Raw genomic sequence first — 72,089 nt, forward strand, 5'->3', positions numbered from 1 at the left:
CTTTACTAAAAAGTTACACACTTTTTAAATGATGTGTTACTTAAAGATATTAAGATGAAAATGCGTGGCGCGGGGGGATCAGCTCGGTGCTTTGTGGCCGCCTGGGGGGGTGGGATGGGGAGGGTGGGAGGGAGGGAGATGCGGGAGGGAGGAGATGTGGGAGCGTGTGTGTATGTGTAGCTGATTCACTTTGTTATAAAGCAGAGACTAGCACACCATTGTGAGGCAATTATACTTCAATAAAGATGTTTAAAAAAAAAAAAGATGAAAATGAATTAGGTTTTTTGCCTTTATTTATTGAAAAAATCTAAAAGAAATATTATATTTCTCATTATGTTTTCTAGTCAAGTCAAACCAAAAACTCTACCTTGTAAATGACATTTTTAATACTATGTTTTATCTCCTATTTTGCTAGCTCTTGGTTTTAATAAGATCCTTTTAAAATAGATCATTCTGCTTTGGGGAATGAAGGAAAAAGCCAAGATTCATGATTTATTGTTAGCTGATGGAAGAATAATGGGTATCAGACTCATTGGCAACAACTCCAGCATTGTAGTGGTATAGAGTCTTGAAGTTCTCATTAGCTGTGCCATTCTGCTTTGAAAGCCTTATTCCCAGTACTTCTTCATTCAATTCTCATATGTTCTTATAAAAAGAGACTATTATAATCATTCTTTTCCAAGAAAATCTAAAGTCCTTTAACTATGAAATCTTACCTCCCATCAAACAGAATTCTTAGACCACATAATTTGGAATTTAATATTAATCTTTCCACAACTGTTTTTATGTATTAAACTCTCCTCTCCCGGAATATTATATGTTCACTGAAGATGTGGCTATATCATATCTTTGTGATTTTGTTATACTTTTTCATGCATTCACTATTGAAGCAATTAAGCATTATTTTTCTAATACTACTAATAATATTAAACTTTTGCTGATCCAGTTGAATTGAATAAAGGGGATATGATTGCTCTATTGAGTATGAATGGAAAGTGTATTGCATTTAAATATTCAAGTGGCCCATTGCTTGGCATATAAAATACTATGCACAACACTCTTAAATACTCTCTTAATTGTGAACTAGTACCATGTACCCCTATTCTATACCACTTTTGAGATATTTAAATCAGATATTTAAATGCAGAGAAGCTGGAGAAATATTTGAAGGCAAATATTTGGTCACCCTTTTCAGATTTAACTTCTTCCCTCCACACATTTGGACAAAGAAATGATTTGACTTTTCTAGCGAACAAGTTGAATTGAAATAAAGTGAGAATTTCCTTCTATATATGCTTTCATTAAATGCCATACTAGATTTGGGACTACACTAAATTTGGGAATTCTTTATCTCAATACAAAGAAAATGAAAGAACTGGCTTTGAAAAGAAAGGGAAAATAAAGAGAAATCAATATTCTTAGATCAAATTTTATAGCTTGTGTATGCATGTATTCTAACTCTAGTATGATTAGTTACATTAAGAAATATCTACTAATATTGTTTCAGTCTCTAATAATATTCTGTATTTTCAATGAGGTATTTTGAGCATTACCTGTAGTCTTTGGAGAACTGCTGATGACAAAACTCCTACTATAACTCAGATTAATTAATCAATTTTAGTCCTCCATGGATCTAAATGAAGAAGAAAATGTATCCACTTAGAACTTATTCTAACATAAGCAACGATGGCAAAAAGAAATTTATCTAGTGTTTATTTACTTCTTTCCCAATATTTTGTTGTGGTAAAATACATGTAACAAAATGTATCATCTCAATCATTTTAAAATTTATGGTAATAAATAGATTCAGAGTCATGTGTAACCATCACAACCATCAACTCCATAACTCTTTTCATCTTGTAAAACTGAAGCTCTGAATTTGTTAAACTCCCCATTCCTCTGCCCTCCAGCCCTTGGCAAACACCTTGCTGTTTCTATGATTTTGACTTCTCTAAATATGTGATATAAGTGAAATCACCTTCCTTTGATTAGTGTTAACATGGCATATCTTGCTCTATCTCTTTACTTTTAATCTATAAGGGTCTTTATACTCAAAGTTTGTCTTATTTTTAATCTACCTGCTGTCATTTATTTTACTTATACAGAAGCCTATATATGTATGTATATGTATATTTATGTGCATATATTTGCAAATACATTGTTACTATTATAATAATTTTGGTCAAGCCATTATTTTAAATCAATTAAAATAAGGAAAAGTGCAAGTTTTTATTTTACCTTATTTATTTCTTCTCCAGTGTTCTTCCTTTCTTTGTGTAAATCTGAGTTTCTGATCTACATTATTGTCCTCCTCTTGAAGAACTTCTTTTAACATTTCTTGAAAGGCAGGTCTATTGACAACAAATCCCTTCTCTATTTATTAGTATAAGAAAGCATTTTTACTTCACTTGTTAAAGGATTATATTTCTGGTACTGAATTCTACGTTAGTTTTGTTGTTTGTTTTGTTTTTTTCTCTCAACACTTTGAATATTTCACTCCACTCTCTCTTGCTTGCATGGTTTCTAAGGAGAAGTCAGACGTAATTCTCATCTTTGCCTCTCTGTAGGTACAGGTTTTTTTTTTTTTTTTTTTTTGTTCCTCTAGCTTCTCTCAGGATTTTTGTCTTTATCTTTGTTTTTTGAAATTTGAAAATTACCAGTGTAGGTGTAGTGTTTTGTCATTTATCTTGCTTGCTGTTCTCTGACTTCCCTGGATATGTGCCTTGGTATCTGACATTATTTAGGGGAAATTCTTGGTCATTATAGTTGTAAATATTGCTTCTGTTTCTTTTGCTCTCTCCTTTCATTCTTGTATTCCCATTACGTACATATTATACCTTTCACAGTTTTCCCATGGTTCTTGGATACTGTGGGGTTATTTATTTTTGTCTTTTTCCTCTTTGTTTTTCAATTTTCCATCTCTCTTTTTATAATTCTGATCCCTTCTTGCTAGTTGTAACTTTATATATTACGGTGCTTAGCCTACCTATCATAGATATTTTAAATTCCTGTTAATTCCAACATCCTTGCCATATCTGAGTCTGGTTTTTGATACTTCCTATGTCTTTTCAAGCTGTTTTATTTTTCCTTATAGTATACCTTATAATTTTTTCTTGTTAGCTGGACATTACGCAATGGATTAACTGTAAATTGACCTTCAGCAATGTGGTGGTAATGTGTGTGGGGGGATAAGAATCATTTTATAGTGCTATGATTAGGGCTATGGATTTTAAAAGCAAATATAGCAATTTTGAAAGATTTATGATAAATATACATAAACCAATTTTATTTCTCTATATTGGCAAATATCAATGGAAATTTTAAAATGTATAATTTATAATAGTATAAAAAATATTTAAAAATTAGAAGTAAATCTAATAAAGTATATGAAGGACCCTTACACTTAATAGAAATATAAAACTCTTCTAAGAAAAGTTTTTAAAACCATAAATAATTGGCAGGTTAAACTTTGTTTAGATGTCAGTTCCCATGCAATCTATAAATTTGAAGTAATCTGAGCAAAACCTTTGCATTTATTTTTGCGTTTTGAAAATTGACAAGCTTATTCTGATTTTTATTTTTATTTATTTATTTATTTAACATTTTTATTGGAGTATAATTGCTTTACAATGGTGTGTTAGTTTCTGCTTTATAACAAAGTGAATCAGCTATACATATACATATATCCCCCCAGAGACAAAGGACAGCCAAGGAAACCTTGGAGAAAGACAAAATTGAAGGATTTAACCTACCATATTTTAAGATTTACTATAAATTTATGGTAATCAAGGGAGATTCTTGTTGATGTGAAAGTTGACAAAGTGATTACTGAAATCAATAAGAGAGCCTAGGCATAACCTGAACAAATATGGTCACTTGATTTAAGACAAAGGTGTCATAGAAATTCAGTCTTTTCAATAAATTATACTGGAGCAGTTGGATATTTATATGAAAAATGAATTATTACTCTTACATCAAATCACTCACAAAATAATAAGGATGGATTGTAGTCCTAAATGTTGAAATTAAAAAAGAAAATCTGCTAGAAGAAAGCTTGTAAGAATAGCTTCATATTCCTGGGGTAAGTGAGGAGTTCTTAAGGATACATTAATCATAAGATTCAAAATTTGATACATTACACTTCACACATTTTGCTTAACAAAATACATCTTTGAGAAAAAGATAAGTGACAGATAAGGAAAGGGTGTTTTTCATACACTTAGTTGAGAAAGGACTCATATCCTGAATATATACAGAACTCCAACACTTCAATAAAAGCAAGAAAAATAATTCAATAACAAATCCTGGCTTAAATACTTAGTCATTCACAAAAGGGGATAGCCAATCCAAATATGAAAAGGCTGTTAATATACCCTTAAGGAAAATGTAAATTAAATCTATGGTAATATATCATACAGACCCACCATAATGGCAAACATTATAAAGACTGGCAATACCAGAGCTTGATGTAACTATGGAGAAATTGGAACCCTCATAAAATGCTTGCTGGAGTACAAGTTGGTTAAGCCAGTTTGGAAAACTAGCAGTATCTACTAATGCTACAGTATGCCTATCTTATGTCCTAATGATCCAACTCATATAGATATAAATGCATAATTTCACAGAAGACAAGAATATTCTATATTGTAATACCCCAAACTGGAAACAGCTCAAATGACCATCAGTGATAGAACAGATGCATCAACTGTGGTATACTCATACAATGGAATACTATATAGCAAGAAAAAAGAAAAAAGTACTGACACCACAATATGTTTATATTTCACATATATTTTATTGAAAGAAGTTAGAGAAAAATAGCTAAGTTTTGTGTTATTTTATTTCAAAAAAGGTAAAGAATAGGCAATCCAATTGGTGGCCATAAAAGTTAGAATAGTGGTTACTTCTCTGTGTGTGTGTGTGTGTGTGTGTGTGTGTGTGTGTGTATTAGTGTTGATTGATGAGAAGCATGGAGGATTTTTCTACAGTGGGTGCTACATAGGGGCACATACTCGTGTGCAAAATTCCATGGGCATTTTATTGAAGATTGCTGTACTTTACATACCTTTTTACTGTATATATGGCATACTTTAAAAATATATGTTATATATTTATATATCTTCTAAAATTTCTTATGATAATTTTGTTTATAACATTATGGTATTCATTTAGATGAGGATACTTCAATGCTAATTAATCACAATTAAAATTTACATTAGTTTGTACACACAACAGACTGAATTTACTGAAGTATTTTGTTTTTAATTTTCCCAAGGGCAATCTAACATAATGTCATATGTAGATAGATATCAATAGATAGGTAATAGATAATAGATATGATATGTATGTAATTCTCTGTTTTCATTAGTGTGGGGTATAGTTAAATATCTTTACTATAGGGAGCAGACTTTTTATTCAGAATCTTAAATATTTATTTCCCAATTACCTTTTTATAAAGATTACTCAAACTGGTTTTTAAATGGTTTTTTAAAATGGCTTTTAAATTGTGTTTTTTAAAAGGTTTTTATTTTCTATTCTATCTTAACTGTACTGTCTGTGTTTTCCTGATTAGATAAATTTCCATGTTTTTCATAAACAATTCAAACAATAAAATTCTATAGCCACCTTTAAGTGAAAAAACAAATGGAAAAATACTGTACAGAGAATGGTCCTAACTTGTGTTGAATTACATATATGGCCTCTTTAAAATATACATGGTCTTAAGAAATGTGCAGAAGTAATATTTTTTTCTAAAAGTGAATTAAACTTAGGACATTCATTATCATCCTGTTGTCGACTAGGTGACAAATATTTGGAAAATAAAAAAAAATAATAATGAAAAAGAAAAGAAAACTCTCTGCTCTTCCCATTTTTAATGAGTTTGAATCAGTAAATCCCGGATTGTCCCTCTTTCCTTCCTTTAATCTCAAGGGTTAACAAAACTCCCATGTTCTCTCAAGGATCATTTGGTCACTAGAGACAGTATCTAGTTAGACCAGTACTTCTCATATCCTGCAAGAGAAGTTGAATCAGGCTCTGTGGGCAAGGGAATGGTTGAGCCTGATCTCAGGCATTTTTAAAAGTTCACAGCACCTTGGAGATTTGTGTTTGGCAATGGATTGTGACCTTTGCAGACTCCACTGATGTGAAATGGGTCCTCTCTGGCCTGCAATTCTGAAAAAGAATGTCTCTTTCTGTTGTGTGCTTTCTGCCACAGTTTTTGCTCCATCATACTTTGTGCTTTGATCTCTTCTGGACTACCTGCTCTCTCTATACTTTGGTGCTCAGGACAGTACCTACATCCTTAGATCCAGACAAGAGAGTCCTTACTCTGGGCCCTGTATTTGAGGGCCCTATATATTTTCATGACTAATGTCCATTCAAGCCCCAGGGAATTGCTTCTCCACACTCAGTTTATACCTTAGAAGAAAAAGATGGCTGTGTCTGAATGTGTAGATGGATGCAGATTATGACCCGGTCTCTATGGCAGGTGATAATGCTTCCATGTGCTGGAGGACTGGAGCAGCTGAGGAGCTTGTGGGAGAGAAATGACCAATTCACTCATCCACAGTTCATCTTACAGGGCACAAATGCGATATTCTCTTAGATAACATAGTGTCTTTTCCTAGCAGTGCTGAACTTGTGTTTTCTTGCTTCCCCTTGTCTTCCATGTCATGGTTCCAAAGAAACTCTTGACTTAGCACCATATTCAGAACAGTTGTACACGGTGGTTGAAGAGCATTTTCCGTATTAAAAAATTTCTTATTACTCAAATCTATTGGTCTCTAAATAACTTCCATGAAGCCTGAGAAGAAGATGGGACACAATGGGGAGCTTGTTGGTGGTAGTGAAACAAGAGCAAATCATTGTTCAACTCACAATATTATTTCCTTATGTCTTTAAATATAATAATTGTTTTAGAAAGCAAATCAAGAAAATTCATCTTATGCTTTCTGTGTATCAACTTAATGTATTGTGTGAGAGAAGATAATCTAAGAAAAATGTCAAAATGTGGAAGTTAAATGAGTTCTTACGTAAAAAAATGAAGTGGAAATTTTGGATACTTGGGCAGCAAAAAACAAGATTAAAAGGCAGAACAGAGGTCCATAAAAGATGATCTTTAGTGGCAAGGTAAGAATGCATGTTTATGTTTACTTACACTCATAATTTTCTTATTAAAGTGAAATTTGATAATATTTTTACTATTTCTGTAATGTACATATGGGAAATTGTTGTAAGTTAAGGAGAGTCCTAAATAACAAAAATCCCGGTCTCATTGCACAAGTTTCTATAGGTTGAAAAAGGACCCAATTATAACAGTTACGTCTTTCAACTTTAATTATATGCCAAAAATAGTTATTTGGGAACCATAAATATGATGTATTTACAGCTGAATTGACAATTTAGAACATATTGACAAGCAAGAGATTAACTAAAATCACATATTACTGAAAAAAATAGATTCAGCACCAGAAATAAACAATTTCACATTATTTGCAACTATACAGAGACATAAGAAAATTCTCTCTTGACCTTTCAATATTCAGATAAATAAGGAAAGATGGTACTGTAAGTGTCCTCCCACTATATGTCATTTATTTTTTAACATTTAAACTAAAAATGTATTCATTAGGCTTCAGTCTCTCTGGACCTCAAAAGAATCATAGAATAGAGAGATCATCAATTCCCTTCTTTAGAAAACTCTCAGAAACAATTTCCTGAAATATTTATTGACATTATACTACTACTATTCCCCAGATTTAAGATATTAGCATCCCTTTCCTCTATTATTTTATTTGTTTACTCAGAATTCCTAAGGGTACCTCGATGGAATCTCTTAAATCAGACCATGAGAAGATTTAGAAAACAAAGCAACAAAGCGGTTCTTGTTTCCTTATAGGTATTTTATGTATTAGAACTAATTATATATACTTACATATAGTTGTATATATTTGCAACTTCATCATCATAATAATTATAATAATTATTAATGGAAATAATAAGGTAAAATCCTAAAGGCAGGCATAATTTCTTAGATATATTTGTATATCTACAGATATCGTCATAGAACAGCCACCAAATACATGTGCTCTGAATTTTAAAAAATGAGTTAGAATAATAATTACAAGTAAGAAAAATATTTTAAAGGAGATATAAAAGCAAACGGTTTTATTGTGATTGTAAATTTTAATATTACTGTAATCAAAGCTCTCTGGTTATAAAAAGGATGATTTAAGCTGCCTTTTGATTGAGTTTCTCATCAATTTTCCTTTAGATTTGTTATAATAGTGAAAAAGACAACATTCATTTATTGAAGGCTTGATTTTTACAAGGACTCTGGCACTTTAAATAGCCACATGCATTTTTAAAAATATTTATTCTTAAATAGAAATTATTATGTCATTTTGGAGGAGAAAAATCTAGGTACCAGGGATATCACTCATGGAATTGGTTAGGATATTCTGCAGTGTGGTGTTTGATCATATGACTTGCTGATAGCAAAGTGGAGTTGAGTTTACCAAGAGATGAAGTAGGGGAAAGCTTGGCAGGAACTCAGGGCAATCAGTGTGAAATCAAGAGAAGGCATGGAGAGATTCTGGACTGGAGTGTAGGGGGGCAAGCAGAGAGTAGAGCAGTTTTATTACTTCCCCTCCACCTCCATTCATGTGACTGTACCTTAATGATAATAGGGCATCCTTGAGAATTGCTGATTTGGGCTTAAGGAAAATAGGTAGGTGAGCTGGACTCTCCATGGAGGTGGTACTCTTGCAGTGTGTAGTCTGGGGTTATAGGAAGGGAAGCTGCTAGCTGATGGTATTGCAAATGCACCTAGAAAAATATGTCCTTGCAGATAAGATGGTTATTTCATGGGTTTAAGGCTCACTGGTCAGGAGAGCGGCAGGGAATCCAGGAAAATTACGTAGTAACAGGAAAAGCTGGATCAGTTTCCTTTGGGGAAGGCTGTGTGAAATTTATCCTAAGACTATCCAAGGAGAAACATGTGTCACTAAACATTACTTAGCAGGGCATTCTAGAGGTAGACTTTTTAAAAACTTGTATGACTATTTTAATCACTTACTTAAAATTTGGAGAAATGTTAAAGTTTGGAGAAACAAGAATTGCTTAATTAATTTTAATTAGAATCTTGTCTCCACACTCTTGAGTTTTCACATTCTCTCAGTGGGGATTTCCTTGGATAGCTAGTCTTTTCTTATGTTTGCACTCACTCTACTTCTTGTCATATTGGGACAATTGCAAAATTGAATTCTGCTACATTTTAAGTAGATTTTTACCTGAAGGAATACTTGTTTTTAACTCCAGCCTGTGTCAAAGCTTACCATGCAAATCTCTGTAGTGAATACTGAGTCACCATGCCACGTCTGAGGCAATCCGTTTATCAGGTGGGTAGAGGAATCCTAATACTTTTTTTTTTTAAGTGATGAGGCATTGTCACTGTGGCAGCAGATAGACTAGGGTACAAAGGAGAAAACCAAAGAAACAGAGCATACATTTTTAGCTTTTGCTATCCAGCTGCTTCTTTGTATTTTAACATAAGGAGTACGAGGCAGTTTTTGATAAGCTCTTTCATGGTTAAGGATGAGGAAGAGTAAAAGCCAGAATGAGATATCCATGTACATGTAACAATGATTCCTTCTCTCTGGGAAAGAAAATAGCAAGAACAACTATAAAAAGTTTGAATAAATACTGTAGATCTCAAACTCTAGTTACTCAAGAAGTCCACATGGAAGAGAGACCTGAAAGATTCCTGACATCTGGTGTAAAGATATAAGGCATGATGATTCCAATAAATTAAGCTAATTAACTATATGTGTGTTGCTTAGCACTGATAAGCCTTAAGGTCAATTTTGAAAAAATAGTTTGCTTTAGAAGAGTGGGCTTTTTTAAAATCTTACTGCCCTGAGGGGAATAAAGATTTTAATTGAACAAATATATAATTTAAATAACTTTACAATTAAGAGTAGGGGAGTTTAGAGAAAAGGGATTTTAATGACATTATAATTAGTTAATATTTTGGAAAAAAGAATATGTGAAGTCTAAAGTTTATGTTTGATTCAAATTGGGGAAGTTCAGTATTGAATTAGAATCCAGAATTTCAATTCAACTTAGTTTACAAAACCAGAGATATTGAGTGTCAGGAGTATCACGTAAACACTGATACAATATCAACATGAAATATGTGCATTAGCTAATCATTTTGAGTTAGAAACTTGATGACAGCTTGAATTTAGAGTAACAAAACAATAGGTTGAAACAGATTTTAATGAAAAGGGGAAGTTTGAGGCATAAAGTCTACTTTTTCCACTCTTTGTTATATGAGTGGGAGGTAATTCTCAACAATAGGGTAATACATGGCACTCCTTTATGTTTGACCCCTGTGATAGCCCTACTGATTGACCTTGTTTCCACTCTGCATTCTTCCATTCACTGCAGTGAGAAAAATCATTTATAAATAAAAATCCCTGTATTTAATTTTCTGCTGAATTTCCCGGCCTCCGTTCGATGTCCTTGAAATCCTTAAGCACTTCCCAACATTGATGAGATAAATTTCAGAGTACTTGTCCTGAACCACAGGCCTTGGATGGTCTGGTCTTTGCTTTTCCATTCTCAGTTCATACCACTCTCTGCCTTGTGCTTTCTACACTGCAATCACCAGGGGACTTCTGATTGGCCTCAGAGCCTTTATATGTTGTTCCCTTTGCCAGGAGTATTTTCTACACTCTTCCCTAGTTAAGTCCAATGCACCTTCCCTGTACACCAGGGTCAGGAGAGGTTCCTGTTTTATATGTACAAATTACATTATACTCTTCCTTTCTGGCTTTTATCACACTTTGACATTTTATTTTTATTTCTGTAGTTATTTAATATCTCTCTCTCCTCATTAGAATGTCAGGATGTGGGTTCACAATATATTATTATTACATAATTTAAGACATGATGTTATAACTTGCATTTTAGATAATGTAGTAAACTGAGTGAATAGCAAACAATTCTATGGACACATTCTTTAAATTCAGTGTTCTAAGAAATAGAAAAGATTGGTAGGTTAACTATCTCTTATATACACTTTGAAACAAACAAGCTTTTTAAAAGGACCTATTTCAGACTATATCTAATAAAGTTTGTAAAAAAGATATATGTTAACATCTACCATGGATTCAGTTAGACTGGAAAACATTTTTACCCCTAAATATAGACATATTATGAGGGGATAGACCAGATATAGAAAATATTACAAATTGTGTTCTTGCCTTTCTAATTTTGGAAAGAATAAAATTTATGTTTGGATGCTTCACAGGATAATTATAATGGAATATATTTTCTCTATTATTTAACCAAAATTTCAAGAGTTGACAATATGATTTCTAAAAGTTTCCACTGAGCTAACACTCCATATCATTCTCTTTGGTGATTGCTTCCCTGTCTTTTTTTCATTGTTATTTTTATTAGCAAACTGAAAACTTGGTAAAATAATGTTGAATGTTTTGGATACTCTTGCTAAGAAAATTATTATCAATCTGAGATTGTCATCAATATCCCTGCTGAGATTTAGATCTTCTGGAATATGAATTTCTCCCTCCAAGCGCCAAGGCTGGAGTAATCCTACACATAGGCTTGTCTGGATGCTAGCAACATTATATCTGAGCCAGTTTACTTCATCAATAATCTCAAGGCTGTATAACACATAACACAACCCTAGAAAGAGCACAATAAACTCAGTCATAAACACAATCCTCATTTCTCTTTCTCTTATTTTCAGGCTAGTACATCTTGGTCCAAATATTTTCTTGAACTGAAGGCTAAAAAACTATAACAAGTTTTCTTTTTATCCAAAAGTCCCTGAAAATTCTAAGAGCCCCTATACCAGGTATAGGGTCTATCCTCCATCTATAAATAAGGATTTGAAGGACGTTACTTCCGAAGAAGTTTAAAATTAGTACCCTGTGCTTAAGTATATGCTTGATTTTCATAATACTTATTTTTATTGTCATAAATTATGTGGAAATACTGCCAGAAGTATTCACGCATTAACAATATCACGTGGCGAACGGAGAAAGATTTAACTTCTTCCTACTTCGAAAGTTAGTTCTAAAATGGCTCTTTCTCTAATTGAGCATCTACCTTCAATTAGTCAAAATGCCAGTGATGGTCTTCTCACAGCCCAGTTCCTAATTTAAATTGATAAACGTACCTTAAGACCCATTTTTAAAGACATCTTCGTCTCATCAACCTCTGAGCTTCACTTTGGTCTCACCAAATTCCTGCCTTTTGCTCCTTAATTGGCACTCCTGTGCTAGAAAACAGCATGACTCATCTTTGCCCTATATGACCTTGGGGTCCAATTACTACGATGCCGGTGCCTTAGTAACGCATTGCGCACCAGCTGTGTGTCACATGGGAGCCAGAAAGGGCTGTCCTGGAAATTGGCCTTGAAGTTACAAGGCTGCTTGGCAGAGGGTAAACAACGGCTGATTGCTCTGACTTTGCGCCAGCATCCATGAGGCCAGCTCGCCCTTTGCAGTGTTCTTGGCTCAACTTCTCATTTTAAAAGCTACAGTTAACTTTTCTATTACGCAGTACATTTAAGATATCAATGACTATATCCTTGTCATATAAAAAAAAAATGACAGAAAGAATGTTTATAATTCTCTGCCACTCTCCATGAATGTACAGGGGATGTTTATAAATTCCATTTTCCCTAGCCTTCAAAAATGTAAACACCATAATAAAAGACACCTATGAGAATGCCACCATGGTGTAACTCAGAGGGAGTTACATTTCTCTGCATACAAAAGAGACACAAATAAAGGCCAAAATGAAATAGACGGGAACCTCAGAGTTGAGAGGCCATATTCAAGAACGAATTTGTAGGGCTTCCCTGGTGGCGCAGTGGTTGAGAATCTGCCTGCCAGTGTAGGGGACACGGGTTCGAGCCCTGGTCTGGGAAGATCCCACATGCTGTGAAGCAACTAGGCCCGTGAGCCACAACTACTGAGCCTGCGCATCTGGAGCCTGTGCTCCGCAACAAGAGAGGCCGCGATAGTGAGAGGCCCGTGCACCGCGATGAAGAGTGGCTCCCACTCGCGGCAACTAGAGAAAGCCCTCGCACAGAAACGAAGACCCAACACAGCCAAAAATAAATAAATTAATTAATTAATTAATTTAAAAAAAGAAGAAGAATGAATTCGCAGCCCAGATAATAATTGAGAAGAGAAATTAAGGAATACATGGTGCTAATTTAATATGCTATGTATTTTGTGGTAAGTGCCCTGGCCTTCACTTGCTGTCCATAAGCTTCAGTAAAACATCTATTTCTCATTTGCGCCTGATGGGGCAAGTTTTCTCTGAGGGGGTGGCCAGGCTGTCAGTGGCTGGATACAGGTGGATTTCACTGTGTGCTCACTTCGTGTGTTCAGGGCTCCCCAGTGTGTCTTCCACATGGTTGTTTATTACTAAAATGTGTTAATCTAGATTATTCTCCCTCTTTATATCTACCTAAGTGCTATGGACCGAATGTTTACATCCCCTCAAAATTCATATGTTGAAATCTTAACCCCCCATTGTCATGGGATTAGGAGGTGGGGCCTTTGGGAGGTGATTAGGTCATGAGGGTAGTGCCCACCTGAATGGGATTAGTGCCCTTATAAAAGAGACCCCGAAGAGATCCCTCACTTCTTCTGCCGTGTGAAGTTCCAGCTTGAAGGAACCATCTGTGAACCAGAAAGTAGGCTCTCACCAGACATCGAATCTGTTAGCATCTTGATCTTCGACCTTCCAGCCTCTACAACAGTGAGACATGAAGTTTTGTTGCCATTAAGCCACCCAGATTATGGTATTTTGTTATAGCAGCCTGAATGGACTAAGGAACTAAGGTTCTCTCCACAGTGTTTGTTGGACACTGGTTTGCAGACCAGGACCAAGAAAAGAGTTGTCCAAGTCCATTTCCTGCACATCTGTCTCCAGCATTCTACGGTCAATAGCTCTGGATTGGAGTCAGCAATTTTGTTTTTATAAGCTCCTGGGAGACTTTGAAGCTGACTTCAGGTGAAGAGTCACTCCGTCATGACTCTACCTTCCCTCAGACTTGACTGGAATCACTGTCAGTTTTGCTGCTGGGTTGACATCTGTGTTCTTTACTGGAGCTCTCACGTCAGGAGGAATTACTGAAAAAAGGGGGACATCAAGGAAGTGAGGAACCATCAGATAGTTGAGTCTCTGACAAACTTACCAATTTCTTTCCCTCTCTTTCTTAACTAGTCAAAATTAGAACCAGTTTGTGAGTCACAGTAGTCTTTTCCTCATACAATGCAAATCTGAAATATTTTTGCTACTTTATATAAAACAACATGGTCAATCCTCTTCTATGAAACTGCCTAAAATGTATAAAAAATTTGTTTTTACACCCTTGCCAGTGCCATTACAACTGCTGGACAGGCAATATAAACATGTACTGTGGACCCCTTCCACTCTCATTATTTCTTAACGACATTAGTTCTGCATATTCTCTCTCTCCTGCATTAGGAGTGCCTCCCTGTCTCTTGGGTTATGCCCACGTTGGAGAGGAAGACAATGCAGTATGCTGCTCACGTCTTAAGATAGAAACAAACTCCCTTCATTTTGCAATGCTTCAGCCTGTTGTCCTTTCTGACTGATCTACTTAGAAATCAAGGTTCTTCAGAATAATCTTCTTTCCTCACCTCTCATTCATTCCTCATCACAACAGAATGGGTCATGTGCTCCCAGTCAACAATGGGAACTTCCGACTTGGAAGACATATTTTCAAGGCTACGTCTAGGTTCTAATTTGCTCTCTCAGAAGCAACTAATCTAGAAGCTCACTGATTCCTTTGTGAAACTCTCTTGTCTTGGTTTTCGTGACAACAGACTCTCCTTGTTTTCCTCCAGTTATTCTGGTTCCACTTTCTCAGTGTCTTTGGCTGGCTTCTCCTCATCTATGTTTCATCAAATGTCTCAGACCTGGGCCCTCTTCTCTCCATTTTCTCCTCTCTCTCTCTCAGGCTGATCTTGTTGGTTTCAATGACTGAAAATTGTGACTAGTCTCTGGTTTCTAATTGAATGGTACTTGGAAACCTGACTCTTTCTCTGAACTCCAGATCTTTACAGCCAATCCACTTGTACATCAACAGGCATTTCGACTCAATATGTCTACAGCTCTTACTTCCCTCTCTCTACAACCTTGTTTCTTCCTTAGTCTTCTATATGTCATTAAGTGCTAGAACCAGTTGCTCAAATCCCACCCCCCCAGAAATCCCTCCTGCTTCCCCCAAAACACTATGCAACTTACTTGATTTTTCTCTTTCATTCATGCCTCCCCACTACTACACACACACAATCAGGGAGACATGTTGATTTTAACTCTAAACATTTCCAGTTCGTTTACTTCTTTCCATGTCCTACCATCTTAGTTTAAGCTAATAAACTTTATTTATTATTATTTGCAATAGGTTTCTAAGTTCTATTTCTGTCTTTCTCTAAGCCATTCTCCACAACCAGAGAAACTATATTTTAAAAGCATAAATCATATCACATCCTTCCCCTGATTAAAACACTATTGCAGGTGAGATAAAATCAATTCCCTTACCCTGGTCTGCGGGGCATTCTGTGGTCAGAGGTTAACTCGGCCACTCCTTCCAATACCATCCTTCTACGCTCAGTTGCACCACTTTCCTTTCCATTTTTGAAGGTGCACATCTCTTTCTTACTTTAGGAACTTTCCTCTTCCCTTTTTTTCTGAATGGAAATGTTGCGAGTCGGTTTTGGCACAGCTCAAATTATTACTCCTTAATGAGGTCAACTCCTCAACTCCATTCCCGTGTTGTTTATTTTCTTTCTTGTAATTAGCACAGTTTGTATCTTCTGTATCTGTTACTTTACATGTTTATTCTCTCTTGTCATCACTACAGTTTATGTTTCTTGATGGAAGATATTTCATCCATCAAGCTCACTGCTGAATGCCCAATGTGTAGCATGTTGCCTTGTTAGTAGTGTAACCTAACAAATATTTATTGAATAAGCAAAGGAATGGATGAATGAATGGACCAAGGAGGCTCTAGCATCTCTACAGCTTTTCATCAGTGTTCCTGCACTTTTAAATTAGTTATGTATAGATAACTAATTCTAGTAGAAAACTAATACAGTTGGAGAGAGAGCCAATCATTTTGCTGTGTATCAATCTGAAGTTTTTCATACCATGGAAGCAAAAACTAATATGCCAGAACTAAAGAACTTTCTAAGATTGTATTTTACACAAAATTAAAAAGTCAAGACAGGGGTTTGCCTTCCTAACTATGAAGGACAGGTACACTGAGCATTATCTATATTAGACACATATTTCATTTTGTATATAACATATTGTATAATATATATTTTCCCCTTTTCTTACACAAAAGATATCATATTATACACCCTAATTTTTCCCTTGCTTTTTTTGAATTTAATATATTTGGGGGTTTTTCCATAGTATGTAGCTTCCTCATTTTTTAATTAGTTACACAATATTTTATTGTATATACGTTCTGTAATTTAAATTATATAACTAGTTTTTTATTGATGAAATATGGAGATTCTTTTTCATTATAAAAAATGCTTCAACGAATAGCCCTTTACATAAATCATTTTAAATATACTAGTATAATTCTAGGTTAAGTTCCAAGAAAAAAGATTAGATCTAAGATTAATATGTCCTTTTTGATCGTCAAGATCTAATTTGATAATATAGGTAGAAATTAAAAATATTTTGCCTATGAACTTTTACATCTCTCTCTATATTTATATATTTCATATTTTATGATAGGGAATTCTGGATATTTAGTGTAGTATTTTAATTTATACATTTAAAAAGTTCTGGAAATATGTTACAAATTTTCTGGTTTTTTTGCACTTATTCACAATCTCCAATTGACATTAGGGGTAATTCTTTCTCTCTTTTTTTTTTTTTTTTCTTTTTTCTTTCTTTCTTTCTCTCTTATAGCAAGAACATAAGTCAAAAATACATATCAAGTAAAATAAAATGTTATATTAAAATAAAATATTATATTTTCTGTATTAAAATAAAATGTTATATTTTCTGTCAGCACTCTTTGTATGAAAAACAGTAAGTTGCACTTTAAATTGCACATCAGAATCACCTGTTAGGTTTTTAAATAATATACTTTTTTGAATCTCCACCATCAATGATTCTTGTGGTGGGCTTCATCCATTTTCTTCTTCTGTGTTATTCTAACACATATTCATATTTGAGAACAACTGATTTTAAAAATGTAAGAGTTTTTGTACTCATTTAAAGTCTGAGTTTCAGTTATTAGGTAATAATTCACCTTTAAATTATCTAACATCTTCTCTGCATCATCTGATAAGATCATTAGAGGTCTGGTTGGAATAAATTAGAGCACTTGACAACCATAGAATATATGTCCTGGACCACTATAGCCCTAAGGAACATTGGGCACATTTATCATTGTCACAGACAACATGCCGGGTATAATCCAAAAGTTTGAGTTTCAGAAGTTACATAAACTTTTGTGTTTTTTTTCTGATGAATCATCTCACATCTCTTACATTGTAAATTCAGAGCCCTATTGGTTTGCTAGTGACCAGAATTACTTAATGCTGCTTCCTAAGATTCTATCTTACATAGAATTAATAAGTCAATACATGGGCTTACTTTATTCACCGAGAGGGACAGATTAGATAGCATAATATGAACAGGGAGTGAGAGATTCCTAAAGTGGGTATCAAGTTGATAACGGGCAATAAAGCCCCAGAGCAGAGACACAATAATGATTTCTAACAAAGATCAGCAGCAAACCAAAGTTAAGACAATTTACAGTGCAAATGTTTATAAAAAAGCTGTTAAATAAAGAAAAAAGTCATAAATTTCCAGCTAACCTAATGATGCATTAACTAATGACCTGCTTCATGAGAATATACTGTGACTGTGGAAAATAGACTTGTACTTCAATGGTTATTTTATATCATCAATGTATATAAAAAATAGTTTCCAAAGTAGGATTAACACTGATAAAAGCTGTCCTATATAACATAATAAAATGTTAACACTAGAAAACAAAGAAAGAGCAACTTCCAAAGCTACTTTATCATTCCCTGAAAAGAACTGTTCAATATCCCACCTCCTTAATCACTAGCTCATATTGCCAAAGGGGTGGACCTAACAGTTTGTTTTGAGTGGTATATCTTACAAGAAGTAAAGACACTTGACCCACCCTCAGTGCCTGTGACAAGAACTTCAACCGTACATCACAGTGATGGGAGTGATGCTCAGTATACCTTCCTTTATCTCTCTCCTTCATCTTTGTCTCTGTTCCACTCTTCAGTTTATCAATTTGAATGTTGCTAATATGCTAATGCTGCACTTCTAAGGATAGTGCAGTACCAGAAAGAAAAAAAAGTGAAGAAAAATTACACTTCTTCAACAAATTTATCCAATGAACAGTTACCCACTAAGTGTTTAAGCATAACTACTATATAAGATAATAATTGAGGTCAAGAAAACGCCTAAGATACTTATTAGCAAGATAATAATAACAAGGAGCATTCTTAGTCTTTTACAGCTTATAAAGTACATTCCTCTGTATCATTCATTTTGAATTGTTACATATCTTGAAAACTGCATATTCTGTTTTTGTTTTTTTTTTTTGGCTGGTGACAGGAAAGGCACATGTGCTAGGAGGTGCATATTTTATTTCCAATCTTGGCTCTGACACTTGGTGGTGGGATTGGGCAGAGTGTAACTTTTTTATGAGCCTCAATTAATTTGACCCTTAACATAAATTATTTATACATATTATCTATTATATTAATGGATGACCTCCCTCATCCTTTCCAGTATAATGTCTTGAGTTGTTAAAAAGTAATTATATGGTTTTATGATAAAAGGCTATTTATCTCTTGGTGACATCCTTTAGTCATCTAAATTGTTCACTAGAATTTTTACATCTTATAGAGCAAAGGTTGACAAGCTCTTTCTGCAAAGGGCCAGATAGTAAATATTTTCTGCCTTTTGGGCCAGACAGTCTCTCTTGTAACTACCAGCTCTGCTCTTACCCCAGGAAAGCAGACATAGACAATACATAAACAAAGGGGTGTGGTTTTGTGCCAATAAAATGCTATTTACAAAAACAGGCAGCAGCTGCAGGTTGCCCGCCATGTTCTGGAGGGTGAAATTATAAATAATAGAAGACAATGGTAAAGAAGACTGTTCAGAAGTGAGGTATGAATGAGTGACGGGGGGAATATTCCTGATAAATAAAACCGGACTTCAGATAATATTGTACACTGTCACTAAATTTTGTGGACTTAATAAAATTATTTACTAAAATTTGCAAAGTATAGAGAGAAATGATAGGTTTCCCATTCAAATATTATGATATAAGTTGTGTATTAATTTTTATATTACATATGTTAAAGTTGAGTTAGTGTAGAGAAATTTTAAGGTATATCATTTTTCTCCTTCAAATATTATATATATAAATATTATATATATATAAACATTGCATATATATAAACATTATGTATATATATATTTATATATATATAGGGAGAGAGAGAGATTAGAGAAAGTGGAGGAATTCCAATATACATAACTTTGTGCCAATTTTGTACTTCACTTGACAATAAAAATTATTACTTTTACAAATGCACAATTTTCAGGGTTTTTGTTTTTTGCTTTGTATTTCATTAATAGGTAAAATTGTGTTCATAAGCATAAATAAAATATGATCACCTGAATCAAATTAAAGTAGTAAAGTATTTAAAGATTAAACATATTTATTTTTAAAAACTGTTGATGCACCTTAACATCAATAATTCAAGTTACTTTTTCTTAATTATAAATTATTTCTTTTTTTATGATTAACTTTTCTTCACCATTTGTTATTAGGCTTTTTATATGCATACTCTTTTCAGTATTTTCCAAGTCTGTACAGGTTGCAACTAACAAAACTTTATTAGACTTATTCTTAGTCTATTAAAAAATGGTACTTGTAATATTTGTATAGTTGTATAGTTTTGTACTTGATGCTTGGGTATAAAAAGAAAATAAATTTAAAATCTCTTGTATTTTGTGTCCTCCCCTGTTGCAATGTACTGTGTTTTACAGTGGAAAACTTTTGCAGAATACATGGGATAAAGAACAAAGTTCCTCACATGATAATGGAAATTATTTTGGGAGTCTTGATAAAAGCACATTAAATATAAGGGTGTATTTTATCAGACTTTGTGTTTCGTTTTACAGGAATCAAGTCAAACTCTGGGCAGCATAAAGAATTGCTGGGAAGAAACCCTAATGCCCTCTGTTTATTAGAAGGTAACTACAATTGTTTTACATTTTTGACAACTGATTTAAAATAATGTTTTATGAAATAAACACATTCAAAACTTGATGACTACTATGTTGTCATTTTCAATAAAACAATTTTCATAGCTTGAGTTTTCTTTAAATAGACTTTATATTTTAGAGAAGTTTAAGTTCATGGGAGAATTGAACAGGAAGTACAGAGATTTCCCTAACACTACACATGTATCGAATATATCATTCCAGATTGTCAACCTGCCCCCCCAGAGTGGTACATTTGTTATAACCAAGGTACCTAGATTTACACATCATTATCATCCAGAGACCATGGTTTACGTTAGGGTTCACTCTAAGTGTTGTACATTCTATGAGTTTGGACAAATTTTTAACGGCATGTATCCATCATTACAATGTCATAGAGTAGTTTCACCAAACTAAAATTCCTCTGTGCTTCTCCAGTTCATTTGTCCCTCACCCCATCTACTGTCAACTGGATCCTAACAACTGATTTTTTTTTAACTGTCTCCATAGTTTTACATTTTCTAGAACATTGTATAGTTGGAATCATACAGTATGTAGTTTTTCAGTTGGCTCCTTTCACTTAGCAGTATGTATTGAAGTATCCTCCATGTCTTTTTCATGACTGAACTGTGAAAGATGACATGGGTGGAACTATTTAAAATAGAGCCAGAACAGCTGTTCCAGAGGATCTGCCTTCTGTTTTCTGTGCCTTTGAACTGATACATTCCAAGAAGTCAGCAAAGAAACAAGAATAATTTGCTGAGAGGTCTGATAAAAGTGAGCTGTTAACTAGGGACCACTTCACCTAATCAATCAATGAAGTACAAATCTAGTTTGACCTCATCTTTTACCAATGAACACCTCACCTGATCGATTATCTCATCATGCACCCATGAATTTTTCTTAAAAACAGCTTAGCTCATCTTCCTCTCTTTTTCCCATAAAAACATTGAACCCCTATCCTGTAATCAGGACACTGTTTAGGTTTCTACCTAAGTCTGTGTACCCCAAATTTCAGTTTGTTGATCCCAAATAAACACTTGAACTAGACCCTTGTTTTTTTGGTTGATGCTCATTTCTTTTTATCACCAAATAATATTCCATTGTCTGGATGTACAACAGTTTCTTTTATCCGTTCACCTGCTGAAGGACATCTCGATTGCTTTCAAGTTTTTGAAATTATGGATAAAGCTGCTGTAAACATCCCAGTCAGGATTTTGTGTGAACATATTTTCAGCTCCTTGGGGTGAATACCAACCAGTGCTATGGTTGGATTGTATGGTAAGAGTTTGTTTAGTTTTTTTAAAAATTGCCTAACAGTCTTCCAAATTGTCTGTACAATTTTGCATTCGCATCAACAATGAATGAGAGTTCCTGTTGCTCCACACCCTCGTCAGCATTTAGTGTTGTCAGTGTTCTGGCTGATGGCCATTCTAATAGGTGTGTAGTCATAGCACATTGTTTTAATTTTTATTTTCCTGACATTAACATCATATGTGTTAATATGATGTGGAACATATTTTCATATGCTTGCTTGCCATCTGTACAACTTTTTTGATGAGGAGTCTGTGAAGGTCTTTTTCCCATTTTTAAATGTGGTTGTTTATTTTATTATTGAGTTTTAATAGTTCTTTGTATATTTTGGATAACAGTCCTTTATGAGATATGTCTTTTTTCAAATATTTTCTCCCAGTTTGTGACTTATCTTTTCATTCTCTTATTAGTCTCTTTCACAGGACAGAAATTTTAATGCTACTGGAGTCCAGTTTATCCGTTCTGTCTTTCATGGATTCTGACTTTGGGTTTGTATCTAAAACGTTATCAACAAGCCCAGTCGTCTAGATTTTCTCTTATGGTATCTTGAAGTTTTACAGTTTTATGTTTTACATTTAGGCCTATAATTTATTTTGAGTTAATTTCCAGTGAACTAGGTAAGATTGGTGTCTAGAATTATTTATTTATCTATTTATTTGCATAAATTCCTGCCTTTTATTATGCCTTGTAATTTTTTTCGATAGCTGGAGATGATGTACTGGGTGAAAGAAACTGCTATAAATAGACATTTAGTAGTATGTTGGTGAGGTATGGGGACCTGGGAAACATCCTATGATTAGTCTAAGATTAGGTCCTATGATTAGGTCTCAGCCTGGATTATGCATTTCAATTGGGCAGGATGCCTAAAGTGGGCTGGTATTTCCTTCTCCCACGTGGAAGGCTACAACTGGCTAGAGTTGAATATATCCCTTCCCCGGGTCAATTAAGCTCTGATAAAACCCCAGCAGGTTAAGCTCCAATTAGTTTCTCTGAAGGCAGAGCTTGTTAAGAACAGAATGCTCTAGCACGTTTCAAAATGCGTTTTTACTGTCCTCCTGCAGGAGGCATGAGGGAACTTTTTTTTTATATTCGCTGTGAGAACAAGGTCAAGCTCCTGGAAGAAAAAATGTGTGGGGCCCCCTATGACTAGGTCTCCCTGGAGTTTTGACTCAGTTTTGTCCACACTGAGCCTTCAGCTCTTTGTTAATTACAGTTCAGGTTTCCTTACACTGACAATGGGTCCCTCAGCAGTTTCCATTTGTGGGTTTCTACTCAGCTAAGTTGCGATTCTCATTATTTGCCTCTTGGGCTCTCCAGTTTTGCATGGTGTGGTGTTAGAGTCTGAATGTTTGTGCCCCCAAATTCATATGTTGAAAGTCTAATGCCCAGGGTAATGACGTAGAAAGTAGGACTTTGGGAGGTGATGAGGTTATGAGGACCCTCAAGAATGGGATCAATGCCCTTATAAAAGGCCCAAGAGAGATCTCTGTCCCCTTCCACCTTTTAGGACACAGAGAGAAGTCAGCAGTTGTAACTGGGTCCTTCACCAGAACCCAATCACACTGGCACCCTGATCTTGGACTTCCAGGCTCCAGAACGGTGAGGAATAAGCTTCTGTCATTTGTGAGCCATTCAGTCTATGGCATTTGTTATAGCGGTCGGAACGGACTGAGGTAAGCACTCTGCCCTGGGACCTTACTTCTGCTGTGGACCCAAGAAGAACTGGTGCTTTTTCGGTTCAGTTTTTCACTTGGTGTTGGGACAAAGTGGTGATATCCAGATTTTGTAATTGTTGGGCTGGAAGTTTGACTTGATTTTTTAAACAATAAATTTTTTCCTTAAAAATGTCTTGTTGGAATAACCATAAACTGTAAGTACATTTAGTCTATACTATTTGCCTTCATTTCACATGCAATCATCTCTGTAATCTATAAAACATGCACTAAATTTCTGGCTAAGGAAATTGCTTTTAATTCTTTCTTAAGGATATAAGAAATTCTGTGCTTAATACCAAGAGAATTTTTCTACTTATTGCAATCAATTATTTCAGTTTTAGTTAGCACAATGATGAATTAAAATCTCTATTTAGTACAGACTTTTAAAATTTTAATTCCCACGAAGTGCCGTTAAATATAAATTGTTCAGACATTTAAACATCAGTCATATAAATCACATTAAAGATGCTACTTAGTCCCTGATTTAGTTTAAACAGCATTAAATCTTATTAACATTCCAGTTATCTATTCTTAATATTAATTATTATGGATATTTGTGAGATACCTTGTCAACTTAAAGTCATTAAGGGATGAATGACACATGACTGTCTTGCACCAAATATTTCTCTGGTTGTATATATTGCAAGTCTTGTATGGAAAGATAAAATATAGAATTTGACAGCCAGCCACCTAAAATTAATTGAATATTTGGAAGAAAATATTTTATTTAGAATTTAGTATCCAAAGAAAAGTATGGTATGTCTTCAGTGATAATATGGAAAAATGTATCATGTAATTACAGGAACATTTTTACTTCATAGTTTCAAGGATTATCTGTATTACTTATAAGATATATTCACTATGATTTATTACATGATGGTACAGATTACATTTAACAAGGCAATAAAATCAAACAATTCACCACTAAGGTGACCTTCACATCCACAGGGCTGCTAAACAAGTGCTTTTTGGAAAATGAGTGTTTGGGGACCTTATTTGTACTAATAGAATCATTTATATTTGTATAATAAATTTGAAAATGACACAAAATGCTTTTTTCCAATAAACCATAATATATTTAAAAAATTGAAATATTAAAAGTAGGCTATAATCTATTCCAACTACATTAGTGGCCATGCTGTTCTTTGAATGATTCCTTGATATTATCACATTGGATAATCTAAGAGGATTGTTTCTGAATATATCAGTAAAGCTTATTCAATTTTATTTCTTTATATACGGCTTCTCCCCACTCTTTGCTTTTCTATATATTTGTATCAAAAGGAAGAAATGCAATTAAATTGTTTCATTAAAATACAGGCAAAAGGTCAATTATTCTTTCCACTTTATGCATTTGTACCTGATATTCCTCCCTCATGGAATGTCTTTTCCATTCCTCTCTCCCTAATCCTGGTTCTCACATCTTTCACATTGGGTTATCTCTGGCTACTGCAGCAAACATTAGGTTTGCTCTGCAGGACTGCAACAATTTTTGTCTGCCTTATTAACCTTGGCCTTATATTTTTACCTTTTCCAGCACATAGTGAGCTTTCAAATAGGTATTGATGGAATTAATTGAAATATTTCAGAATGTACCAGCTTCTGAATAGATTATAAACCTTGTAAAGATGGGTACAGGTTTAATACTGTTTTTACATCCCTCATAACACTCTTAATTCCTAATTCCACTGCCTGCTTTTCAGTTCTCTTCAGTGATCTTTTTACTTCTCTGCAGTATTTGACAATTTAAACAACACTGTAATCTTGTACTTTTTGCCCCCTGGATTTGACCATATCATTTTCTAGGCAATTTTGTTCATGTTTCTCCAGAAATATCTTAGGTTTGGGTACTCTGCCTTGCTTTGTTTTCTTTCTCTATGTTTTTTCCTGGCCAATCTAACTTGCTTCCATTGCTTAAATTATTAGCTATTCCCTGACAAGAATAATAATGAGTAACTTTTATCACATGCTTTCCAGGTTCTAGAAACTTAATTTGCATTCTTTCACCAGATCCAATGACATAGATTCTCATATTGTTCCCATATCACAGATAAGGAAAATGAGAGATTACATCACATGCTTACGGTGATGCAGTTAATTGTGTCGGAGTCAGGTTACAAATACAGGTTGCAGGGCAGATTCTGAGCATCTATTACCCTGTATTACATGACTCTCTAATTATTTTAGACTGTATCTTTCCAATGCTCAGATTTCTCCTGACCCATATCCCAACCGTCTATTAAGTATATCTATTTGAAATGCTTTACAGAGAAATCAAGTTCTACTCTTGAATGTGAACATTTCTTACAGTTTCTCTATGTTTCCTGCTCATTTAATGATGCCCCAACCATTCAGCTGTCGAAGCTAGAAACCTCACAAGTGTCTTTATTGAGCTTTCTCCCCCTCTGCAGGCAGTGGTCCTTGAATCCTTTCAGTTCTACTGCAGAAATATCCTTGACATGACTTCTTATCCCTAATCCAAACCATCATTGTTCCTTTCTTAACTACACTATTGTAATAGTTTTATCTTCAAATTCAGCCTCAGTGATGCTGGTAGGGTTATTTCTGTGGAAATATAGATTTGAATTTATCTTTTATTTAAAACCTTCCGTGCTCCCCTTATGTACATGATAAACTCCAACATTTTAATGGAAATATTCATAGCTCCAGCCTCTCTTTTAGACTTGCTTCTTGTAGCTTTCTCCCCGACTCCACTTCCAAGAACCCTATATTCTAGACCCCAAAGATTTCTAACACTGTAATGAGTTGGTAAAGCTCTTTGTTCCTCTGGGCCTTTGCTCATGTGGTTCTCTGTCTGAAATATTATTTCCTTCCTTTCAACCCAGTGGAATTCATTTATCCTTCAAGGCATAGCTCAAATTATATCTTCTCTCAAAGACCTTTCTTCTACCAACTCCAACTCCTCCACCTTCGACAGAATCCATTCCTACTTCCTTAGGGCTCCAAATCTCTTTGTACTCATCCTGACTGTAGAAATTATTACAATATATTTTATTGTTTTTTGTGCTTTGAGGCATGGCTGTATTCTCCCTTGACACTTAAAAAACTGGCTGTAATCAGTTTTCTCTTTTAATCCTGAATATGAATACAAAAAGGTCAATATGAAGTAAGGAACAAAAATGTTTTCTATATATTGCACATAAAAATGTATGAAATATATATGTTTTCCTTTGGATTTTATTTCCTTCTGTTATGCTTATTAAGTTTAGCAAATTTGGAAATATTATTATGATGGTAACAGGACACAAAGAATTAGAATTGAAGTCATATAAACATTTATCTAACTTTATATGTATCTCTGAATGTTTGTAATTGGCCATTTGTTAATAATAACTAAAGACATAAGGTTTAATTTGTTGGAGTTTTCTAACCATATTTATACAAATAAAAATAACTTTATGGTTCCCATAGAGTCTGTGATATGAACAATTCTGTATCTGTTCCCTTTACAATTTTTCTTTGAGTTGTACATATGTCAGTTTGATTAATAATTGTTACTAAAAGTTCTTTGCTTTAGATTTAAATTTTATTTACTGACTATTATTAATGGCTTTACTAAGTACAGCTGCAAGAAGAAGTTTGACATAATTTAAGCAATAAGGGCTTTGAGATGAGATAGACCTGGGATATAATTTCAGCTCTACTATTTATTAGTTGTTAGATTAAAGGCATGTATGTAACACCTCTGAATCTCAGTTTTGTCTTCTGTAATATAGGGCAAGAATGACTTTTTGGAAACCTGTTTTGAGTATTAAAAATGGTATACATAAAGGTCCTAAGCTAAGGCAGTAGACTCTCCATAATTGGTAGTTGTTAATATTGTTACTCATATTACTATAGTGAATAGATCCTTGCTGTAGTGTTTCTAAAAAGTTTTTTTATTATCTTCAACATCATCATGAATTCTCCTGTGTCATGATTTAGGGGAGGGTTGTCTTCAGCATTTGATTGAATGATGTCTGATGTGTCAAAATGGAAGTTACATGATGAATGTGGGTGTGGAAACCTCTGCCACACAATTGATTTATGTGTGTTCCCTCTGAATCATCAGAGCAGCCTTACTAGCCAACGTGGAGGTTGAGTCACCTCCCTCTTCTGATTCTCAGTTGACAAGAGATTGAACATTGGAATGACAATACCTAACTTCTTTTTCTTTTCCTTTCTAAAAATTTTATTGGAGTATAGTTGACTTACAATGTTGTGTTAGTTTCAGGTGTATAGCAAGGTGATTCAGTTACACATATACATATATTCATTCTTTTTCATATTTTTTTCCCCATGTAGGTTATTACAGAATATTGAGTAGAGTTCCCTGTGCTATACAGTAGGTCCTTGTTGGTTATCTATTTTATATAAATATCTATATAATTTAGTGGCTATTGCTTAATTCTAGTCCACTACCTTAAAATGGGCTTCAGAATATCCTTAAAACACTTGTGTAAAATATTTTTTACATATTACCGAATTTCATCTTAATTACATGTTTTTAGGAAAAAAAATGAAGTGACTATTCTTTATAAGTTCTCATGCCTGTAAAAGGATTGTGCTTCTGATTCTTAATGTTTGGGGTAATTGCCTAATAATACAAAAATGGGTGCGGCTATATCCCGTAACACACTAGAACAAAAGGAAATAGTTAAGGCTCCCATTTCATTGTTAAAGTTACATATAAAAAAGTGAAAGATGGGGCTAGAGGGAGTCATTTGAGATGGGATTAGCACTGGAACAAAGAATCACTGTGGGAGAATTTGGAGGCAGTGGTGAGAATAATCCAGTAGGTTTACTCACATTTGGGTTATTGTTTCCTTATGTGCACCTGTCTATTCCAGCAGTTCTACTTATATTTTAAAGGCTTAGAGGTTGAGTTGCACTCCAGAGAGCCTTGGTATTCCACTGATTTTTTTTTTTTTTTTCAGGAGAAATTCATGTCTAGTTTTTCAAGACTTTTCAATGATCTCGGTAATAGAAACGGAGAATGCCTAACCCAAAAGGTTGGTTTTGCTAATAATATTTCCTCCTCTCCCTGCCAACCCCATTCCACTCCTGCACGCCCCATTTCCCCCACATCAGCATGTTAACCTTCCTATTTATTTTGTTTAAACTAATTTATTTTTTAAAATTGAACTAGAGTTGATTTACAATGTTGTGTTGGTATTCCACTGATTTTTAATTATACATAGGAATAACTCAACAAATATTCATCAGACAAATAGCAGATAGTGGCAATATTATGGGGAAAAATATAGCAAAGCAGGAGGATAAAATTCCCTGGTTAGTTTTGATGCAATTTCTAATAGGCTAATCAGAGAAGACTTAATAATAAGGTGGCATTGAAGAAAGGCCTGAGGAAATGAGGGAGAAATCCATGTGGGTACTGGAGGAAGCTCTGTAAGTAGAGAGAAAGCATGTGCAAAGACCCTGAGGTGGTGTGTTCAAGGGAAACCAGGAACTCAGAGTAAGGGGGAGAGAATTAGGAGATAAAGTGAGGCCGGGTCATGAGGTATTTGTGGAAATTAAAAGTATGTTAGAATTTGCTCTGTATGAGCCAGAAAACATTAGAAGAATTCGAGCAGAGGAATGCCATACCCTGACGTCTATGTTGAGGGTGTATTGTAGGAGAGGCAAGGACAGACACAGAGACTATGATTAGGTAGAAGTTTTTGCAGTAAGTCAACTGAGAAATGATAATGGGTTTCTAGTGTCATTGGGGAGGTGAAAAGAGGTAGTTACACACTGGATATATTTGATGATGCAAGAGAAAGAAGGTATAGGTCAGAAATTTCAGGATTCAGGGTACAAGTAGAAAGTTAGCTTACCTATGAGCAAAGACAATTGATCTCTGGGTAGAGACATAGATGAGTTGGTGAGTGTGATGCTGAAAGCTTGTGAAAGTTCTCTTCCAACTACTTACATTTCTTTCAGTGAAAAAGGAAAGAGAGACACTGAAAGTGAGAAAGTGGATGGAGATTTTAGAGCCTAGAAGAGAGGAGAAGTTATAAAATAATCTGGGAGAGGAAATGGAGCATCTGGGAGGATAAAGGGACTTAGGAAAGTAGTACAATTACCAGACAGTAAGTAGGGACCACTTGAGGTTACTGGCTTTGATTTTAAAAATCAGATCTTTTTTGCATACGTGTGTGTCTTTCTCTATCCGTATTCTTCTGAGTAGATGAGGTACAAAATATGAATTGCCTTGGATGTCAGTAGGATTAGAATTTTGTCCTGTGAACAGAACAAGTGCGTATAGCAAAGAGGGCAGGAGACTTGAGGGTCTGTTCAAGGAGTGATTTTAGTGATGGGCCATGTAATCCACACTGGATAGGAGGGAACTGAGGACATGAAGATCAGTTGAAGGTTAGTGAAAAGGTATCTTGGTGTAATTGAAGCGCTTTCGTGTAAGGGTACCAGAGAACATGACATTCAGGGAGTTAAGATGCTTGAAACTGAGATTGTGTAAGGTATGTTCATTCAGAGAGTAAGATGCTTGAAACTGAGATTGTGTAAGGTATGGTCATTTGTCACTACAGGTCAGTCATAAGATTGAAAGAAGGAGAAGAAGAGGTTAAAATGGGGTAGAAGATCATCAAAAGAGAGGAGATTCAGATAGAAGTAGGTGGATATTGAAATCAATATACTATATTATTTTGTAATAAAAGAGACTAGTGTAAGAGAGAATTTCATTAATTCATAAACTAAAATCATCGAGAAATGACTTTGGTTTAGACATCTGTAGATTACTGTAACAAGTCTGAGTTGATAACATCTGACCAAATGAAATTTAAAGACAGAGCTCTTAATCTCTCTCTTAGCAACAAACCATTGTATTCTGGTAAAACATAGTACTTTGCTATCTTTATAATATATTATCTTCTACTCCTTTTTTTCCATAGAGAGGACCTTTATGATGCTAATGATTTACTTTTAGCTACTCTTCTGTTCCCAGAGTGAGGCTGCCCCCTGCTGTGGTCCCCAGAAACATTGTGGAAATTCTTGTAGCCACCCCAGTCTTACTTTAATGTTACTTGTGCTCCCTTTTCTGGGATCCACTGGAGCAATATTGTTTCCAGGACATTGATAGTTTTGTATTCAAGTCTTATAAACAAAGAGACAAAACTGGGTTATTTAATCAAATACACTTGGGGAAACATCAGTAAAATCGGTCTTAACCTCTCAGAGCCTTTAATAAATTGATGGGCTTTGTGAGTCTCTAAGACAGCTCTAATAAACTGTTTCTCCAACATTTTGTGTCATCTTGGGGAATCAGTATTCTTCAGAGCTAATATTTTGGTATATTCTGAACTGAAGCTGTGTAAACTTTATTTACACTGTGCCTTAGCTTATGAATGAATGAATAATCGTAATAGCCAACACTTGAAATCACTTTTTTGTGGAAAGTAGACACTCTTTAATGTTCTTATATGTATATTAGCCTATTCAGTCCTCAATACAACCCCAAAATGTGGGTGTTATTATTGATCTCTGTATTTTATTTTATTTTATTTTATTTTATTATTTTATTTTATTTTATTTCTTAATTGTTTTAATTGCAGTTTCAATGACAGAGCCTTTAATGCAAGTTTCCATCATAAAAAACCCATTTTTATATCCATCATCCCAAAGTCTAGGCCTGCACTGTCCAATATGGTAGCCACTAGCCACTGATTTCTGTAGTTTAGATGAATAAACTGAGGCACAGGGAAATTAAGTCACTACCTACGTTCACACAGCTGGTAGGTGGTAGAACCAGGATTCTGATCCTGGCAGTTTAGCTTCAGGGTATGTATTCAGCCCATTAATAATAAAAGGACATTTAGGAAATTTCAACTATTGATGAGTGAGGATACAAAATGATGATCAGAAAACCAAAGATTAGTTATAGCCACAGTATACGTATTTCTTAAGATATGTGAAACAACCATAAAAGAACCAGTATGACAGCAACTTTTGTTTGGACTGATAAAATACAGACAGACCACTTGAAAATCTCTGCCTAATATACTTTGGTATGCAGAGCAAAAAGCCCAAAGACCTGATTGAAAAAGATTTCTGTAATGGTTCAATCCCATGTATGTGGAAATAGCCCAGAAATAGTAATGACAATGCAGAGCATTGGGTAAGACTTTGTTTATTTTTTAATGTTAAATTCCATGGAGATTGCAAACTCTATACAGTTAGATGTGAACTTACAGCATGTGTATGTGTGCGTGTGTGTGTGTACATATATGTGCGTTTGTTATTTTATTGTGTTTTTAATACCTTGTTGGATTATTGTATATTCTTATGTTGGCTGGGTTTGAAAAAACAGCCCTAAATATTTAATCTTTGGGGGACTGATTGATTTTAATTATATTTGGTCATAGTCAGACAAGCAAAGATGTATTGCTTTAGAACAGGCTCAGAGTAAATCTCAACTAGTAGCTATAAAACTGAAGGTTCATAGACCCTACCACATGCGCTCTAAAGCTAAAAGCAAAGTTATTTGTACATAAATAAATTTGCTAAATTGTTTGCTGATATGGACATTTTTCTATGAAAATTCTATGTCATTCATTAGATAACAAATCCTTTACTCCTCAGGCCTCCTGAGAGAGTACAATTATTTCTTTCCAAAAGTGCGTGTGTGCATGAATATGTGTGTGTGTGTGTATGTGTGTGTGATATCTGGTTTTGACACATCACGGCCACCTAAGATTTGAAATATGGCATTATGGATGAAAGTAGATTGAGTGTCCCCTTGTCTTTGGACACATTCCTCTGTCTCCAGTTTATCCTGGATGGTGTGATTTGAGGGAGTTTGAAATTGACTTTGTTATGTAAATTACAGGCCGTGGCATTTCTGTTGAACTGCTTCAAATATAGTTGAAGAGGAACTGGCTACAGTTAGAACCTATCTGCTCACCAACTTCTTACTTAGATCTTAAGTATAAACTTCCTTTTTTTGTTGGTAAGTAATTAAATGGCATAGGGAAAAGAAGTGCTGAAGCTAAAAGTGATCTGAGGAAGCTGATTTCTTCCCACCTTTTATTGGAAAAACACTGTAAAGAAAAAATATGCATTTTATGTTTTTTAATAATACATTATTTAGTTTCAGATCAAACCATGAGAGACAAATGAATGGAACTTGTGTTTAACATTAAGTTTCCCCTGAATAACTGTTAGTATCAATTACACAGCTATTGTGCACACCAGTAATTTTCTTATTTTTCTGCTCAAGTGGGAAGTGCATTTAGTATTGATGAAATGCTATCGTCTGAGCTTTTCCCATTGTTTGGATTATAATTTCAGTACTTTTTTGGTATGAAGAAAACAACACTAAAACTACTAAATAACTGCTCTTTTTGAACATGTTAATACCTGTTTATAATTATTTGGCAACTAATTTTAAAAGTATGTTGACTAATGTATTAAAGATCTCAAAGTCTTAGTTTACTCCATATTGCTCACTTGTTTTCAATTCATTTATTTGTAGAATTAAAAATGTACTGCATTATTTATTTTATGTCTTATCATTGATAAGCGTAAAGCAAATCCACTGCAAGTACTTTTTAACAGAATTATTGCACAAGGGTTAAGTGTAAGTACTGAATAAATTTGCACCTGTTTTATAGTGGAATGTGCAGAAAATATTTACTGGAATTTCCAGTGCTTATTGGTGCAAGATCCGTAAGATTTGTTTAGTTTTCTTTTAAAAAGCTTCATAAACCTCATATGTTTGCATATTTTATTTCCTTCCACTCTGTATCTGACCTACTACTGGCTTCTTTATAAGTGTCCTTTGCTATATCCAGTTATAGAAACTTAGGACACTTTTATCCAATTTGCATAGTACTTGTATAAACAATTCTCTTTCCATTTATTTGGTATTTTTGAAAAAGCCCTTTTTCTTGGTATATATTTAATGTTACTTTCATTTAAAGTTTTGTTCCAGAGGTTTTGTGCATTATCACTCAGCCCCTTATTTGATTATTTTAAAATATTGTTGAAATTTAAATTTGTCCAATGGCTCTACATCTGCTTTAAAAATGGTCTATTTTAGAGAAGTTAATGTAATTAATGTAGATTTATCTTATATATGTTTGGAAACATACATACATATATGTGTTACATAATCTACATTTTCAGAATAGAATTAGTATAAACGAATAAAAATTTCTTACTTGTCCTTCTAGGTGAACAGTGAAATTGCACATGAAATGCAATCAATTATCCAATGATGCTGCATGAATGGAGAGTGAATTATAGGAAAAACAAAACAACTAAAGGGATGAGTAACAGCAGGACCTATTTGACATCATAAAGCTCGGGGGTCTTAACTTGTGTTCTCTGATCCCATCCCTAGAAGACTGTGGATAGAAGTATATTTCAACACAGGGAGATAAGCTCGGTGCTTTGTGACCACCTAGAGGGGTGGGATAGGGAGGGTGGGAGGGAGATGCAAGAGGGAGGAGATATAGGGATATATGTATACATATAGCTGATTCACTTTGTTATAAAGCAGAAACTAACACACTATTGTAAAGCAATTATACTCCAATAAAGATGTTAGAAAAAAAATTCTGGGAGGGTCTGGCCCAGACATTGTCAATCACAAAAAAAAAAAAAAAAAAAAAGAAGAAGTATATTTCAATATAATGATTTCCTTTATAGTATTATTTACTTTTTGGAGTACTTAAAAAAAAATTATTATGACAAACATTTCACTGAACTTCTAAAGGCGTCCATGTCACACCAAAGGTGAAAAAGCTTTATTGGATATAATAAAAATAGCTAATATTTTATCATTGCTGACAAAGTGACACCCACTATTTAAAAAATTTTACTTATGTTCATTTATTAAATCCAACAATCCCAGGAGGTAGGTATCATTATTAGACTTCATTTTACAGAAGAGGTAACTGGATCACAGAGAGGTTAAATAACTTACTGAGAGTCACACAGCCATAACTGAAATTCTGGCTACAGAGATTGTATCTTAGTATTTTACTGCCTCTAGATATAATAGCAGCTTTTAAGATAAAATAAAAAATGTTACTGAATGCAAGTTCATGAGCCCTTCACACAGTGAGGCCAAAACAAACCAATATGTCGGAGTTTGGAGCAGAGAAAGGTTTATTGCAGGGCCAAGCAAGGAGAACGGGTGGCTCTTGCCCCCCAAAACGCTGAACTCTCTGAAGGGTTTAAGCAAAGCAGTTGTAAAATCTAGGTGAGGGAGGGGTGTGGTTATTTGTTGCAAACTTCTTGGCGTCAGAATCCTTTGTTCTCGCAGCTGTCCACGAAGGTCGAAGGTCGGGTCACTATGTTCCTGCAAATCTCCAAAAAGACAAATGTTCTTCTCTGTTCTGCAACTTTTCATCTCTATATGAATGGGAAAATGTTATATCCTTAAAGGTCAGAGCCTTGAGAATGGGCTATCCTGTATGTTTCAGGCTGTTGGCAACATTCTTAACCTGTAGCAAAAGTGATAGAATACAAAGACTAAAGTAAAATATGGAATCAGATTTGTTCTTCCCTATTACAAAAATATAATGGATTTTAAAAGATGTCAGAACATTTATTATAGATATGTTACTAGTATTTTAATATGATTTCTTAAAATATAAGTTTTTAAAATAACATTTTGTTTACTTATATTTGTACAGCAATATATTTTGATTTGCATTTTTTAATTTATGAGAATTTCTATTCTCAGTTCAAAATCTCAATCAGTTACAACAGATTATCAATGAATCATGATGTGAGAAGAAGCACACAGGCAAATATCAATTATACATAAATGCATTGTTTGATAGCGTTACGCCACATATCCTTACCTGATTACCTTCCAGCAATCCTCATGAATTGGTTTGCAGTACTTTTACTTAACCCCTAATGAGTCTGATATAATAGTCTGCAAATTGCTGCAGGTTTATATGACTCTTTTAGTTAATGAGGTACCGTGGGCTTACTAAATGAATGCATCAATAAAACAACCTCTATTCCTCTATATTTGGCAGAGAAATGATTCATGTACTGTAACTACTGCATTTAGAGAGTAAATTTTAAATCACATAACTTCTAACCATGAGAGAAATCTAGTGCTTGCTGACATGATATATGTTCTCTGTCTAACACAGGTGTATACATTCATCTTTTGAAAAGTCTATTTTGCTAAAGGAATGGTAAACACTTGTATTTCTGCTTTTATTAGATTTTAAAGGAATAAAACGCTGGAGCACTATTGTTGCTTTTTTTTTTTTTCTGATTTAATTCAATGTACCTGTCATGGCTATAAACCGTCCATGCTACTGTTGCAGTTTTACTACATAGACCAGTTCTTGATTTATTAGCTTTCAGACTCAGGCTTTGCTGTGCTGTTACATTCTTTGGCTTACACAGCACCTGTGTGGACCTCTGGTGATACAGTTTTATTTATTATTCATGCAACTTTCCAGGACAAATAGGAGACAAACTGGTTTGGAGGTCATCACCATGATTTAAGGTCAAGCTATTTGACTTCTGAAGTCTTCAGTAATATCCTTCTGATTTCCTTGTAAATGGGGCAGTCCAACCAGCTAAAATGCAACATAAAATGTCGTGACCTTTGGAAAGTGAATAACCTAAATGAAAAGGAATTTAAGACGTGGCTTTCCTGTTCATTTTAACTCATCATTTTACATGTTGTTATATCTTTTGTAGACTGGGTGGGCATATAGAAGCTGCTGTGTCATCAATCTCCAGACAGAATACTCTGAAAACAGGGGTTTTGCCTAGTTGAATTTGACCATTTGTTATCATTAGAGGACTGTTTGTGAAAAACAAGAATTTTCTTCTTAGCTGACAATGCAGGAACATCAAAGGCCTAAATAATCAAGACTCAAGGAAGAGTTTTGGACTCATTCATCATTCTCAAACACGAACTTCCCTTTCTAACTTGGCAACACACATATTTTTATTTACTTATTTTTTTTTAACACCTTTATTGGAGTATAATTGCTTTACAATGGTGTGTTAGTTTCTGCTTTATAACAAAAAGTGAATCAGCTATACATACATCCCCATATCTCCTCCTTCTTGCGTCTCCCTCCCACCCTCCCTATCCCACCCCTCTAGGTGGTCACAAAGCACCGAGCTGATCTCCCTGTGCTATGCGGCTGCTTCCCTCTAGCTATCTATTTTACATTTGGGAGTGTATATATGTCCAACACACATATTTTTAATATCATGCTTCAATCATTATTTACACACCTGCAATCAGAGTGACATTCGATTTGAGTAGAAAACTGCTTTAGAAACAATGAACCAAATTCTTTCATTTTTAGAGATGAGAAATTTGGGGGGACTACCACGAAACAATGAATTGTATTACACTTATGAAGAAATCAACAGTTTAATATACCTCAGAACTCCCTTACATAATTTGCAAGTTTACACATTTGGTTCCTTAATATAAGCATACATGTCAGTAGTGGCATTTAGAGAATCTCTCTCTGTACAAATATTTTCTTCCCTTTCATATTTTAACAAGTCTTTGAGCACAATCCTTTATTTTTTCACAGAACACTTACTCCTCTGAAAGCTTCATCTCCATAAATTGTATAACCATCAGCATGGTTGCTATAGTCAAAAATGGAAGGTTCTTTCAGTCCCACTCTTAACCTCACCTCCACCTCTATCCTCCCATGAATTTGCTAGGTTCTAACTATAAATGTATTGTTAGTTTTCTCCCTGCCTCTGGTGTCACCTCTCGGGTGCAAGCCACTGTGTCCTCTTGTCTGGACCACGGCAGTCCTAACTGCCTCCCTGATTTCACCATGGCCTCTGTAGAGTCCATTCCATACCCAGCAGCCAAAATGTAAATCGCATTACAGGCAGACCTCAGGGATACCGCCTGTTCAGTTCCAGACCACCGCAATAAAGTCAGTCACATGATTTTTTTTGGTCTCCCAGTGCATATAAAAGTTATGTTTACATTATACTGTAGTCTGTTAAGTGTGCAATAGTCATACTTTAATTAAATATATTTTATTGTTGCAAAATGCTAACCATCATCTGAGCCTTCAGTGAGTTCTAGTAGTAACAACAGAGATCACTGATCACAGATGACCATCACAAATACAGTTATATGAAAAGGTTTGAATTATTGTGAGAAATACTAAAAATATGACACAGAGACAGGAAATGAGCAAATGTTGTTGGAAAAATGGTGCCGATAGGCTTGCTCAACACGGGGTTGCCACAAAATTCAGTTTGTCAAAATTGCAGAATCTGTAGAGCACAAGAAAGTGAAACACAATAAAATGAGGTTTGCCTGAATATCATTTCTGTGCTTAAAGCTATTTTATATCTTCTTATTCCAGTTGTGGGTAATTGCAAACTCTTCCTATGGCCTCCAAGGGCCTCCGTGATCTGCCCCGACTGACACCATGTCCTCTAGCTCCTCCTGCCTCACTTCAAGAGTGATTTATATTTGTGTAATAAAGAATCTAACTCCACTTTTTTGATGTTTGAATGCTGATAGCTTCCAAGCCTCACCTCTTCTTCTTCCCCCTTGGCCCATCATCTTGTTACCAAAAGTGGGGTCCAGCTGCCCACCCACTGAAAGCCAGTACTCAAGAGGCAAGGTTGGTGGAAAGGAAAGTCTGCTTTATTCCAGAGGCCAGCAACTGAAGGAGAGGTGAACTAGTGTCCAAAGGCCTACTCCCCCCAGCGACAATCAGTGGGCAAGAGCTTTTAAAGGGGAGTCTCAGAGGCGTATAGGTGGAAGCAGCGGGCTATATGCAGAAACAGCACATTCAGCTCTGACTGTCTTCTTGAAATTGGTCATGCAGTGATCTGATTAGTGTTAATCTTGATTGTTTTAAATACAGTTAGTCTTCAGTTCCAGGGTCAGTTTGTTCCCATTCCTTTGAGGCCAGTTCTTGGAACTGTGGCAGCTTATGTCATGGCTACAGTCTGGTCATCATGTAGTTAACATCTTCCTCCTGGCGGGGGTTTCAGTATCGACAAGACAGCTCACAGGATACGGCTCAGAATATTATCTATAGCCCTTGAGGAGGAACTAAAGGTCCTAGATTTTGTTTAATGACTCAACTATTATTATTTGCCCTATTTGACTGTTTTCCTTTGCTTCTGCATTTACTGACTTCCCTGATTAAACTTATTCTTTGGCTAAAGTTTTTCTACAGACAAAAGGCTGGCGGAGGACGTGGGGGGCAAGGACCATAGGGTCCTGCTCCGCTTCAATCTGAGCAAGCTGATTAAAATGTCAGGGTAATCTCCCTGTATTGCCAGTGAGAGATTAACATCACTGCTCAGAAGTGGGAATCCTCACCCCGGCGTGCCCCCTAACCACCATAAAACCCCTAAGCCAGTCTCTTTTCCATTTTTTCTCCTTTCTGTTTTTGGACCTGTGGGGGAGCCACTGTATGCTACTCAGAAAGCCACATTATGTGAGTAATAAAGCTCTTCATACACTCTTGGTGAGCATGCGGGGTCATCAGTCTCACCGTAGGAACCGAATCTGGAGCATGGGGGTTGTTTATCCTGGTTCTGTAGAGTGGTGCTATGATTTCTTAATGTTACTTTGGGAAGATCGTTCTCTTAGAAGATACATTCTAAAAAGTCAACAGTGATGTGTACAGAGAAATAAAATTCTTCATTCTGTATCTTCAGGAGGAATCTAATAACCAGAGGATGGTTAAAATTCAATTAATTGTTTTGTTTAAATGTAACATATATTCTCTATTAGTTGAAAAACAAGATTTTGTATAGCACTACATAAATATATCTATAATTGTGTAATGAAACCAATCCTGAAACGTTTAAATTTCTTATATAAATTCTTCTTTTATAGATGAGAAAGACCAAAGTTATTTTGACTTCTTAAGCATCCTAATATGACTTTTAATCACTTTTCTATCACTATCCTGCAATTTTAATTTTTTTGTTACTTTTCCTCCCTTGAATAACAGTTGACATAAACATAAGTATTTCCATTTTAGAGATAAGAAAATTCAGGCATGGCTATTACATGTTGAATTATAGTTATTTAGTGAATACATATTCCACATTTTTGATCTATAGCTATATTATAGAACATATATGAGGTTATACAGTGCAAAATAACATTTTACAAGTTTAACAGAAACTGTACTTTGAGTCCTCAAGCAAATTGCCTATGAAAGGAAATATTGGAACTTTGCTGGAAGCTGGTCAATTTCTTTTAAATGCAGCATTTTGTTAAATAGTTACTCTGGATGCTAATCAGGTTGTTATTAGAAAATAAAGTGCATTAGTAAAGCTAAAAAAGCTCGAGTTTGATTATTTTAGCACTAGACTTTTAAAGAAGTCTCTATTGCTCAATTATGAGTAGGAAAATCCTTATTTTTTTTTCTTCCCTAGGTTAGGAATCATCATGCTGGTGCCATGTGATATGAGGGTGTCAGGTTGTCTTTTAGAGTTACATTTAATCTGATCCACATGGAAAATTTGTATAAAAAGATAATTTTCCTACTCTGACATAAGGGGCAACTACTAGCTTAATTTGAAGCAAATCTTCGCAGGTGACGAGATTACATTAGATTCTCAAATTCCTAAGATGATCATCTTCGTGTCAAGTTCTGACTTTTGAATCCAGGAATGGAATCATGGTGCAAGCCAGCAAAAACAGCCTTAAAAGACTGGAAATCTTAGATATAAAGATAAGGTGAATTTGTGTGTGGGATATGAAAGAGAGGACATGCTTACTTAGTTATTTTACAGTGATAGACTGTAAGGAGAGAGGGTAGAACATTTTGCTGAATATCTTTAGAATTCTCCTGAAATGTCACCTCCTGGAAAGCATCTCCAGATCACCTATTTGTTGCACCCAGCACATCATAAACCAATCTCTAAGAGGGCAAGTTGTATTCTTTAATTTAGAGTGTCAGACGATCTACCACACACTAGCTGGGGGAAAGAGAGCAAGTGAAGATACTTAACTTCTTTGTGTCTCAGTTTCCTCTTTTGTAAATTAGAAAATGCTATTGCACACTTCCTAGGTTGATGAGAAGTTTAATTGAGTTTACACATGTAAAACACTTAGTGCCTGCCATATAGCAATCTCTTGATAAAATATTAATGTAGCAGATTTAAAAAAGTAATAGTAGTTTTGATAAATTGTTGGAAGTGTCTGTTTACACTTAATTGTCTTCTATGAGACTGTAGGCATCTTGACAGTGTGCTTTATAGATAACGGCGCCTGCAGGTTCTACCAGGCAGTCTGTGTATCGTGAATGGTATATCTATTGTTGGTAATATTCAACACAGATATTTATTAATCACCTTGGCTCTATTCTAAGAATTTAAAAGTAATCAAGAATATAAATTTACCCAAGAGAATACTCTAAGATTTACTAACCTAAGAAACCCCAAGGTAACCTGTTATTCATGATACAAACAGGTGACTTTCAGGCCTGGTATGAAGAGGACAGGAACTGCCCATCTATCCAGCCTCTATGGAAATTTTCTCATAAATCCAAATGTGTTTTGTAATGTTTTGTAATGATTCCAGCTGCCATGCTCCTCAGCTACTTTTTGTTCCCTAAGACACTTCATATTTTTTTTTGTATTTTTTTAAATTAAAAAAAATTTTTTAACATCTTTATTGGAGTATAATTGCTTTACAATGGTGTGTTAGTTTCTGCCTTATAACCAAGTGAATCAGCTATACATATACATATATCCCCATATGTCTTCCCTCGATATTTTTCTAACTAGGTTCATATCCTGGATTGGCATTGGTCAACGAGAGATCATTAGAGAACCTTGGAGAATGCTCTTATCTCTCCACACCAAGTATAATGCTGAGTTAGAACCAGGTTATGTTAGCCAGTGTCCAAACCTCCAATGAGTTTATGGATAATCTAGTTCACATTACAACTATTATGTTCATTCACTCAACAAGTGACAACCAAGTGACTTATACATCCTGTTTAATACTGAAAGAGTTACGAGGGCAATATCCTCAAAAACTAATAAACTGGAATATACTCAGTTTTTTCCTAGGGAAAGGTTTGGTATTAAAAACTCAACTGTGCTATACTGCAGTTGTCAAGAGAATGGATAACATCCAGACGACCAGACCACTTATGGCAAACTTAAGAGAGATGGGTTTGTGCAGAGCACCTAGATGAAGCTCTTCAAGGGCATACAAAAATGTATACCACTGTTGCTCTGCTTTAGGAAAACTACACCAATAACATCACAAAACTTGGGAATAGTTTTTCTGTGACTAACAGAGCTTGGGATTGAGCTACTACTGTATGCGGGTTGACTCAGCTTGCAGGTCTGTAATTTGTTTGCAAGGAGTTGAAAAGACAAATTGGAGAGCACAGTAATGTTCTCTTAGAAGAGATGTAGGCGGGTGACAAAAAGCCAGTCCTCGTGGACAAACACTGAGGAAAGGGATGTGTATCATGGTTTGTTTGCTGGGTGGATTGAAGCATCAAGGGCATAATCTTTGGACAGGAACAAGTCCTGCCCCTGATCATCACATTATTCATTCCTGCATCCCTATAGGGAAACCAGGTCACATCTATTTTTTGAAATTGGTACCCAGACGTACTTCTGCACTACAGGGAAACTGGAAACACTGCATAAAACCAGAATTGCTTAAATACCATTAAACTATTTCACCAATTCAAACGGAAAAGGAGGAGTTAAAAAGATAATAACATAAAAATAAACAGTTTCAAAATGTGTTGAACTCCTGTGGTGATCTACACAGGTTTCCAGAAAATGGTGCTGCACAAGACATCAACAGTGACAAAATGCCTAAATGGTGATACAAGGAGGTATGCAGTTCAGTCCTCAGGGACTCTCATTGTTGCCATGGTCACACCATCCGGTTAATTGTAAAAACATGAACAATTACATTGTTTGCTAAATGCTAAATGTGGTTCAATTTTACACAAAGTAAACACTGTGTTCTTTACTAAAACTTAAATTATACATCAATAAGTTGGGTTTTTTGATTTATAAATGTTTATTATATATACAAAATAGGATCTAAAAAAGAATCCAATAAATTCAATTAAATATATACATAATATGGGATTTTTAATGTGGTAAATGTCATCATGACTATAATTTTTATGTAATAGTATGCGATATTGAACATTGCATATTTTAATTTCTATGAGTTGTAAAGTTCAAAATCTCAGTTACATTGTTGCAATAGAATAAACTTGAAATAGAGGAACAGCTCAAGAAAGCTGACTACTACTAATCCACTTGCAAAATGCTTAGGTATAGTTCTTAGAGTTTCCAACTGAATCTGTTTTTACATCAGGCTCGTACGTTTAGCCACATCTACTTTTCACTGATTTTTAAAAGCTCTGGTAGGCTTGATTTGTACCTGATTAATTCGGTTAATTAATATTTAAGCAACTAATAGCAATAATATAAATTTAGCACATTAAAAATGATACCAGCTACCTTTTATTATGTGCTTTGCCTGTTTCCGGCTCTGTCCTAAGGAATTTAAGTCAGACGTCATGTCACATAACTCACAATAAACCTGAGGTGGGTATTTTTATCATCATTTTAAAGGTGAGAACTAAGACTTAGAGAGTTGAAATGACTTGCCCAAGGACTGCTAGTAAGGACTAAAGAGAAACTCCAAATCCTACATATCTGACTCTGGATTCAAGTTTGTATTCTGGTTGTTTCTTTTTTTTTTTTAATTAATGATCTTACTTTTTATTTTTTAATTTAAAAAATATTTTTATACAATTTTTAAAGGTTACTTTCCATTTACAGTTATTACAAAATACTGGCTCTATTCCCCATGTTGTACAATACACCCTTGAGCCTATCTCACACCCAATAGCTTGTGCCTCTCACTCATCCACCCCTGTATTCCCCCCTCACCACTGGTAACCACTACTTGTTCTCTATATCTGTGAGTCTGCTTCTTTTTTTGTTATATTCACCAGTTTGTTGTATTTTTTAGATTCCACTTATAAGTGACAGAATTTGTCCATCACGTTGGTTTTTAAACTGCCAAGCATAGGACCTCATCCCAGGCCTTACTGACAAAGGTAAGGAGTGGAAAGGGGGGGTATTAGGACAGCTTTGTGAGTCAGAAAATAAAGACAGGCCACGAGGTAGACAAAGAAGAGCCATGATCTTTCCACTCTATATTGTGTCTTATCTCTTGGTGGTTGGAGACAGCAGGGGAAGGGTGAGATGTGAATCGAGCAAAGATCTAGTATCTGCTCAGGGAGTTTGGGATGAGACTGAGTTTTCATAATGAAAGAACACTGCTTGTCTGCTGAGAGCCGAAAGTTCACACTGCTTCAGATAAAGTGTCCATTTGAGAGCTACTGCCCACCCAAGACCCGATGATCAGCCCATATTTAACAAACACTCTTGAAATACATCATGATAGCCTGGAGAGAGTGAGAAGCTCAAATCCAGAAATCCAGACATACCGATGATTCAAACACACGAAGTAGCTCAGATTTACCACCCAGAAAAAAATGAATAGTTCATCCTATATACAGTAGTCAACCAGAGGAGGTGCTTACTGTTTAATTACCATGGGATTTTCCTGTACATCCCAAATTACTGTGCATGTGTGTGTGAGAGTGTGTGAATGTGAATGTGTGTGAGTGTCTGTGTTCCAGGGGTGGGACATTGGCCTGTGATTCCCTCCGGACTTCAGTTTTCCATTTTCTATCACCCCCCACCCCCTTACTAAACCATAGGTATGTTTCCCCAAGTCTCCTCAGGAGAGAATTTTTGATATTCACTGCATCAATTAATGCATGGGCCTGTAAATTTATGAATATCAACATTGACAGATGACAGACAGGTAACGTCTTTATATAAGAATTGTATGCATGTTTAATAGTTATTTGCTACATTTATTAAAAAAAATACCCTAGTATTTCTACAATGTATAATTTTTATTTATTTTTTTACAATGTATACTTTTTAGCATATCATTTATTTTGAACTTTATATGAAGCATAAATGTGGTAAAAAATTTCATTTTATTAAAATCTGACACAGTGAGATAGCCTTAGAATCTATTTATAGACATTGAAACTTGTAATTAATAACAAAAAACTAAATGCTCCTCCAGAGCTTAAACATTGGACTTATTAAATGTTGCATCTGAAAAGGAAATGTTGGTCAACTGTGGTTAAAATAAATTAATAAATCAAAAAAGAAAAAAGACAGGAGGAAGAAAGAAAGGGAGGGAGGATGGAAGAAGGGTAGAGTGAAGAAGCGGGAGGGAAAAGGAGGAAGAATGAGTACATTTTATAACATTTGAGATCTGCTTAGGTTAGCATGTTTTGCCGGAAGCACACAGTTGATGCTTATTTGCATGTGATACTAGACAACACCAGAAATTGGCATAATTCAGATTGTCTAGAAGTTCATCTTAAACTCGAGTTAAAAGTCAAACTATGAAGATCTGATTCAGGGAAATTTCTTCTTCAGGGACCAGGGAGCTTTGGAGAAACAGCTTAGGTTTCCGCTGTGGGTAGATAGAATTAAGAAAATATGTTGGAAATGGCAGGTTTAGGATGTTGAACTGTAGATTTTCACTTAAATAAAACACTTAGAATATACTTGTGTTAGAATGCATTTTATTATCCTCACAAAATTTGTTTTTTAATGAAAGAACTCCCGATTTAGAGAAGTAATGTTAAGAGTTTAGAAGTGCAGACCACATGTTTAAATGATTTTAAGGTTTATTAAAAATAGACATTCTAAACCACACTCAGCAGTTGTGTGATGAAAATTGCAATATTCTGTAAATAGATTTATATTATCTGTTAGCTCTCATAGAATTGATTATTAGAATTATTCTGCCATTTAAAACTCACTGTATTTACAGCTTGTGTCTATGTGATTACCTTTGGACTTAGCCATATGTTATTTTGAAGCTGTAGTAAATCCCAAATCATGCCATTGTTTTATCTTTGGACCACTGGATCACTTTCTCCCTTGGAGTTCAGTACTATATTAATAAAGCAAGAGAATTTATGTGAACACGAAAGCAATATTCCAGATACTTTATAATTTGAAGATAAACCAAAACAATGCAAAATATTTGCTTTTAGAAATTTTTATGGATAGGATAAACAGCGATCTACCTTGATTGATTTAGATATAATTTCAAGTCAAGACAGGAAGCTCGATTTTCAAACCTCAGAATTTTCTCATTTCTGTAATTAAAATGACATTAGATATATTTTGAGTTGAATGTTTTCCCTTGAAAAATCTTTTTTTTTTTTTTTTTATCATCTTTAATTTCTTTCATCAGTGTCTTATAGTTTTCTGCATACAGGTCTTTTGTCTCCCTAGGTAGGTTTATTCCTAGGTATTTTATTCTTTTTGTTGCAATGGTAAATGGGAGTGTTTCCATAATTTCTCTTTCAGATTTTTCATCATTAGTGTATAGGAATGCAAGAGATTTCTGTGCATTAATTTTGTATCCTGCAACTTTACCATATTCATTAATTAGCTCTAGCAGTTTTCTGGTGGCAGTTTTAGGATTCTCTATATATAGTATCATGTCATCCACAAACAGTGACAGTTTTACTTCTTCTTTTCCAATTTGTATTCCTTTTATTTCTTTTTCTTCTCTGATTGCCGTGGCTAGGACTTCCAGAACTATGTTGAATAATAGTGGTGAGAGTGGACATCCTTGTCTCGTTCCTGATCTTAGAGGAAATGCTTTCAGTTTTTCACCATTGAGAATGATGTTTGCTGTGGGTTTGTCATATATGGCCTTTATTATATTGAGGTAGGTTCCCTCTATGCCCACTTTCTGGAGAGTTTTTATCAGAAATGGGTGTTGAATTTTGTCAAAAGCTTTTTCTGCATCTATTGAGATGATCATATGGTTTTTATTCTTCAATTTGTTAATATGGTGTATCACATTGATTGATTTGCGTATATTGAAGAATCCTTGCATCCCTGGGATAAATCCCACTTGATCGTGGTGTATGATCCTTTTAATGTGTTGTTGGATTCTGTTTGCTAGTATTTTGTTGAGGATTTTTGCATCTATATTCATCAGTGATATTGGTCTGTAATTTTCTTTTTTTGTAGTGTCTTTGTCTGGTTTTGGTATCAGGGTGATGGTGGCCTCATAGAATGAGTTTGGGAGTGTTCCTTCCTCTGCAATTTTTGGAAGAGTTTGAGAAGGATGGGTGTTAGCTCTTCTCTAAATGTTTGATAGAATTCACCTGTGAAGCCATCTGGTCCTGGACTTTTGTTTGTTGGAAGATTTTTAATCACAGTTTCAATTTCATTACTTGTGATTGGTCTGTTCATATTTTCTGTTTCTTCCTGATTCAGTCTTGGAAGGTTATACCTTTCTAAGAATTTGTCCATTTCTTCCAGGTTGTCCATTTTCTTGGCATAAAGTTGCTTGTAGTAGTCTCTTAGGATGCTTTGTATTTCTGTGGTGTCTGTTGTAACTTCTCCTTTTTCATTTCTGATTTTATTGATTTGAGTCCTCTCCCTCTTTTTCTTGATGAGTCTGGCTAATGGCTTATCAATTTTGTTTATCTTCTCAAAGAACCAACTTTTAGTTTTATTGATCTTTGCTATTGTTTTCTTTGTTTCTATTTCATTTATTTCTGCTCTGATCTTTATGATTTCTTTCCTTCTGCTAACTTTGGGTTTTGTTTGTTCTTCTTTCTCTAGTTTCTTTAGGTCTAAGGTTAGATTGTTTACTTGAGATTTTTCTTGTTTCTTGAGGTAGGCTTGTATAGCTATAAACTTCCCTCTTACAACCGCTTTTGCTGCATCCCATAGGTTTTGGGTCGTCGTGTTTTCATTGTCATTTGTCTCTAGGTATTTTTTGATTTCCTCTTTGATTTCTTCAGTGATCTCTTGGTTATTTAGTAACGTATTGTTTAGCCTCCATGTGTTTGTCTTTTTTACTTTTTTTTCCCTGTAATTCATTTCTAATCTCATCGCGTTGTGGTCAGAAAAGATGCTTGATATGATTTCAATTTTCTTAAATTTACTGAGGCTTGATTTGTGACCCAAGATGTGATCTATCCTGGAGAATGTTCCGTGCGCACTTGAGAAGAACGTGTAATCTGCTGTTTTTGGATGGAATGTCCTATATATATCAATTAAATCTATCTGGTCTATTGTGTCATTTAAAGCTTCTGTTTCCTTATTTATTTTCATTTTGGATGATCTGTCCATTGGTGTAAGTGAAGTGTTAAAGTCCCGCACTATTATTGTGTTACTGTCGATTTCCTCTTTTATAGCTGTTAGCAGTTGCCTTATGTATTGAGGTGCTCCTATGTTGGGTGCATATATATTTATAATTGTTATATCTTCTTCTTGGATTGATCCCTGGATCATTATGTAGTGTCTTTCTTTGTCTCTTGTAACATTCTTTACTTTAAAGTCTATTTTATCTGATATGAGTATAGCTACTCCAGCTTTCTTTTGATTTCCATTTGCATGGAATATCTTTTTCCATCCCCTCACTTTCAGTCTGTATGTGTCTCTAGGTCTGAAGTGGGTCTCTTGTAGACAGCATATATATGGGTCTTGTTTTTGTATCCATTCAGCCAGTCTATGTCTTTTGGTTGGGGCATTTAATCCATTCACGTTTAAGGTAATTATCGATATGTATGTTCCTATGACCATTTTCTTAATTGTTTTGGGTTTGTTTTTGTAGGTCCTTTTCTTCTCTTGTGTTTCCCACTTAGAGAAGTTCCTTTAGCATTTGTTGTAGAGCTGGTTTGGTGGTGCTGAATTCTCTTAGCTTTTGCTTGTCTGTAAAGCTTTTGATTTCTCCATCAAATCTAAATGAGATCCTTGCCGGGTAGAGTAATCTTGGTTGTAGGTTCTTCCCTTTCATCACTTTAAGTATATCATGCCACTCCCTTCTGGCTTGCAGAGTTTCTGCTGAGAAATCAGCTGTTAACCTTATGGGAGTTCCCTTGTATGTTATTTGTCGTTTTTCCCTTGCTGCTTTCAATAATTTTTCTTTGTCTTTAATTTTTGCCACTTTGATTACTATGTGTCTCGGCGTGTTTCTCCTTGGGTTTATTCTGTATGGGACTCTCTGCGCTTCCTGGACTTGGGTGGCTATTTCCTTTCCCATGTTAGGGAAGTTTTCGACTATAATCTCTTCAAATATTTTCTCTGGTCCTTTCTCTCTCTCTTCTCCTTCTGGGACCCCTATAATGCGAATGTTGTTGCGTTTAATGTTGTCCCAGAGGTCTCTTAGGCTGTCTTCATTTCTTTTCATTCTTTTTTCTTTAGTCTGTTCCGCAGCAGTGAATTCCACCATTCTGTCTTCCAGGTCACTTATCCGTTTTTCTGCCTCAGTTATTCTGCTATTGATTCCTTCTAGTGTAGTTTTCATTTCAGTTATTGTATTGGTCATCTCTGTTTGTTTGTTCTTTAATTCTTCTAGGTCTTTGTTAACCATTTCTTGCATCTTCTCAATCTTTGCCTCCATTCTTATTCCGAGGTCCTGGATCATCTTCACTATCATTATTCTGAATTCTTTTTCTGGAAGGTTGCCTATCTCCACTTCATTTAGTTGTTTTTCTGGGGTTTTTTCTTGTTCCTTCATCTGGTACATAGCCCTCTGCCTTTTCATCTTCTCTATCTTTCTGTAACTCGAAAAATCTTTTAATTATCGTACAGATGTTATTCAAACTTTCCTTGACTTTGCAATTTTGCAATAATAATGATACAATTTACCTTTCTTTTTCTCCTGAAGAGGAGAATGAAATTCAATCTTTTAGAAAACTTAATACAGTAAATATAATTCTATGTTGCTGAATGATTTCCAGAAGTGGTTGTAAAGCACGGTGTACTGGAGTAATCATTTCTTTCCCCAAAACTTTAGTTTGGCCCAGCAGGGCAGATGCCTCAGAGCTACTGAAGACACTCTCTTGTGCTAATACCGCACTTAGGGTTATTGGAGCTGAATACTTGTTCCTATACAGAGGTTACTATTTCTTCACATAAAATGTTATAACACATATTAATAAAAACATCCATCCTACACTGAATACAAAAACAAATAACGGGCTTCCCTGGTGGCGCAGTGGTTGAGAGTCTGCCTGCCAATGCAGGGGACGTGGGTTCGAGCCCTGGTCTGGGAGGATCCCACATGCCGCGGAGCAACTGGGCCCGTGAGCCACAATTGCTGAGCCTGCACGTCTGGAGCCTGTGCTCCGCAACAAGAGAGGCCGCGATGGTGGGAGGACTGCGCACCGCGATGAAGAGTGGTCCCCACTTGCCACAACTGGAGAAAGCCCTCGCACAGAAACGAAGACCCAACACAGCCATAAATAAATTTAAAACAAAAACAAAAACAAAAACAAAAACAAAAAAACAAAAAAACAAATAACAACCACGAAAACCTATGGCAGTAACTCCGTCACTGTTGTGAAAGATGAATCTCCCTAAGCCACATTGATTTAGACATTTATTGGATCAATCATTCGGTGAATGTTTATTGAGTTTCTAATATTTCTGTAATACAGCCCTTGGCATTTACTTGGGGGGTGGATGTTGAGAAAAGATTCAGCATTCCTCAGTTTTATGGTGTAAAATTTTGGGAAGAAAAAGCTTGTATACGATTTTTTTTTTTCCAAGTACTTTCTTCAGGGTTCTCAAAAGGAAAAAAACAAATTATATTTTCAAATGATAATAATTTACTCCCTTTACCTTGACAGAATCAGGTTTAAATCTGGTTTTCAAAATGTGTACATGCTTTCATAACTATATTTTCTAAATATTCTATGTTTAATATTAACAAAATGATCAAGGACTTAGACCCATATGCAGCCTAAGTTTACTTATAGTAAAATATCAAAAGGCCTTGCTGTATCATGAATTAGGTGTTACTACATATAGATCAGGCCTGTTTTGTACATAGTGACAAATGCAGTGGAATAGGTCATTCACTCTTACTGCCATTCAGACGGCCAATGATGTCGCTGTCCTTGTTTCTCCAAATTAGTTTTCTTTCTTAATTGGAGTATAGTTGCTTTACAATGATGTGTTAGTTTCTGCTGTACAACGAAGTGAATCAGCTTTATGTATACGTATATCCCGTCCCTCCTTGACTTCTTTCCCAATCCCCCCATCCCACCCATCTAGGTCGTCACAGAGCGCCGAGCTGAGCTCCCTGTCCTATACAGCATGTTCACACTAGCTATCGATTTTACACATGGTAGTGTATCTATGTCAATCCTAATCTCCCAATTCATCCCCCCTCTGTCCACATGTCCATTCTTCATGTCTGCAACTCTATTCCTGCCCTGCAAATAGGTTCATCTGTACCATTTTTCTAAATTCAACATATATGTGTTAATATACAATATTTGTTTTTCTCTTTCTGACTTACTTCACTCTGTATGACAGACTCTAGGTCCATCCACGTCTCTACAAATGACCCAATTTCATTCCTTTTAATTTGTGCGAAAAATGAATGAAAGAAAAAATGAACAGAATGATAACCTGCTAATGACAGTATATTAACTAATTATCGAGAGCTTCCTATGTGTCAGATACTGTTCCAGGTAGTCAAGATGTATCAGTGACTCACACAGACAAATCCCCACCCTGTGCAACTTATCCTAGGGAGACAGGCCATACACAAAGGATGAGGTTGTATGAAAGGAATACATTATTAAAGCCTGTTAAAAGGTGATAAGCCCTATATGAAAAAAATATAAAGAAATAAGTGGAAAGAATAAAAATATTGGGAGTGTTGGGAGAAGGATTATATTTTAAAACCAGCAGTCAGGCTAGAGCTGGGACCTTTAGAGAATGGAGTTTACTACAGAATTCAGCAGTAATGCAGGGGAGGAGTAGAATAGAAGCTGGGAAAGGCTTTGATATGCAGATGGGGGAGAGAGGGCTTTCTAGTTTATATGCAGTAGGGAGTATTGTAAATAAAAGTCACTCCAATTTTTTCCCTTGAAACCACAATAAGGCAGAGATTGTCACAATTTTTTTTTTAAGTTTTGTATTTTTTTTTTTAAACATCTTTATTGGAGTATAATTGCTTTACAATGGTGTGTTAGTTTCTGCTTTATAACAAAGTGAATCAGTTATACATATACATATGTTCGGATATCTCTTCCCTCTTGCATCTCCCTCCCTCCCACACTCCCTATCCCACCCCTCTAGGTGGTCACAAAGCACCAAGCTGATCTCCCTGTGCTATGCAGCTGCTTCCCACTAGCTATCTATTTTACATTTGGTAGTGTATATATGTCCATGACACTCTCTCACCCTGTCACATCTCACCCCTCCCCCTCCCCATATCCTCAAGTCCATTCTCTAGTAGGTCTGTGTCTTTATTCCCACCAGGTTCTTCATGACCTTTTTTTTTTCTTCCTTAGATTCCGTATATATGTGTTAGCATACTGTATTTGTTTTTCTCTTTCTGACTTACTTCACTCTGTATGACAGACTTTAACTCCATCCACCTCATTACAAATACCTCATTTCATTCCTTTTTATGGCTGAGTAATATTCCATTGTATATATGTGCCACATCTTCTTTATCCATTCATCCGATGATGGACACTTAGGTTGCTTCCATGTCCTGGCTATTGTAAGTAGAGCTGCAATGAACATTTTGGTACATGACTCTTTTTGAACTATGGTTTTCTCAGGGTATATGCCCAGTAGTGGGATTGCTGGTTCGTATGGTAGTTCTATTTTTAGTTTTGTTTTTTTTTTTTCCTTCTCACCTATCAGATGGTATGTTTATTTTATTCTGACTAAATATGCCCATTCTGCACATAGAAACTGCTTTTGAACAAAGAATCAGTCTTTCAGCCACTGGATACTCCAGGTAAAAATTACAATAATGCCTTGACTTGGCTAAGAAATTATGAGGCCATCAAATCACTCTGGGCCTCAGTTCCTTCATTTGTAAAATAAGTTGGATTTTTTTTTTAATAAATTTTATTTTTATTTATTTATTATTTTTGGCTGTGTTGGGTCTTTGTTGCTGTGCGTGGGCTTTCTCTAGTTGCAACGAGTGGGTGCTACTCTTTGTTCCGGTGTGCAGGCTTCTTGTTGTGGTGGCTTCTCTTGTTGCAGAGCACGGGCTCTAGGCACTCGGGCTTCAGTAGTTGTGGCTCATGGGCTCTAGAGCGCAGGCTCAGTAGTTGTGGCGCACAGGCTAAGTTGCTCCGCGGCATGTGGGATCTTCCTGGAAGAGGGCTCGAACCCATGTCCCCTGCATTGGCAGGCGTATTCTTAACCACTGCACCACCAGGGAAGCCTTGGTGCCCATAATAGTGAGAAATTGTAACCCTTGACACTCATCTGGGCTCTATGTTCTTCCCCCTTGGGTCTTGGGTGCACGGGAGGCATTTGTACACTTGCCTTCGGAGCCTGGCTTCTCTGGGTGGGTTTTCTCTCACGTAAAGGAAAAACAATCTGCTCTGAGCTCCACCCTGGATTTTCCTCGCTCCTAAGAGGGGCAGTGCACAACCCCACCCAGCCAGCACCGCAGAGCAATGTTGCCCCGCTTCAGACTTAACCTGAGCAAGTGCTGCCAAGCCCAGCCGGAGTAAAGACCATGTATGGACCCCTTAACAAACTCAGCCTCCACCCACGAAGGGCCCGGGCACACCCAGCCCTTGGGCTTCTATTTTTAGTTTTTTAAGGAACCTCCATACTGTTCTCCATAGTGGCTGTATCAATTTACATTCCCACCAACAGTGCAAGAGTGTTCCCTTTTCTCCACACCCTCTCCAGCATTTATTGTTTCTAGATTTTTTAATGATGGCCATTCTGACCGGTGTGAGAAGATACCTCATTGTAGTTTTGATTTCCATTTCTCTAATGATTAATGATGTTGAGCATATTTTCATGTGTCTGTTGGCAATCTGTATATCTTCTTTGGAGAAATGTCTATTTAGATCTTCTGCCCATTTTTGGATTGGGTTGTTGGTTTTTTTGTTATTGAGCTGCATGAGCTGCTTGTAAATCTTGGAGATTAATCCTTTGTCAGTTGCTTCATTTGCAAATATTTTCTCCCATTCTGATGGTTGTCTTTTGGTCTTGTTTATGGTTTCCTTTGCTGTGCAAAAGCTTTTAAGTTTCATTAGGTCCCATTTGTTTATTTGTGTTTTTATTTCCATTTCTCTAGGAGCTGGGTCAAAAAGGATCTTGGTGTGATTTATGTCATAGAGTGTTCTGCCTATGTTTTCCTCTAACAGTTTGATAGTGTCTGGCCTTACACTTAGGTCTTTAATCCATTTTGAGTTTATTTTTGTGTATGGTGTCAGGGAGGGTTCTAATTTCTTACTTTTACATGTACCTGTCCAATTTTCCCAGCACCACTTATTGAAGAGGCTGTCTTTTCTCCACTGTATATGCTTGCCTCCTTCATCAAAGATAAGGTGACCATATGTGCGTGGGTTTATCTCTGGGCTTTCTATCCTGTTCCATTGATCTATATTTCTGTTTTTGTGCCAGTACCAAACTGTCTTGATTACTGTAGCTTTGTAATATAGTCTGAAGTCAGGGAGCCTGATTCCTCCAGCTCCATTTTTCGTTCTCAAGATTGCTTTGGCTATTCGGGGTCTTTTGTGTTTCCATACAAATTGTGAAATTTTTTGTTCTAGTTCTGTGAAAAATGCCAGTGGTAGTTTGATAGGGATTGCATTGAATCTGTAGATTGCTTTGGGTAGTAGAGTCATTTTCACAATGTTGATTCTTCCAATCCAAGAACATGGTATATCTCTCCATCTATTTGTATCATCTTTAATTTCTTTCATCAGTGTCCTATAATTTTCTACATACAGGTCTTTTGTCTCCTTAGGTAGGTTTATTCCTAGATATTTTATTCTTTTTGTTACAATGGTAAATGGGAGAGTTTTCTTAATTTCACTTCCAGATTTTTCATCATTAGTGTATAAGAATGCAAGAGATTTCTGTGCATTAAGTTTGTATCCTGCTACTTTACCAAATTCATTGTTTAGCCCTAGTAGTTTTCTGGTAGCATCTTTAGGATTCTGTATGTATAGTATCATGTCATCTGCAAACAGTGACAGCTTTACTTCTTCTTTTCCAATTTGGATTCCTTTTATTTCTTTTTCTTCTCTGATTGCTGTGGCTAACACTTCCAAAACTATGTTGAATAATAGTGGTGAGAGTGGGCAACCTTGTCTTATTCCTCATCTTAGTGGAAATGGTTTCAGTTTTTAACCATTGAGGACGATGTTGGCTGTGGGTTTGTCATATATGGCCTTTATTGTGTTGAGGAAAGTTCCCTCTATGCCTACTTTCTGCAGGGCTTTTATCATAAATGGGTGTTGAATTTTGTCGAAAGCTTTCTCTGCATCTATTGAGATGATCATATGGTTTTTCTCCTTCAGTTTGTTAATATGATGTATCACGTTGATTGATTTGCGTATATTGAAGAATCCTTGCATTCCTGGAATAAACCCCACTTGATCATGGTGTATGATCCTTTTAATGTGCTGTTGGATTCTGTTTGCTAGTATTTTGTTGAGGATTTTTGCATCTATGTTCATCAGTGATATTGGCCTGTAGTTTTCTTTCTTTGTGACATCTCTGTCTGGTTTTGGTATCAGGGTGATGGTGGCCTCGTAGAATGAGTTGGGGAGTGTTCCTCCCTCTGCAATATTTTGGAAGAGTTTGAGAAGGATAGGTGTTAGCTCTTCTCTAAATGTTTGATAGAATTCACCTGTGAAGCCATCTGGTCCTGGGCTTTTGTTTGTTGGAAGGTTTTTAATCACAGTTTCAATTTCAGTGCTTGTGATTGGTCTGTTCATATTTTCTATTTCTTCCTGGTTCAGTCTCGGCAGGTTGTGCATTTCTAAGAATCTGTCCATTTCTTCCAGGTTGTCCATTTTATTGGCATAGAGATGCTTGTAGTAATCTCTCATGATCGTTTGTATTTCTGCAGTGTCAGTGGTTACTTCTCCTTTTTCATTTCTAATTCTATTGATTTGAGTCTTCTCCCTTTTTCTCTTGATGAGTCTGGCTAATGGTTTATCAATTTTGTTTATCTTCTCAAAGAACCAGCTTTCAGTTTCATTGATTTTTGCTATTGTTTCCTTCATTTCTTTTTCATTTATTTCTGATCTGATCTTTATGATTTCTTGCCTTCTGCTAGCTTTGGGGTTTTTTTGTTCTTCTTTCTCTAATTGCTTTAGGTGCAAGGTTAGTTTGTTTATTCGAGATGTTTCCTGTTTCTTGAGGTAGGCTTGTATTGCTGTAAACTTCCCTCTTAGCACTGCTTTTGCTGCATCCCATAGTTTTTGGGTCGTCGTGTCTCCATTGTCATTTGTTTCTAGGTATTTTTTGATTTCCCCTTTGATTTCTTCAGTGATCACTTCGTTATTAAGTAGTGTATTGTGTAGCCTCCATGTGTTTGTATTTTTTACAGATCTTTTCCTGTAATTGATATCTAGTCTCATAGCGTTGTGTTTGGAAAAGATACTTGATACGATTTCAATTTTCTTAAATTTACCAAGGCTTGATGTGTGACCCAAGATATGATCTATCCTGGAGAATGTTCCATGAGCACTTGAGAAAAATGTGTATTCTGTTGTTTTTGGGTGGAATGTCCTATAAATATCCATTAAGTCCATCTTCTTTAATGTATCATTTAAAGCTTGTGTTTCCTTATTTATTTTCCTTTTGGATGATCTGTCCATTGGTGAAAGTGGGGTGTTAAAGTCCCCTACTCTGATTGTGTTGCTGTCGATTTCCCCTTTTATGGCTGTTAGTATTTGCCTTATGTATTGAGGTGCTCCTATGTTGGGTGCATAAATATTTACAATTGTTATACCCTCCTCTTGGATCGATCCCTTGATCATTATATAGTGTCCTTCTTTGTCTCTTGTAATAGTCTTTATTTTAAAGTCTATTTTGTCTGATATGAGAATTGCTACTCCAGCTTTCTTTTGATTTCCATTTGCATGGAATATCCTTTTCCATCCCCTCACTTTCAGTCTGTATGTGTCTCTAGGTCTGAAGTGGGTCTCTTGTAGACAGCATATATATGGGTCTTGTTTTTGTATCCATTCAGCCAGTCTGTGTCTTTAGGTGGGAGCATTTAATCCATTTACATTTAAGGTAATTATCGATATGTATGTTCCAATTCCCATTTTCTTAAATGTTTTGGGTTTGTTATTGTAGGTCTTTTCCATCTCTTGTGTTTCTTGCCTAGAGAAGTTCCTTTAGCATTTGTTGTAAAGCTGGTTTGGTGGTGCTGAACTCTCTCAGCTTTTGCTTGTCTGTAAAGGTTTTAATTTCTCCATCACATCTGAATGAGATCCTTGCTGGGTAGAGTAACCTTGGCTGTAGGTTTTTCTCCTTCATCACTTTAAGTATATCCTGCCACTCCCTTCTGGCTTGCAGAGTTTCTGCTGAAAGATCAGCTGTTAACCTGATGGGGATTCCCTTGTGTGTTATTTGCTGTTTTTCCCTTGCTGCTTTCAATAAGTTTTCTTCATATTTAATTTTTAACAGTTCGATTAATATGTGTCTTGGCGTGTTTCTCCTTGGATTTATCCTGTATGGGACTCTCTGTGCTTCCAGGACTTGATTAACTATTTCCTTTCCCATATTAGGGAAGTTTTCAACTATAATCTCTTCAAAAATCTTCTCAGCCCCTTTCTTTTTCTCTTCTTCTTCTGGGACCCCTATAATTCGAATGTTGGTGCATTTAATGTTGTCCCAGAGGTCTCTGAGAATGTCCTCAGTTCTTTTCATTCTTTTTTCTTTATCCTGCTCTGCAGTAGTTATTTCCACCATTTTATCTTCCAGGTCACTTATCCGTTCTTCTGCCTCAGTTATTCTGCTATTGATCCCATCTAGAGAATTTTTAATTTCATTTATTGTGTTTTTCTTCGTTGCTTGGTTCCTCTTTAGTTCTTCTACGTCCTTGTTAAATGTTTCTTGCATTTTGTCTATTCTATTTCCAAGATTTTGGATCATCTTTACTATCATTATTCTGAATTCTTTTTCAGGTAGACTGCCTATTTCCTCTTCATTTGTTAGGTCTGGTGTGTTTTGACCCTGCTCCTTCATCTGCTGTGTGTTTTTCTGTCTTCTCATTTTGCTTATCTTACTGTGTTTGGGGTCTCCTTTTCACAGGCTGTAGGTTCGTAGTTCCCGTTGTTTTTGGTATCTGTCCCCAGTGGCTAAGGTTGGTTCAGCGGGTTGTATAGACTTCCTGGTGGAGGGGACTAGTGCCTGTGTTCTGGTGGATGAGGCTGGATCTTGTCTTTCTGGTGGGCACGTCCACGTCTGGTGGTGTATTTTGGGGTGTCTGTGGCCTTATTATGATTTTAGGCAGCCTCTCTGCTAATGGATGGGGCTGTGTTCCTGTCTTGCTAGTTGTTTGGCATAGGGTGTCCAGCACTGTAGCTTGCTGGTCGTTGATTGAAGCTGTGTCTTGATGTTGAGATGGAGATCTCTGAGAGATTTTCACCATTTGGTATTACGTGGAGCTGGGAGGTCTCTTGTGGACCAGTGTCCTGCAGTTGGCTCTCCCACCTCAGAGGCACAGCCCTGATGCCTGGCTGGAGCACCAAGAGCCTTTCATCCATACGACTCAGAGTAAAAGGGAAAAAAAATTAGAAAGAAAGAAAGAAAGAGGATATAATATAGTGAAGTAAAATAAAGCTATTATAAAGCAAAGCTATACAGACAAAATCTCACCCAGAAGCATACACATATACCCTCTCAAAAAAAGGAAAAGGGGAAAAATTAATATATCCTGCTCCCAAAGTCCACCTCCTGAATTTGGGATGATTCGTTGTCTATTCAGGTATTCCACAGATGCAGGCACATCAAGTTGTTTGTGGAGTTTTAATCCGCTGCTCCTGAGGCTGATGGGAGAGATTTTCGTTTGTCTTCTTTGTTCGCACAGCTCCTGGGGTTCAGCTTTGGATTTGGACCCGCCTCTGCGTGTAGGTCGCCTGAGGGCGTCTCTTCTTCGCTCAGACAGGACGGGGTTAAAGGAGCAGCTGCTTCGGGGGCTCTGGCTCACTCAGGCGGGGGGAGGGAGCGGTACGGAGGAGGCGGGGCGAGCCTGCTGCGTCAGAGGCGTCGTGACGTTGCAGCAGCCCGAGGCGCAACGTGCGTTCTCCCGGGGAAGTTGTCCCCGGATCACGGGAGCATGGCGGTGGCGGGCCGCACCGGCTCCCGGGAGGGGCGGTGTGGAGAGTGACCTGGGCTCGCACCCAGGCTTCTTGGTGGCGGCAGCAGCAGCCTTAGCGTCTCAGGCCCATCTCTGGGGTCCGCGCTGATGGCTGCGGCTCGCGCCCGTCTCTGGAGCTTGTTTAGGCGGCGCTCTGAATCCCCTCTCCTCGCGCACCAGGAAATAAAAAGGTAAGAAAAAGTCTCTTGCCTCTTCGGCAGCTGCAGACTTTTTCCCGGACTCCCTCCCGGCTAGCCGTGGCGCACTAGCCCCTTCAGGCTGTGTTCACGCCGCCAACCCCACTCCTCTCCCTGCGATCCGACCGCAGCCCGAGCCTCAGCTCCCAGCCCTGCCCGCCCCGGCGGGGGAGCAGACAAGCCTCTCGGGCTGGTGAGTGCTGCTCGGCGCCGAGCCTCCGTGCGGGAACCTCTCCGCTTTGCCCTCCGCACCCGTGTGTCTGCGCTCTCCTCCGTGGCTCCGAAGCTTCCCCCCTCTGCCACCCGCAGTCTCCACCCGCGAAGGGGCTCCTAGTGTGTGGACACCTTTCCTCCTTCACGGCTGCCTCCCACTGGTGCAGGTCCTGTCCCTATTCTTTTGTCTCTGTTGTTTCTGTTTTCTTTTGCCCTCCCCAGGTACGTGGGGAGTTTCTTGCCTTTTGGGAGGTCTGAGGTCTTCTGCCAGCGTTCAGTAGGTGTTCTGTAGGAGCAGTTCCCCGTGTAGATGTATTTCTAATGTATCTGTGGGGAGGAAGGTGATCTCCGCGTCTTACTCTTCTGCCATCTTGCCCTATCCCCTGTCACAATTTTTAAAGTTCAATTAAGTATAATAGGGTTCAAGACTTGTAAACAAGATAAAGTAGAACTGTTAAGATTTATTTAATACATGTCTTAGGTTATGCCCAGATCAGTCTGATCCCGAGAGCATTAAGGAGGCTCATATATCTCCAGGAAATCATCACAGCTGTGCTAGTTCGGGAATGTTGACACTATATAGCCAAGCCCCAAGGGTGAAATACTATACATATGACAATATAGCAGCTTACTGAATCCCATTGTTAAATATATGTGCATACATTTAAGTTAAAGCTTAAAATGAAAGGAAGTGTAGATTGTCTTGAGGCATAAGACTGATGTTTCCTTTAAAAGGCTCGGTATTTGGTCTTCTCCCTCCATTGGACAGTATGTCTTAGCTGTGGCCAAAACCAAAGCTACTCATGTATTTGGAATGAGAACTCACATCTCTTGGATCTAATTTCAGAGACTGTACCTCAAGGTACAGCACTAACTTAATTCATGTATCCACTTAAAAAACATTTATCGAGGGTCTACAATTTGTAAGGCATGTTGGTAGAATCAGGCAATTCAACAGTGAATCAAGAAGATAGTCCCTGCTTTATTCTAGTGGGGGTAGGGGAAGAGGTAATATCTGAATAATAACTAACTTAATAATTAAATACATACATATTAGGTAATAAGTGCTAAGTAATATGAGGAAACTGAGAGTAATGGGTAAGTGCTTTTGATTATTTATTTTGTGTCATGACTGTTACGATTGTTTAGTATGTACTATCTCATTTGACCATCGACAAAACCCTAGGTAGAAGATATTATTATAATCCCCATTTTGGATATCAAGGCAAAGAGAAACTGAAAGTTAGACAGATGTTCATTGTCAGAGCCCGAAGAAACACCAAAGCAAGTAGATTCTAAACCAAACACCCTAAACAACTTGCTATACTGCTTTCAGAGGAGGCCACTTTAGAGCCAAGCTATGACTCACATAGGGGTCTGCAAACTATTTCCCGTAGTCCAAATACAACCAACTGTTCTTGTAAATAGAGTTTTATAGGAATACAACCACACTCATTCAGTCACGTGTTGTCCCAGCTTTTGGGTTACAGTAGTTGTGACAGAGACCACATGGTCCCCAACCTTAAATATTTACTATCTAGCCCTTTATAGAAAAATAATTTCCAATCCCTGAACTAAAGCAAGGGACCAATCCATGACATATGAATAAAGATTCAGGCAGAGGGAACAGCAGGTGGAAAAGTCCTGAAGTGGGGCTGTGATTGACACACCCAAGGGAGAGCAATAGCCCGCTGGAGCTGAAGCAAAATGGATGTGGAGGTATTACTGAGAGACAGTAGCCAGAGCACAAAGGGGTCATCACAGCCCTGCAAAGGACTGTGCACTTGATTCTGAGGAATATCAGAAGCCACCAGAAGGTTTTCAGCATAGAAGTAACATGAGTTGATGTAGTGGGCAATGTACTTCAGGACCAAAGTTCTTACTCCTGCAGGGATGAAAAATGTTGTCAGTAGAAAGCTCTCAGCCATCAGTGCCCTCCTAGAATTGCCTTCCCTGGAGACACTTGCCTTGACATCCCTCATTCCTGGGGCACACAGCAACAATGACTGGCTGGTGTGAGAATATAAAACCACAGTCTTGCTGCCCAAACCTGGAACCACTACTCAAGGCCCCGGCAATTTCAGGGCTCCTACAGGATTGGCTGAGGTTGTCACTGAGACTGCATTGCAGCTCAGCTTCTCCCTCTGTCCCACCCTGATTCTTCCTCCTGCAGAGACAATGATGCCCAGAGTGCTTTCTGATAAACCTCCTTCAAATTCCCTTCTCTGTAGCTGAGTCTGCGTCACTGGGAACCTGCCCAGCAATATCTGACTTGCTTATGAGGAACATCACTAAATTCAAAGACTATTATAGGTGGGCAAGGGTGGAAGCAGCAAGGATTAATTTAAAAAGTATTATAGTAGTTAATACAAGGTACGATGATGCATAGATCAGAGGATATATCTTAATGGTTGTTCTGATAGGAATTGTAGGTAAATTGGAGGTGACGTATGAGAGAGAAAGGAGTCCAGGATCGCTACAAGGTTTTTAACCTAAGTAACTGATAGATAATCAGAATTCCTTTGTTTTTTGGGTGGATTGGATGAGGAAGTAAATCAGGAATTTGTTTTTTGTATGTGCATTAGACTCTATAATGATTAAGGTATTATTGTTAATGCTGTAACACATTTCTCAACAGTATCATGAATTAACACAATAAAAATTTCTTTCTCACTCACATATAATGCAGTGTAGATGTCCAGGTTGGACAATTCTTTGGACACTTTCCTTAAGAACTGTCTCTATTTCATGGATCTACCATCCTGTGACTTCATGATCACCTTGTTGTCCTTCCCCAGTAGACAGATTAGTAGATCACATTTTATACCTACCCCCAGCCTGTCAGGGAACCACAATGCTTCCACCTCCATTTCACCACCCAGACTTAGGGACATCCATCCACCTAGACATGAGGTTAGGAGAGGGAAATGCCGTCCCTGACTGAGCTCCTCTTTCTCATCAGCTCTATACCTTAGGTAAAAGCCAAACCTTTGGCAATCACCAAGTCACCTCAGCTGCACCCCTGTTAAGTCTGAGATTATATACAGAAGTGGAGATGTAAAAACGATTGGATATATATAGGTTTGGAATTCAGGGGAGATGCCTGGGATGAAGAAATAAATTGGGGAGTCTTCAGTGAATAGAGGGCATTTAAAGCCAGGAGATGGCATCAAGTTTCCTAGGGGTTGGGTGCAGGTTAAAAGGAGGAGCCATTCAAGTCCTGAACCCTGGGTCATTTCAGTGCTTACAAACTGAGTGGATGAAGTGAAATAGCAAAGAAACTGGAAGGAGATGTCACCGAGGGGGAGGAGAACAAAGAGAGTGTGACTTCCCTGAGGCTAAGCAGAGAGCCCTTCTGAGGCTGCATCAATCAACTGTATCCAATAGTGCTGCTAAGTGGAGTTACGGTGCATCCAGAGAACTGATCATTCAATCTGCAATGCGAACTTTAGAAGGATGGTTTTGTGCAGCAATGCGTCAGACTCCTGTTTAGAGTAGGTTTGGGAGAGACTGGACAGATGTCAAGTGGAAGCAGAAAATGTTGCATATCTTTTGAGGAGCTGTATGTCAGGACACAGCAGTCCTTTTACTGAGTAAAGTCCTATAGTCAGTGTCTGAAATACTTAGAAAAGACTATGCATTGAAATACCTGACATTGCTCCAGGGTGCTAACTCATTAAGATATGGGTGATACATTATTTTAGCAACATCACTATACTGGACTTCAGGGCAAAAAAAAGATAAGGGGGGGATCTAGATCTTTAATAATAGGAGTCATCATCTTCGAAATAATGCTTGACTATCTCCCCTAGTATATACACCAGCTTCAGAGCTCTAAAGACATTAGCAAAAAATATAGAAAGAAAAATTGTATGACAGTGATGATTTTTACAAAGTTAGGGAAAAGAAAAAAAACATCAGTAAGATATAGCTAGGAAAGTACCATTAATATCAAAATTATAAACTAGATTTGCTCAGTAGCTTCTAGACATTTGAGGGTTCTTTTTTTTTTTTTACTAGAAGTTCTTTATTTGTCTCTCATGGCAATATTTTTGTCTCCTCTACCCAGAAAATTTCTGGTAATTTATTTTAAGATCAATGTAGATGGCTGCTGTGGGAGAATTCCTTCTAAAGGGCTTGGTCTAAATGAAAATCATCAGATTTTAGAAAGGATAGAGAAAGACACAAATTGACAGTGAAGGGAACATTTTTATTCTCACCTCATTTCATTACAAGTCATGTAGACAATTGAAATCAAGTAGGGAAAAAGATATTTAGGAACAAGTAGCCCCCTACCCTTGAAAACAGAAGCTGCGGAAGAGGGCAAGTGTGTTTAGATTGAAAGTGTGCCTGGCGCGGTTTCTCTGATGGGCTGTGACAGTGTGAGCTCTTGGGTAAAAATTATGGCAGAAAAATCCTGGCTCATTAGCACTCAGTGTAGATGAAGTGTCAACATGATGATTACTAGAGATTTTTTTCTGAAACAGGGCTTATTTGAACTAGATGAAGAAAGAATTACAACAAATTGAAAGTGACATAGGTTTTTATGTTGTAAGTCCTTGTGCTTTTCAATTGCTGCAATGGAAGGATGATGGTCTTGTGACACTTCTTTATTGCCCTTTATTCTTTCTTTCATTTGCTAACTTTTCAGGCTACCTTCTCTGCATTCTGAGTGATTAGAACACAGATTTATACTCACTTGCTTCATTTCTTTCCATACTGTTACAAGTGCTTTATGGATAGAATCATTTACCGTGGAAGATGAAGAGTGCGATTAGATCTCCAAAGATACATGACCCTGTGTGTGTTAGCTATACCATCTGTCCTTTTGGCACAAAAATTTTTTAAATGGATAATTTTAAAGTTCCTTCCTTGCATGTGATTTTTCTTTTCTTTTCTCCTATTTGGATGACTTCCAAGATCAAGAACAGGAAGGATTGCATTTCAAAGTAGCCTGATAATCCAAAGTGCCAGAGTTGAATTGGGATTTTTGAATTTTAAAATGAACTTCCTGAGATTTCCTAATTGAAAGCACATTCAGAAGGCAGTTCTGCGAATGGTAACAGCAAGTGTTCTGCTCAGAAGCCTCATTCACATGGCAGTGTCCTGAAGAAAATGGAATTTGTAACTGCAGCTTTTCTGGAATAAAATCACATCCAAACAGCAGGATTTCTAAACAGAAGGTGCCTTATAACTATGGTCTAAGAGTAAACCTCATTTAAACTACATTCATTCTAAATGGAAAATGTACTGTAGTTGTTTTCTACATTAAAGTCAAATTCAAATCATTGTTACCCTAACAGCTAAGTAGCTTAAATAACCTCTGCCATGTATTGAAGATTAGTGTGTACTTCATGTTAGGTTTACAGAGTAATTTGGGGGAAAATGTTTTCCTCCTGTATATGTTTTACATAGACGATGATAGGAAAAATTCATTATTTGAGGAAGATTGCTCATTAGTGAGATGTAATGTTTGTTTCAAATTTCAACCTAGAAGACTAAACAATACGTGAAATATCAATCAACTTACTTCTCAGAGAAAGAAACCATCTCAGGGACTTGCTGTCTCTTAAGTTCTATAGGGAGCTCAGAACACAGAAACAATATTGATGCACACTTTGTGGGGAAAAAGAGACCAAAATGATGGCTTATTAGTGAATTACTCAACAGAATGAGAAGTGAGAAGGAATATTAAAGCTACTGTAGCATTATAACTCTTGCTTTCAGAGATATGAAGCTGATTTTATGAAATTCATCAGCCCAGCCCTCGCTGTAGACCCTAATATGTCCCTTAATGGGAAATCCAACACTGATTGATTAAGCAGAAATTAAGTCTTTAACTCACTAGTCTGTCCTTACAAATAGTAAAACAAATAATATATTTGAACAGTAATATTAATGTATTACACACACATATGTGTATATATATGTGTATGTATCTATATATATAAAACATTTATTTTTTCAAACACTTTCACATTAGCTCAAAATCCAAATAACCTGTCCTAGTCACCAGCTGCAATTTTCTCTCTTTCAAAGTGCCTTTCATGCAGGTGTCTGAATAAAGAGGATGAAAACGATTTCCCAATGCTGTGTTTTGTATATTTTGTATGTTTTTTCCTAAAGCTGATGCTACTCAACATGCTCATTCCTGACTGCAAAATGTGTATCGAGGGCTCTGACGACCAGTCGCTCTTTGGCATTTTTCCTAGGTGGACTTCATGGCCTTTGACTTGTGGCTGCAGCTGCTGTGGGCAGCACCTGGTGTGTCTTCGGATGTGGCTGTCTATGCTTGTGTTCTGTCTGAAACGACCTCGGAAAAGAAAAGAAAAGAAAGAAACCAATCATCTTTATCCCCCGAGTTCTCTCTATCAGGCTAGCGTGGCCACCGTAATGAATCACCAGAAAACCATAACCAAGCTTAAGTGTAAACCTCTTCAGAGGATGCTTCTGACTCCTTATTTACGACTGTGGCTTTTGAAAACGCCAGAGAAGCACTGCTTAGGCATTTTACTGTACGTGATTCAAGTATATTCTTTTTCACTGCAATTGAACAATGTGTGGAGATGAACATTGTTTTGATGTTATTACTAATAGTAAGCAAAATGCTTTTTCCATTAAAATGCCTAAATCAACTGAGGGAAGCTGAAGTGGAAGTTATTTGAAGCACTCGAGTAATATATTTTTAAATATGTGGTCCATATATTTGCATCAGATTTTAGGAAATAAGGTAAAGAAATAATGAATTATTTTTATTTTCAGAAAGGTGAATATAAAACATACACATTGACTTACCAGAAAAATATTTTCTACAGCTAAATTAAAGCTGGATCAAGTAAATAGTAATACAAATGGCAATGAGTTGTAGACTGAAATTTGAGGGAAGAGGTTGAAACTGTGTATTTCATTGGACTGTATTTTCAGCCATTATGTCCTCGGACCAGGAGGTTACAAGGAATCTCTCCAAAGTCAACTCAATTTTGTAAATGCTCTATTTGAGTAAATATTTGTGCCATTCTCATTGTCTTCCAGGTTTCATATTGTGGATTAATGGTTCTTTGTTGGCATTATTTAGATACATTTACATAGAAGAATATGTATCAGTTTTAAGTGTACAGTTCAATGAGTTTTGTCTAATGTGTATTCCAGTGTAGTCACCACTGAAAACAAAATATTTTTCTAGCACACCTCAAAGTTCCAAGTTAATCCCAATTGCCACACCAGGGAACGACTCACCTAATTTCTATCACTATACCTTAGTTTTGCCGGTTTGAAACTTCATGCATATGGAATCTTACAACACATACTCATTTGTTTCTAGCTTCTTTCATTAAACATGATTCTGAGATTTGTCCATGTTGTTGCATATGTAAGCAGTGTGTATATTTTATTGCTGAGTAGTGTTACATTACATGAAGAGACCACAATTGATTTCGACTCTTTTCTCGTTAATGGACATTTGTGTTCTATCAAGCTGCTACATGTAATCTTATACAGGTCTCTTTTCTTTTTCTTTCTCTGTTAGATATGATGTTAGCTGTAGTGATTAGTAGGTACTTTATATAGAAACTGTCATTCTTTTTCTAGTTTGCTGTGAATTCTTTATTTTTTTAATCATAAATGCATGCTGAATTTGTCAAATGCTATTTCAGTTCTATTGACTTATATTTATTTATCCTTTATTCTTTTAATGTGATGAGTTATATTAACATTTTTATCACAGATTTATAGTGTAATTCATATATCATATAATTCACTCATTTCAAGTATATAATTCAGTGGTTTTAGTATGTTCATTATTACTACAATCCATTTTTAAAAAATCAAAAAAAGTCTATTCATTAACACTCAATCTCCATTTCCTTCCAATCTCCTCAGCCCTAATTTTTTTGGTGTCTCAGTATTTTGCCTTTTATGAACATTTCACGTAAGTGGAATACATTGGCTTCTTTCACTTAATATGTTTCCAAGGTCCATCCATGTTGTAGACTGTATTGGAACTCCATTTCTTTTTATTGACAAATACTGTTCCACTGCATGGATATACCACATTTATGTATTCATTCATTAGTTGATGGACATTTGAATTCTTTAACTTATTTCCTATTATGAGTAATGTTGCTGTGAACATTTGTGTACTGTGTGAACATATATTTCCATTTCTTTCCATTTCTTTCAGCTGTATATTTAGGAGTAGAATCATTGTGTCATATGTAACTCTGTGTCCAACCATTTGCGGAACTACCAGACTGTTTTCCAAAGCAGATGCATCACCGTACATTCTTTTTTAAATACAGGTTTTATTATTATTTAGGTATGGCAAGTCTGACAGATCAGGAGATGACTGCCCTTGAAAAGACAGTTTGTTACCTCACACATTCCAAGTGGAAGGGGCATGTCATACCCTGGGGGGGGCCACATGGGGAAGCACCAGGTTGGTCAGAAGCCAGAGAAGAGTGAGGAGTGAGGAGAAAATGTGTGCAAGAGAAGAAACAGGTGAGGCAGGGTGAGCAGGTTTAGAATTAGCTAATTTTAATGATTTCAGCCTACTCTGGAGGATAGGGGCTGTCCCTGGTTGTCTGGTACTTAGCCCCTGGGTCATTATGACAGGTGGGTTGTAGCCCACCAGGTAGTGTGAGAGCCAGGTAAAGCAGGTAGTTGGGGTTGTGGGCTCTGAATTGATTGAATAAGATGAAGTTATTGATAGATTGTTTGCATACATTGATTAAAATGAAGGTTAGAATATTTGCATATGCAAGACACACTCCCAGACAAGTTATCTGCTACCTCTAGAAATTAGCTAACCCTGGAAAGGGCAGTCTCTCCAGGATCAGCATGGCCCAAGATGTCAAAGCATCAAGATATAGGAAATAAATGGCATGGTTAATACAACATTGCCATCAGCAATGAATGAGGGTTTAAATTACTTTACAGGTTCACCCAAAATAGCCTCACTAATGGGTGTGAAATAGTATCTCATTGTGTTTTTATTTCTAACTCTAAGATATCTAATGATTTTGAACATCTTTTTATGTGCATATTGACTATCTGTATGTCTATACAAATATCTATTCAGATGCTTTGTCCACTTCTGATTATTTGTCTTTTTTATTATTGAGTTGGAAGTGTTCTGTATTTACTCTAGAGTCAAATTTCAGATTTAGGATTTGCAAATATTTTCTCGTATTCAATTCAGTTGTCTTTTCCTTTCCTGATGGTACTCTTTAAAACACAGGAGTTTTTACTTTTGATGAATTTCAATTCATTGACTCTCTGATTCCTTGTGTTTTTGGTGTTATAGCTATTCACTATTTCATTAGTCTTCACTCTAAACTTTATTATTTCCATCCTTCTGCTTGCTATGGGTATAGTTTTCTCTTCTTTTTCCGATTTCTTTTTCTTTTTTTTATTTTTTGGCTGTGTTCTCAGCATGCAGGATCTTATTTCTCTACAAGGATTCAACCCATGCCCCCTGCAGTGGAAGCACAGAGTCTTAACTACTGGACCACCAGGGAATTCACTTCTTTTTCCAGTTTCTTAAGGTGGAGGGTAGGTTATCGATTTGAGATATCTCTTCTGATGTTTTTATTTATAAATGTAAATTTGAGCACTGTTTTAACTGTATTTCACAAGTTTGGGTATGTTGTATTCTTATTATCTTTCATCTCAAAATATTTTCTAATTTTCTTTGTCATTTCTTATTTGACCCATTGATGACTTAAGTGCATTGTTTACACCCCACATATTTTTGTTTACTAACATTTTTTCCATTGTTGATTTCTAATTTCACTTCATTACAGCCAGAAAACACAATTTGCATAATACCAATTCTTTTAAATTTATTGAGGCTTATTTTACTGCCTAACACATGGTCAATCCTGGAGAACAGTCCATTGGTCCTTGAGAAGAAGGTGCACCCTGATGTAGGTAGAGTGTTCTATAAGTGTCTGCTAGGTCTAATTGGTTTATAGTGTTGCTCAGATTTATTTCCTTGTTGATCGTCTTTCTAGTTGTCCTATTCTTTACTGAAATTTGGCCACTGAAATTTCCACCTATTGTGTTTGAATTGTTTATGTCTCCCTTTGATTTTGTCAATTTTTGCTTCATGTACATTGGGACTTTGTTGTTACATGCATATACATGGATAATTGCTATGTCTTTTTGATACATTGACCCTATTTATCATTATAAAAGGTCCCTTCTTATGATTAGTAACACTTGTTTTAAAAATCTATTTTGTCTGAAGTTATTATAGCCTTAGCAGTTTTTTTTATGGTTGCTTTTTTTATGATATGCTTTTTTTCTTCCATCCTTTCACTCACAACCTATTTGTATCTTTGAATCTAAAGTGTGTTTCCTGTAGATCACATATTGTATCTTTTCTGTCATTTTAAACCATTCTTTTGATTGCATTGTTTAATTCATTCACATTTAATGTTATCATTAAAATAGTTGGATTTAGGTCTGTCATTTTACCTTTTTCTTAAATGCCTCATATATTTTCCTCTCTATTCCAGCTTTAGTGCTTTCTTTTGCACTAGATGGACATTTTCTATGTAACATTTTGATTTCTTTAATAATTTTTCTACTATATATATATTTATTTATTTTCTTATTGCTTGCTCTAAGACATAATATACGCATCTTATGTTACCAGAATCTACTTCAAATTTCTTCTTACTTAATTCCAGATATATGTAGAAATATTACTCCTACATTGCTCTATTTATCTTAGCTTTTTTTGCGCTGCTATTAGTTATACATATTACATTTATATATGTTATAATACATTATTATAGTTATTACTTTATAAAATTTTATGTCATTAAGAAGCTGAGAGAAGAAAGGAGAGCAAGAATACATTCATGGAGTGTGTTACACTAACCATTTTTCTTACCATTTTTGTTTCTCTCTGTTTCTGTGGATTCAAATTACCAGCTGGTGTAATTTCCCTGCTCCAATACCTCATTGCTCCTGTTCCTCTCCTTTGTGCTGTGATTGTACACATATATTACATTTCTATATGTTACAGGCCTACTGACCCAATTATACACTATTGCTTTATGAAATTTCTTTTTATATCAATTAAGAGAAGAATGGAAAAGAAATATACATTTATACTCTCTTTTATAATTACATAATTGCCTCTGCTATTGCTCTTTTTTTCATGTGGATTAAAATTACTGTCTGAAGTCACTTGCTTTCAGACCTAAGAACGTTCTTCAGTATTTCTTGTAGGGCATATTCACTAGCAACAGATACTCTCAGTGTGGTTGTTGTTTCCTTAATCTGAAGATGACTTTATTTCTTTTTGATTTATGAAAGCTATTTGTGCTGGATATGAGATTCTTGGTTGCCAGTTATATTTTTCTTTCTGCATTTTGAATGTGTCATCCCACTGTCCTCTGTCCTCCTTGGTTTCTGATGAATAGTTAGCTGTTATACTTACTAATGTTTTACTTGTACATAATGAATCATTTTTCTCTTGTGCTTTCAAAATTTTCTTTTTGTCCTTGGCTTTCATTATATTTATCATGGTATGTCCTGATGTGCATTACTTTGTTTTTATCCTACTCACAGTTGATTGGGCTTCTTGGATAAGTAGATAAATGTTTTCATCAAATTTAGAAAATTTTCCATTATTTATTTTAATATTTCTCTATTCCTTTCTTTTTTCCATCTGGTAACTACGTTATGCATATATTGGTGTACTTAAAGGGGTCTGATTTCTCTCTGAAGCTCTGTTTATTTTTCTTCATTTTTTAAAATCTTTCTTCTCTGAACTGCATACTCTCTAACTTATCTATCTGTGAGTTCATTAATTCTTCTGCTAGTTCAAATCTAATATTGTGTTTCTCTAGCAAACTTTTCATAGCAGTAGTTGTGCTTTTCAACTCCAGAATTTAATTAAGCTTCTTTTTAATAATTTTTTCTCTATATTGGTATTCTCTATTTGATTAAACATTGTCATCAAACCTTCCTTTACTTTTTAATGTAATGTTTCATTTAGTTTTTTGAATTTATTCATAATAGATACATTGTAGTCTTTGTTAACCCACCATCTGGGCCCAGAGCAGTTTCTGTTATCTGCTTTTTTATCCCTGTGTATGGGTCATACTTTCCTCTTTCTTTGCATGTATCACAATATTTCCCACACACTTTTCCAAGTAAATTCAGTTTATTTATGGAGAGAATCAGAGTTCTTTGTTCCTATGGACTTCCTCTTACTCTCAGCAAAACCTCTGAGTAACTGTTCCACAGCTAAGGGCAGGTGGAACACTCCTGTTTTACAAGCAGATGACAGTAGTCTTTGGTCTTCTTTTCTTGCCTCTATTGGTACGGAACCTCTGCTTGACAGCGGGCAAAGGTTATTGAAGCTACAGCATTCTTGCCTGACAAACCAGGGGTTGCCTCCAAGCTATGAGTGGGGGATGGGTGGCAGGGAACCCTCAACCCCTTCATCACCCTTATTAAGAATTTCACCTCTGCAACATAAAGCTGGAGGAGATAAGAAATGTTTGTCCTTTCCACTGAGATGCCATATCCCTTGACTTGGGCTGAGAGGAGAGGGGGTCTTGTCTTCTCAGCCATGCACTCCCAGAGTGGAGTCCCTGTCATGAGAGACAGGACTAGATTTGGCTCAAGTGCCAGAGGCTTTGCTGTTATTACTGACATTTAATAGATTTTCTTGAATCAATGTTTCTTAATTGGCTCTGTGATAATTTCTAAACATTAAAAATAATCTTGACTAGTTATAGTTGGTTCTGTAAGGAATGGGTCTGTGGAGCTCCTCACAGGCCTTTCTGGTAGAGGAAGTCCACATTTGCTTATTTTTAAACGTAAAAAACAAACGTTCATTGATGGGATAAACTAATTTTGGTCATAATGTGGCATAATATTTATATATTTCTGTATTCAATTTGCTAAAACAGTATTGCAGATTTTTGCATTTTTTTGTTCAGGGATAATATCAATCTATGAATTCCTTCCCTTTTAATGGATTTATTGATTTTGATCAGTAGGATTAGAAAGCCTCATAAATTGAGAAGGACATTTTCAGAAAAATTTTGTGTA

The sequence above is a fragment of the Eschrichtius robustus genome, chromosome 4 (assembly GCF_028021215.1).
Source record: "Eschrichtius robustus isolate mEscRob2 chromosome 4, mEscRob2.pri, whole genome shotgun sequence".
Taxonomy (NCBI): domain Eukaryota; kingdom Metazoa; phylum Chordata; class Mammalia; order Artiodactyla; family Eschrichtiidae; genus Eschrichtius; species Eschrichtius robustus.